Genomic DNA, 72,089 nt, shown 5'->3' on the forward strand with positions numbered 1-72,089 from the left:
GAGACCCTAGTGGGGGAGTTCTTACAGTGTACGGCGAGGGTACCCGTTCTGGATCAGAATTTTGTTCGGCCGCTAGGGTGAGACAGTGTTTACAACAGGGCTGTAAGGGTTTTGTTGTTGGATTAGATGTCTAAGCCCATAACTATTATTGGTATGTACTTGACCCGAGAGTAGCATGGTCCATTTGGGTTGCATATCATTAGGACAATTTGTTCGGATGGACTTTTAAGAGAAGGTTATTTATGGTTTATTAATATATTATAAGTTATAATATATTAATATGAAATCATATGTTTTAATTAGTATCGATCAAGAATTAATTTGGAATTAATTTAGTGATCAAAAGAGACTAATTAAATCTATGGGGACTAATTATGAAAATTAGTTATATTTATATGTGTTGGGCTTATGATCCATGTTGGACCAATTTTATGTATGGATACATAAAGAGTTGGGCCACATGAACCATGGATCATAAAACCCATGGGTATGGATTATGGGTGATACCAATGACCCTTGGAATCCTACATATAAATAGGTTACTCCATAGCCAAAATCACCACTTCTTTTCTTAGAGAAATATAGAGGTGTTTTGGTGCATGGAATTCTCTCTCAATAGCCACCTTTGTCCTAGGTGTGTTGTAATTCCATTTGAGGCATTTCATACTATTGGTGCTAAGCTCTTAAGGTCAAATACATCAAGACTTCAAGCCACATAAAAGGTATGTTTCCCTAACTAGTATATTATATGGTTTATGTCAAATGCATGCTAGTTATAGGTTTAATGTCTTGGAAACCATTTGCATGTATAATTAGTGAAAACATAGATCCAAGGTATTTAGGGTTGTATGTGCACCATAGGATGTTGTATTATACCAAAACCCAACAGTGGTATCAGAGCCATGAGTTGTTTTCTACTATATTTGATGCAAATGTATTTTTTTTTTCAAGTTGATGGAAAAAAAAGAAAAGAAAACATGAAGTTTGTCAAATTTTATGATAACTACTTGATTTTATGAAAAACTAATAATTTGTAAAATTTGAGTCACTTTACTACAAGAGTTGAATTAGATCAATTTATTAAAAGATAGAATGATATGATTATTTTATTTTTTTTAAAAGTTTGATCTAAGTGGTTTTAAGGAGTTACAAATTTTGTCATAAAATTTTGGAACTCAAAAGTTTTTTTTAAGTTATGATCTTAAGAGTTTTGAAACTTCCATAAGTTATGGATGTGAAATGTCTCATTTATTAACTCTTTAGGTTATGAAGTCCAAGAGTCTTCAAAGGATAATTATCAAAGTTTCAAGATTTGTATTAGTTTATATGATTATCTAATTTCTTGAAAAATTGTTGATATGAATTATCTTTACTTATGAGTTTAATCTAGATCATAGAAAAATTATTTGATTATTGTGTTAATTGGAATATTTGATCTTAATGGTTTTTATGAACTCCATAACTTGTCCTCAAGTTATGGAAAATGAAGAGTTTTTCTTTTTAAAGTGTCATTAAGTCTCATAGGTTATGAAAATAGAAGAGTCTCTATTATTAATGTCATCATTAAATGATTTAATGTCTTCCATAACTTGTCCTCAGGTTATGAAACTTGATTTTTTTTCATTAAACCTTAATTAAACTCATAAGTTATGAAAAAGCCAAGAGTTTTGAAAGGTTTCAAAACTTGACCTCAAGTTTTGGAATTTGTAAAGTTATCCCCATGTATACTTTAATTCCAAACTAGACCTTAGAATTTTAAAAGTTAAAATTCAACCCTTATACTTTATAATATTATAAGTTAATAATATTTATATATATGTATAAGAGTAAAATCAGTTTTACCGTTAGTAGGCCTCATTCACGAAACCGGTCTATAAGGGGGGTATAAGGTTACTGCCTATAAAATGGCAGTTTAATAGATGTCCACTCTCACCCACAGCTTCCTTGACCAGTAGAGGGTCGTTAGCCGAACGGCTAGGACAAGGACTAGAATTCTCCCTTCATTAAAAGTATTAATGATAAATACTAAGTAACTAAACCTTTTATAAATACCCAATCTTAGTTACTTAGGAAAATGTGAATAAGGTGCTAATCCATGAAATTACACTTTGCACTTTGTTTAAGTTGGTTAGTGGAGCGTGTGTGGTTAACCGACACACTAACTCGTATTTAACAAGGTAGGCAAAGGGTAACTTAATGTTTATCATAGTATCGATGGAGCGTGTGTGGTTAACCGGCACATCGATTGAGGGGTAAACACTTAAGGGTGCCAAGTAATTTGCATGGTTACTTCACACCTTGTTTTGTAATCCTCGACATCCCAGTCACAAAACCTGAAGGGCACACTCGAGATTGAAACATGCCATTGAACAGTTCAATGAATCTCAAAGATCTAGGAGTTTCAAAACCAATTAAAACCTAATTATTATTTCGTTTTTCATGGTGGAAATTGGTGAATCGTCATTCACCTACCTTCAAATATTTTATAGCTTAGATTATGACATCCCTCTTCTAAGTTATAAAATAGTTTGTTGGGTCCTAGCCTTAATATTTCATATTGGGTGTCATATTAAGGACTTTAAATCAACTATCTTGAATATCTCCCAAAAGATATCTAGTTTAGACATTTATGATCTTCCCAAATCTATTGAAACAAGCTTTCCTAATGAAGATGATGTCCCTTGGAAATCATACTTCTTTCACCTCCTCCAATTATTCTCCCTAACCCACAAGTTCTTGAAAAGTTTAGGGTCACTCAAGCCCTATTGGCAAGGCAAGGTCTAGGTGTGGTCACATCTTGCAGATGTAGTCACATATTGACAAACCGGGAGAGTTGGGTGTCAAAGTCTTGAGAAAGTTGGTGGTTCAATTACTTTCTAAGTCACATAGTGAGTTCCTTTGGGACACCTATGAAACAGACTATGACATGACCCTTAATGATCTTATCTATTTGTTAAGATCAACTTCCTTAAAACTTGATGGACATTGACAATAGGGACACAGGAAATCCAAAAAAGCATTCTCTTCCCAATGGAAAGGGATCGGCCATAGTCAACTCGGTTGACCAAATGGTAAAGAGAAAAGCTAAGTCTGTGATAGTCCCGTGTACCATTATCAAAGGGTCCATATGTTTATATTTCCAAAGGAAGGGGCATTGGTTGCGAAGCTGCCAAATTTACCTAAGGAGGTTAAAGTCAACAAGTTTAACTCTACTTCAGGTAAAGTCCACTATCTAACTCTGTTAAGTTTCTATTATGAGATTCCTGATACATGATGTGACTGGGTCACATGTTAATGTTTTAAGAATTAAAGAAAAGTGAAGAAACTTAAAGAAAGAATATGTTGAATCTGATTGCATAGATAGATTTCTATCGCGTAGTTTGAAGATCGGATTCTTGAGCTACTTCTTAGGAGTTATGAGATATTGCTTAGGAATAGATAAAAAAAAGTTTTCATATGGATTTTACGGATAAGTTTCTCCGCATAGTATTAAAATAAAAGAAAATTTTTGATTTTATTTATTTTAAAATATCCTTACAATGGCATTTGAGGAAAAATTGTTGCTTATATGATTCCATTAATAGCAAGAGTGGAAATATGAAATTGATTGCTTCATTTGTGATAATGTCTAAATTTACCAAATAAGAAAAGATTCTCATTACCCAAGTCTCAATTGGACTGGAACTTGGAATCATGCAAGTTGTATAGCATGATGAATGAGAACTTTCAAGATTGGAAAATTAAGACTAATTACTTGTTCACATGGATGTGTGAGTCAAGTAAAGGACTAAGGGATCGAGTACACATTCTTGTGCACTGGTCAAGTCCACCACAAAAGATCAATAAGATTATTCGTCATAATTTACTAAAGTTCAGTAAATATGGTTATACTTACAAGCTTAAGTGTAATTCTGAGACATTGGAAAAAGGTTCCAATGTAAGGCAGAGCGAATAAGAAGAATCAAATTAGGCAGAAGGATAGAAGTTTCTCAAATCTAAAAAGATGGGAGAGTACTTTCGTATCAGTTTTTATGATCATCTTAATGATTTAGAGACCTTATCACAATTCATCCTCTAAGTGCTTTCTTATAGCTAAGAAGAGGAACTATGAATTGTTGAAGTGGTTAAATCAAGAAGATGATTTATACTTCGTTCCAAAAACAATTCTTAGGGTCATACTCCAAGATTGTAACTTGAGTGACATGTCTCAAAGAAGGTTTAAAACACTTGTCAAATGTAAGAGTAAAAGTTTTCTACTCTTGTACATTTGAAATTGGTAAGTTGTGATGTTTTGGATAAAACAAAGACCAACTTAGGGCAATTGTGTGAAGTGTTTGTCTTGGTTAGAATCCACACTATCTCTTGGATGTTTGACAAGGGAGTCTTATAGGTCAAAAGGACAGTGGGAGTCTTAAAGGTCTTGAAAGGCTCAAGAACTAATCAAGAATAAAACCTGAAGTTCTTCACTAGCACACGACTTGAGGTTTATAACCTATCATGTTGATATATTCTGTGCCTATTCCAGTTAAAGTTGGCTTTGCATATGAGTTCTTAGAGTTCTCAATTGGTTGCGTAACAACTTGGAAGCAATGGCAGACCCTTGAGCTGCCAGGTGGCAAGAAATCAAGATTGAGTTCAGTCCATATGAGTTTGGATTTGTCATTATCCTTGTCTTGTGACTATGGTTTTGACAATTCACATGGATAAGAACACATACACCAGTAAATCTAAGTGTCATAAGGTTTCTCTCCGATTCATGAAAATGATGGTGAGGAAACTCTTTCACTAAGTAGATTTTAGCTAGATAGCAATTGTAATATTTGCATTCTCAAAGTCATTAGTGGAGCGTGTGTGGTTTACCGGCACACTAACATGGACTTGTGAGAAGTGGCAAAGGTCTAAACAAATGAGACTATGATTACAGCATCCCTTTTTATAGTTCTAAAATTGTTTAGACACACATGTGAGCTATCTAAGAGAGGTGTATGTTTTTGATAAAGTTTTATCAAAGCAATCTAATATCAGAAATATGAATTTTGGTAAGAAAGTCAATAAAGTATTGATTTCTAGAAGTCCAGCTAATTTCTGAGTACATGTCAAAGCTAGTGGGAGCATAAGTGTTATGCTAATAATCATCATGGTAGTGGGAGCATGATAATTATTGCAAGTTAGCAATGTTAATTATAGAAAACAAAAGGTTTCAATTGGGAAAAAAGTTGTTTTGCTATAATTACGGGAGAGGAAATTATACTTCATCTCAAATCTATAAGCTTAGACCGTGAGGTTTTAATCTTTTAGTCAAGGATATATATATATATATATATATATATATATATATATATATATATATATATATATATATATATATATATATATATGAATTTCATGTTGGAATGGCTCAACATAAGGAAATTTTGTATATGGGTCCATTATTTGCGTTCTAAAATTCGATTATGATTACGGCATCCCTTTTCATAATATGAATTATGAGAACTTGGCAAATTGAATTGGAAAGATTATAGTAAAAGACTAGTTTAGTCTTTATGTGAGACATCATGAATCGTGTCCCATATGCTTCGGATATAGGATCGATTACATGTGTTATATTCATCATTTCTAAAATTTTCCAAATGTCTGGGGCTTTAAGAAGGGAAAAGGTTTAGAATTGGATATGACTAAAAGGATTAAACAATTGTCGAGGACAATCTAAGGTTTACCAAAGATTGGTTGCTCAAGGATAGTTGGAAGTATAATGATAATTCTGGAAGGACCATATTAACATAATCTGTAAGGAGGCAACTCTTCTTTAGAAGTGATAGTCAAAATGGAATATGGAAATGTTTCAAAGTTAGAAATTATTCAATCTGTGTAAGATTAGGAAACTTAATGCAAGAAGGATGTTTCAAAGGAGTTGATCTCCTTTGGAATGCTCTGTAATGTTTATTGTCAAGTCTTTGCGACTTTATGCATAATCATTACAAGAGGATCTATGCATATAAGTTTAGAATCTAACAGATTTCAGTAAATGGCATGAATTTGGAATTCTTGCATTTGCAGTAAGGATTTGGGACTATGAAAAGAGGATCATTAGAGTTATGTTCAATTGATCTAATTCAAAAAGTAAAGATCATAGACAAACATAGTATGCATACTTGGTGTGTGGCATGACTAGTGTTTAGAAAACATAGTGTACATGCTCGGAGCATGGGACAACTAGTGTTTTAATTCAAGAATAAAGTTGATAGCTGAAACAATATACAATGAATAATGTGTAATCGTATGGTGATAAATAAAAGGTGTTTTATTTATGTTCATAGGTTTTGATACCATATTGGATTCAATTATTATTGTGTTTCATTTTTGCATGTTTTAACTTCCAGAATAACTAGGTCATTGTTCCTGATGACTAAGTTATTCAAAACATCCACAGTCAGTCATATGTTGGAAGTAGATATGAATTAAGATTGTCATGGGTTGGCTTGTATAGGTCTAAGATGTTGGACAAAGGGCTACAACACTCATGAGTGCTCATAAGTTCTGAGTATTGGATTCAACCCGCGCTCATTGGAATCACTTCATGGATTTTATCACGAGTGATCATGAGACGATAATATCTTATATTCTTCAAACCTAGATATATGAGGTGTTACTATGAGTTGGTTGTACATTGATTGCACGAAAACGCATTTGGTAACTCGGTGTTATAAAACGTGCTTTTGTGTATGATTCAACAAGTAGTAGAACAAGCCATATGAGTCGAAGTTTATCCATTCCTTTTACCTTCAGAATAAAAGCGATATCTGTGGTCCCCTCGATGATTTGATGATGACAAATGGAAGTGCTCGGCCGGGCCAGGACTGATTTGATTTGTTCAATTAGTCAGTCGTCATAAATCGGAAATCGGGAAACAACAAATGGACAGAGAATGATTATAATCCATGTCTCAGTCCATATGATATTTAGAATGGAGGAATATATGATCCCTTATCTAATGGATGCGTCATTGATTTGTTCAGAGTTTGACAGCGGCTTTAAGAGCTACGATTGCTAGTCGGGTTATGAAGTCGTACTTGCAATAATAGTTTTAGACTTATCCAAGTGGGAGACTGTTGGATTAGATGTCTAAGCCCATAACTATTATTGGTATGTACTTGACCCGAGAGTAGCATGGTCCATTTGGGTTGCATATCATCAGGACAATTTGTTAGGATGGACTTTTGAGAGAAGGTTATTTATGGTTTATTAATATATTATAAGTTATAATATATTAATATGAAATCATATGTTTTAATTAGTATCGATCAAGAATTAATTTGGAATTAATTTAGTGATCAAAAGAGACTAATTAAATCTGTGGGGACTAATTATGAAAATTAGTTATATTTATATATGTTGGGCTTATGATCCATGTTGGACCAATTTTATGTATGGATACATAAAGAGTTGGGCCACATGAACAATGGATCATAAAACCCATGGGTATGGATTATGGGTGATACCAATGACCCTTGGAATCCTACATATAAATAGGTTACTCCATAGCCAAAATCACCACTTCTTTTCTTAGAGAAATATAGAGGTGTTTTGGTGCATGGAATTCTCTCTCAAGAGCCACCTTTGTCCTAGGTGTGTTGTGATTCCATTTGAGGCATTTCATACTATTGGTGCTAAGCTCTTAAGGTCAAATACATCAAGACTTCAAGCCACATAAAAGGTATGTTTCCCTAACTAGTATATTATATGGTTTATGTCAAGTGCATGCTAGTTATAGGTTAATTGCCTTGCAAACCATTTGCATGTATAATTAGTGAAAACATAGATCCAAGGTATTTAGGGTTGTATGTGCACCATAGGATGTTGTATTATACCAAAACCCAACATTTGTGGCGTACGTGTCAGATACGCGGGTTGATTCCGGGAGGCCGAGGTCGGTGGAGGAGGTTCCTATAGTGCATGAGTTTCCAGATGTTTTTCCGAAGGAGTTGTTGGGGGTGCCTCCCGTGAGGCAAGTAGAGTTCGGTATTGATTTGGTCCCGGGGGAAGGCGCCGGCTTGATCCGTACACACACACGGAGTTTATGCATTTGTGATCTTGGGATTTTGTATTTACTTGGATTGGATAATTAATATGGTTGTTTTATGAATATTAAATGAATTAAGTTTTACGAAAATTTGAAAATTTTGTTTTGAAATTTACGATGTTACAACATTCCTTTTACCGTTGGAGGGATAAAAGCGATATTTGTAGGCCCTTCAATGATTTAGTGATGCCACCCCTAAGAGCTTGGCCAATCTTGGGCTGATTTGATTCGTTCAATTAGTCAGTCATCATAAATCGGAAATTGAAAAACAACAAATGGACACAGAGAATGATTATAATCCATGTCTCAGTCCATACGATATCTAGAATGGAGGAACATATGATCCCTTATCTAATGGACAAGTCATTTGACTAGGTCAGAGTTTGGGAGCGTCTTTAAGAGCTACGATTGCTAGTCAGGATCTTGGAGTCATATGCAATAATAGTTTTAGACATATCTATAATGCCCATAGATCAAGGCTAGTCAATTTAGAGACAATGAGCATCAAAAATGACTTTTTGATAGAAGATTATTTAGAATGAATAATCTTACTGAAGTTGTGGTGGTCGTGACAAGGATTCTGGTATATAAAGAATGCATAACTCTGAGTTATAACGAAGAAGTTATGACCTGTCGAAGTTACGCCACAAAACCGGCACGACACAGCGCGACGTAAATAGTGAATTTACGATAGAGCGATATTTGGCCTTAGCGATCTAAACGAAAGTCGAAGAATACGTTAAACCGAGAGCATGCATAAAAAGAACGTCCAAATCTGACTTTGTATGAGGAAGTTATGATTTTTCTAAGTTTCAGCTTAGCAGTATGCAGCTCGAAGTTCGAATATCAGATCGAGTGGTTTGTTTTCGAAACAATCTAAACGAGAATCAAAGATCTCATTAATAGTAGTTTAACGGTAAAAAGACACGAAAATGGACGTCAGATGAAGAAGTTATGATTTAGTAGTGGACTTTTCCTCTCCCGATCTACTAAAAATAATATAATAAAAATAAAGTGAAAATTAGCCAACGGATTTTAAATGAGAGTTGTAGAGCATAATCTCACCTACGTGTGGCTATAAAGAATGTCGAAAAAGGAGCTCGTATGCGAAGGATATGAATTTTTGAAGTTCAGGGTACGAACCCCAACCATGTGCCAGGGTTCACGACATGAACTCAGTGATGTGACCCTTCTGACCCTAGCAGACCCAAGTTGTGGCTACGCATGTGATGACGTCCAAGGTAACGACGTGAAATGATGGTTCACGATGTGAAAACTGAATTTTCAGCCCTATAAATAGAAACCGAAGGCAGCCGGTTTTGGTCGCTAATTTCTCAACCTCTCTCCTACTCTACTCATCTTTAAGCCTTCTTTCAACCCCCCGAAGCTCCGATACCATCCCTGATACCCAAAGCGAGTCTAACGCTCCGAATATTCTGAGAAATAAAGTTGTCGAGCCGAAGCTCTGCCCGCGAGAAGCCCGGTGTGTAAAGATATCCCGGTTTCACCGGAGAATTACTACTCAAAGAGCCGTAGTGCTATCTGAGTGCGTAGTTACTTTCTTGTAACACATAAATATGAAGTATATGCTATGAAATACGTGTTATGTGTTTATATATTGTTGTTTATTTGAGATGAGTGTGGAATGGATGTTTTATATAGTTTTTCAATAAGTTAAATTGTATATGTATTTTATATCAACAAATATGTTGGGTAGAACATGGGTAGATGTTGTCGATAAACGAGAGAAAAACTTTGGTAGCTATGGATTAAGGCATAGTTAACTGTCCGTAGTCCGCGAGTATGGATTGGGCACAGTTTTAGATTCGGATGTATGGATCATATCAAGATGTTAGTTTTAGATCCGGGAGTATGGATCAGATCAAGAGGTTAGTTTTAGATCCGAGAGTATGGATCAGATCAAGATGTTAGTTTTAGATCCGTGAGTAGGGATCAGGTAAAGAGGAAAATTTTGGATACTAGAGTTTAGAGCGCATCGTTGTGAAGATCGACCGGGTGGGATAAGGGTTGTTCTTATATGGTGAAATTGTAAAAGTAATGATGATAGGTCCCGATGTTTAAGATTATCTAGTCATCCGAGATAACGACCACATGCTATACTAAATAGTCCATTGGAACGTTAATAGGCTCGTAGCCTGTAGGTGTTTTCGTACTCTGTTCATTAGGTGATTGGGTTCACCGGGTGTTTTTGTACTCTGTGTTCATTAGGTGATTGGGTTCACCAGGTGTTTTTGTACTCTGTGTTCATTAGGTGATTGGGTTCACCAGGTGCTTTTCGACTCTGTGTTCATTAGGAGCTCGTATTCATAGAGAAAATTTGGACTCTGTGTTAATTAGGTATTTTTGAACTCAATGTGTTCATTAGGTATTTTTGAACTCTATGTGTTCACTAGGTATTTTTGAACTCAATGTGTTCATTAGGCATTTTTGAACTAGATGTGTTCACTTGGTGTTATTGAACTGAGTGTGTTCAGTAGGTATTTTAGAACTAAGTGTTCACCGGATGTTTTGAATTACGTGTTCACTAGATGTATGAACCATGGGCAACAATGAAGTTTGTGCCAATTTCTTAGGCCAATCCTTAGAAATGAATCAGTGAAGGATAGTTGATTCTTAGGGTAAATCCTTAATATATAAAGGAGATAATGGGGATGGGTAATTGGGTTGATTATTTGAAGAATAATTATAATAATTATATTATTGTGGGTTGAAAACCCTATATTCTGACCAGGCTCCCAAGCCTAACCCATTCAGTTTTCTTTGTATCACAGTTATGGATACGAAGACATATTTCACTGAGAAATTAAAGGAGCTGTAAATCATTAGTGTAAAATAATGTAAGTTTTGTTTATGCTTATGTGTCTGTATTGACCAGGACATCCCAAATGTTTTAAAATGAATAAATTGCATTTCTTCGGAAATGCTTTGATAAAGAAATTATCATGTTTTCTGGGAACAAATTCCGCAACATTTTATTAAAAGACGCACTCTGATTTTTCTAAAGCATAACCAAAAAAAATCGGTCTTTTCTAGCTGTGAAAATGAGGATGTCACATTATCCAAGTGGGAGACTATTAAATTAGATGTCTAAGCCCATAACTATTATTGGTATGTATTCGACCCGAGAGTAGCATGGTCCATTTGGGTTGCACTTCACCAGAACAATTTATATGGATAGTCTTTTGAGAATAGTAGGTTTATGATTTATATTAATATATTATAAGTTCTAATATATTAATATGGAATCATATTATTTAATTAGTATTGATCAAGAATTAATTTAGTGATAAAAAGGTACTAATTAAATATGGACTCTTATATATATATATATATATATATATATATATATATATATATATATATATATATATATATATATATATATATATATATATATATAGGATAAGCTAAGTTCATTTAGGTTGGACTAAGCTTGCATGGATAGTCCATGGAGTTTTTAACCCGTAGATCCTATGGAAATGAAAGGTCATGGGTATTTGGGTTTACATGAATGTAACCCTAACCCTCCATAATATATAAAGAGGTCTTTGGCACATTAAATGGCACTAATGTGTGAGTAAACAAGAGTGGGCCAATTTCTAGTGTGCTTACTATTATCTCAAGTTTTCCAAGGTGGTTTTGGTGATTTGTAATTCCACTTGAGGGTTCCACACTATTGGGGCTAAGCTCTTAAAGTTCAAGACTTCAATCTACATCAAAAGGTATGTTATCTAACTAGTCTCTTGTAGTATAGTTGCTTCATGTTATGCTAGTTAGGATAAAACCTTGGAATATTGAATATTTGCATGTGTAATAGAGAAAACATAGATCCAAGGTTTATAGGGTTGCATGTACACCGTAGGAGTGTTATAATGCTCAAAACCCTTCAGTTTTCTGGTCGTGATAAGCCCCCCCCCCCCCCCCCCCCCCCGCGTACATCGGAGTACACACAACGTACGTCTTAGTACGCCCCACGTACGAGGATGAGCCGACTCCGTTGGGTTGACTTGGCTGGGTTGACTCAGCTGATTTTTTGAGTTTAACCAATTGAAACCTAAGGATATGTTTAGGTTATTTGGTATTAATTAAGGTTGGGCAATCATTTGCATAATAAGTGACAAGTAGATCTCATCTTCAGAGTCGATACGTATTCCAGATTATGTTCGGATCAAGAGGTGAGTTCTCTCACTATGCCAATTAATCTATGGCACCAAGGCCAACTCATTTATTGTGTTTATATATCCCATGATGTAGGATTGCTATGATAGTTATATGTGTGATTTGTTGTGTTTATGTCAACATATGGGTGGTGGGGTTGAGGTTGCACGCCAACAAACCCAATATGGTTGGTTAGAGACTGGAAGTCAACATACCGTTATGGTGAGGTTAAGGCAATGTGCCAACAAGCCTGGATAGTTGGGTTAAGTCCACGTGCCAAAAAATCCTAAATGGTTGGATTGAGGTTTTATTGGTCTATGTTATAAACCAATAAAACCAGTATGGTTGGGTTGAGGTCAAGGACCTACAAACCCTGTATGCATGCTAATATTATATATATATTTGTTGTATTATGTGGTATTTTGGGAAGCTCACTAAGCTTTGGCTTACTATTTGGATTTCTATGTTTCAAGTACCTCTGATGAGCAGGGAAAGGCGAAGGTGTGGTTGTGTAGGATTTTAAGCATTCTAACACTCCTAAGGTGTACATGCAACCCTAGAAACCTTGGATCTATGTGTTGGATTAATGTCTAAGTCCATAACTATAATTGGTAAGACTTGACCCGACCCGGCATGGTCCATTTGGGTTGCATACCATCATGCACTTGGATAGACTAAATGAGAGAAATAAGACACTTATGGTTATTAATATATTATAAGTTCTAGTATATTAATAATAAGAATAATGACATTATTTAATTAGTATTGATCAAGAATTAATCTAGGATTAATTAAGTGATCAAAAGAAGACTAATTAAATATATGGGTTGATTGTGTAAATCATCCATACTTGTATAGTGGGCTAATGCTCCATGGATTATCTAGTTGGGCCAAAACCCATATGATGCTCCATGGTGTATTTGAACCCATGGATCCAAGGAAATGGAAAGTCATGACAATTAGGGTTTACCCTAATTGTATAACTATATAAGCATCTTATTCTTGAGTAAAATCGACCACTAGAGAGACTAGTATTATTCTTGAAGAGGGCTAGCCGATTTCATGAAGTGTAGAATTCTCTCTAAGTTATTCTAAGTGTTTTGATGATTGTGAACCATTTGAGGTGTCACACTTGGGGCACTAGGCACTCAAGCTTCATGAAGACAAGCACCATCAAAGAGGTATGTATTCTATCTTGTTATGTTGATAGTTTTGTATGCTAGTTTAGGATAATACCTTGGATATTCATATTTGCATGTATAATAGAGAAAACATAGATCCAAGGTATTTAGGGTTGCATGTACACTTAGGAGTGTTAGAATGCTCATAACCCAACACTATGTTTGTCTAAAATACATGAAAATTTTGATTTCCAAGGTTCTTAATCCTATCAAGCATACATGGGGAACTTTAAACATAAAATATAGCTAGAAATACATAACTTGTAGTGATTTGGATTCCTTGAAAACCTTGTGAGCCTAGCACCCCAAGTGCGATGCCTCAAATGTCTCACACAACACCAAATGATTTTGGAATGACTTGAGAGAAATGTCACAAACTTAGAAATCGGCTATGCCCTCTCACTCTTGCTTAAGTGGCCGATTTTGGTGAACATGATGATCCTTATATAGTGTGTTACAATTAGGGTTACACCATGTAAACCTTAATTGTCATGACTTTTCATTTCCATGACCCATGGGTTCTATAAACACCATCGAGCATCCACGGAGCATCCTATGGATTTTAGCCCAACTTGATAATCCATGATGCATTAGCACACTATACAAGTTATGGATGATTTACAAAATCAACCCATATATTTATTTAGTCATCTTTTGATCTCTTAATTAATTCTAAATTAATTCTTGATCAATAATAATTAAATAATATTATTAATATATTAGAAATTATAATATATTAATAAACCATAAGTGTTATTTCTCTCATTTTAGTCTATCGAAACGCATGATGCCATGCAACCCAAATGGACCATGCCAAACCGGGTCAAGTACATACCAGAAATAGTTATGGACTTAGACACCTTATCCAGCAGTCTCCCACTTAGATAAGTCTAATAACTATAACTATAAGTATGACTTCAGGAACCGATCAGCAATCATAGCTCTTTCAAGGTCTCTCAGAACTGAGATGATGATGATACGCCATTTAAGATAAGTGATCATATAAGCCTATGTTCTAGATATCAGCCGGACAAATACATGGAACAATGTCTTACTTATTTTCCATCATTTTGTTTCCCGATTTCCGATTTGTTTGACAAAGAACTTAATCAAACACATCAATTTAGTTCTGACTGTGCCCAGTACATAGGTCAACACAAAATCATCGAGGGGCCCAGATATCACTTCTAATCCAAGAAGGAACAGATAAATTTCGACTCATATTCTTGCTCTACTACTTGTTGAATCTCACACAAAAGTATGTTTTATAACATCGAGTTACCAATGTGGTTTTGTATGATCAATGTATAACCAACTCATAGGAAACAAGTCATATCTCTAGGTTTGAAGACTTATATGATATTACCGTCTCACGACTACTCGAGATAAATTCCATGAAGTGATACCAATGAGTGTGAGTTGAGTTCAATACTCAGAACTTATGAGTACTCATGAAGTGTTGTAGCAAAACTTTGCTACAAGCCAACCTCATGACAGTCTTGATTCATATCTACTTCTGACATATGACCGACTGTGGAGAATTTGAATAATATGTAATACACAACATAAATATTTTGGAAGTCAACACATGCAAAAGAAATAATAGTAAACGATTGGAAAAAGATAGAAAAACTTTACTCATAAATAAACACACCTTTTATTCATCATCAAATGTCAATTACACTTTACAAATTTCAGAGTTATCTAACCACTAAAACTAATATCATCCTTCAGCCTTATGCGCCTCGCATGCTGAAGATGCTTAACCCTACCCAGTCCCTTCGTGAGGGGATTTGTCGGGTTCTCATCCGATGATACCCTCTTTGCCATGAGGAGTCCTTCTTCTATTCGATGTCTGATGAAATGGTATTTTCCGTCGATGTGTCTGGATCTCCCATGATCCCTTGGTTCTTTCGCTATAAGGCAACTGCACTTTCACTATCACATAAAATTTCCAAAGGCTCCTTTGTAGCTGGTACTACTCCAAGATCTCCAATGAAGTTCTTCAGCCATATTGCCTCCTTAGCTGCCTCGCTTGCTGCTATATACTCTGATTCGCAAGTTGAATCAGCCATTGTCTCCTGCTTTGAACTTTTCCAAGTAATTGCTCCTCCGTTTAAGGTAAAGACCCAACCTGACTGAGAGCGGAAATTATCCATATCATTCTGGAAGCTAGCATCACTATACCCTACTACTCTCAAGTCATCACTCCCACTAAGGGTAAGGACCCAGTCCTTAGTCCTCCAAAGGTACTTGAGAATGTTTTTCACCGCAGTCCAGTGAGCTTTGCAAGGGTTCCCTGATATCTAATAACCATGCTCAAAGCAAAGGCTACATCAGGACGAGTACAAGTCATAACATACATGATCGAGCCTACAACAGATGCATAAGGTACTCCACTCATTTCTGCTATCTCAGCCTCAGTACTCGGGCTCTGAGTCTTACTCAATCTGGCATTACTCTGTATAGGTAACTCTCCTTTCTTGGAATCTTGCATGCTGAACCTCTTCAACACCTTATCCAAGTAGGCACTCTGACAAAGTCCAATTAGTCTTTTACTCCGGTCTCTCAAAATCCTTATCCCTAGAATATAGACAACTTCTCCTAGGTCTTTCATAGCGAAACACTTCCCAAGCCAGGACTCACTTCCTTCAAGGTTGGGATGTCATTTCATATGATTAGTATGTCATCCACATACAGTACCAAAAAGCTAACTATACTCCCACTACCCTTGACATATACACAAGATTCATATTCAATCCTGGAAAAGTCAAACTCTTTGACTTTCTCATTGAAACAAAGATTTCATCTGTGAGGTGCTTGTTTCAATCCATAGATTGATTTCTCAAGCTTACACACTCTATTAGGGTATTTTGTACTGACAAAACCCTCTGGCTGACAGATGTAAACATCTTCAGCCAAACTTCTATTAAGGAAGGTGGTTTTGACATCCATCGGTCTTCTTCTTGAAGATCCTCTTGCACCCAACTGTCTTACGACCTGACACATTGTCAACCAAGTCCCAAACTTTATTGTCATACATGAATTGTATCTCACTGTCCATTGCCTCCTTCCATTTAGCAAACTCGGGGCCTACCATGGCTTCCGCATACCTATTAGGTTCATCCACACTTACCAGTGTCTCATCACTGATAAGTGTCTCACCTTCCGCAGTAATATGAAAACCATAGTAGTGCTCAGGTGCATTCCTAACCCTTGTGGAATGCCTCAGAGGTACAAACTCGTCAATTGAATCATCAGGAGTTCCCTCCTCAGGTTGATTGCTAGGGTTTGAAGTTCCTTCATCAATTAACTCTTCACTTTCGTCAACGTCAATTTGTCTCCCACTATTTCCTTGGCTTATGAACTCTCTCTATCGAAAGACACCCCTCCTTGCTACAAAGACCACATTCTCACTGGCTCTGTAGAAGAGGTAACCAAAGCATTTATGTGGGTAGCCGATGAAAATACACCTCTTACTTCGTGGTTCGAACTTATTGTGAGTCTCACGCCTCATAAAATCCTCGCAACCCCAAATATTGATGTGGTCTAGATTAGGAACTTTTCTGGTCCACATCTCATGAGGAGTTCTGGCAACTTTCTTATTAGGGACTAGATTAAGGATATGGGCGACAGTCTCTAAGGCATACCCCCATAATGAGATTGGTAGTGAAGCTTGACTCATCATAGAATGAACCATGTCCAACAAGGTTTGATTACGCCTCTCAGCCATACCATTCAATTGTGGTGTTAATTGTGAGACAATCTTATATTCCTAAAGATAGTCAAGGAACTCTGTACTAAGATACTCACCACCTCGATCGGATCGAAGCATCTTAATGTTCCTGCCCAATTGAGTCTCAACTTCTTGTTTAAACTCTTTAAACCTTTCAAAAGTCCCTGACTTATGCTTTATTAAGTAGACATATCCATATCTACTATAATCATCTGTTAAAGTCACATAATAACATTAGCATCCCTTGTGGTAGTTTTGAAGGATCCACACTCATCTATGTGCACTAGATCCAACAAACCTTCACCCCTTGCACAAGAACCAGTAAAGGGTGAGTTTGTTATTTTTCCAAGTAAGCATGATTCACAACTACTATCTGACTTTAGGTCAAATGACTCTAAGACTCCATCCGTTTGGAGTTGGCCTATGTGTTTCTTGCTTACATGTCCAAGACGACAATGCCATAATGATGCTTTATCCAAGTTGTTATTATTATTTAGAGGAATCAATACACAACACATTCTTTCCTAGATTATCTACAACAGACACAGCTTCATACACACCATCACAAGGTAATCCTTTAAAATAAAGAACATTATTAAAGAAAGCATTTATTCCACCAACTCATTATCAAAAGAAAAGGTAAAACTTTGTTTGTACAAAGAACAAAAGGAAATAATATTTCTTGCCATTTCAGGCTAGTAACAACATTTATTCAAATCTAATGTAAACCTACTACTTAGCAACAAAGAATAAACTCCAATCTTGGTGATAGGTGAAGCTTTCCTATTCCCCATGATCAAGTTTATCTTTCCATGCTCCATATTCTCACTTCTTCTTAGTCCCTGCAAATCAGAACATATGTGAATTCCATAACATGTATTGATGTGTGTGAAACAAACTAGTTTTAATCCTACTAACTTAAACACAAAGAAAAACACACGAAAGGCAGTGTACCTATCGATTAGCAGTTTAGTTCAGGTAAGTAGGGTATCGAACACAGGGAACGGTAAACAATTATAATAGATGCTAATATTATCTAAATGAAACAAGTAATAGAAAGGGGGGTTTCTCTAGTCTTTCAAAACTAGAAACTTAAAAAATTAACTAAAACTTAAACTAAGAAACTAAGAGCTAAGCAAATAAAAATCAACTAAATTCAATAATAAAGAGGACTTCTATTTAGGTTCGACTCATTTGTTCCCATGGATGATTTCAATGTATCGGATTAATTCTTCATTGGCTACCGACTAAGATGATTAGTTTCGCGTTTGCTATTACTAATCCTTAGGAAACAAATTAACTCAAGCAGTGGCCAGTTGTCTAAATTAACGGGTTTCCTAGATTATTGATTCGGGTTAAGTAAGACTTGTAGTGGTTAACTAAATTGCCCCTTCAATTAACCTCTTGTCGATGTTCATCCAACAAGCTTACACATTATCTTACCTATCTTCTAGTTAATTCTAGTTTCACATTCGTTATTCCTAGACATACAACTATGTGGTCACGTAAATCATATGAAATTAGCAACTAAGAGATGTTCATACAACTTAATTACTGATTTATTAACAGAAGAACAGTTATTGTTAACACATAAGGTTCTTTAACAAGCTTAACAAAACATAATCACCAATTAAAATTAATCCTAATCAAATTGTAACAGCCGGATTTTTATCAGGTATCTTGTTTATTATTATTTTGTTGATTTGTGGGGGGACTCGGCGAGTTGGAGCTTAGACTCGCCGAGTAGGGACGTGGATTGGACGCGGGATCGCGCCTGGACTCGGCGAGTCCGGGATATGGACTCGGCGAGTCAGTGCTGTGTAATGAAACCCTAATTTCTCGGGTTTGAGACTTATTTAAAGGACCTAATGGCCGTCATTTGTGCTCACCAGCCCCTTGAGTGAAACCCTAATCGAGTGTGAGCATTTGGAGCTAAGTAGGAGGCCATTTTTGACCTTGGAGGTGCCATTGTTGCAAGGAAGGAGAAGAGCTAGCCAAGGGAAGCAAGAAGGAGCCACTTCTGTGGGTTTGAAGTCCAGAGTATCACTTTTGTGGTAATAAATCCGAGTTACCTTCTTGTTGTTGTTGTTTATCTAGATTTAGGGTTTGTTGAACCCTTTTATGGCAAGATTTAGTGTCCTTTTGGTCCCTTATGAGGTTGGAACCATAGATCTAGACCCTTAGAGGTCCAGAGTGCCCCTTTACCCAAGCTTTTTTGGGAATCAATGGAGGCTTTGGATTGGAATCCTCATGCCTTAGGTCAAAACTCCATTATTGAGCTATAGGGTGTGTTATGAGCACCAAGATAGGAGCTTTACGTGATGAATCAGTCGAGGGAGGCCAGATCTATAGTTTTTGGAAGCAGATCTGACCTTAGAAGCGAGCTGGAGTGGTTGCATGGCATGGACTCGCCGAGTCTGTTCATCCGACTCGGCGAGTAGCTTGAAGATTGCCTTGGGACTGCTCAGCGAGTGGTCCAATCGAGTCATGGGTAGACTCAGTGAATCAGGGTGAGTTGGAGAGGGATGACGAGTGGACTGAGTCAAACTTGGACTCGCCGAGTTGTCCTTGAGACTCGGCGAGTTGAGTCGGGGTGGCCCCGCGATTCATTCAGGTGAAACTCGTCGAGTAAAGGGGGGGAATACTCGACGTGTAGTAAGGGGATTTCAAAGGGTTGGTGAAAACGTCTAGACTCGCCGAGTCGGAATGGTACTCGTCGAGTCCGGTCAGAGTTGACCGTTGACCGTTGACCAGAGTTGACCTGTGATTGACTTCTTATGGATAGTCAACCTTAGAGATATAAAGTGTTAATTAGAAACATATAATGTTATAGGAGGATTAGAGCTCGGAGGATCGAGCACGAGGGATTGCCAGGATTCGTGAGATACCGAGATACGCGAGGTGAGTCTTCTCACTATACTATATTACCTTGAGTAGGTAACTAGAGTTATGTGATAGAGTGTTTGTATGCTATGTATGTTATGTGTTGTACTGCATTATTTCTATGTGATTTATGTAGTGCTTGTTTATCAGAGCTAGAACCTGAGGGTTCACAGAGTTTGGGTGCACGGACCCACAGAGTTATAGCCTCGAGTGGCTAATATGTGTTATATGTGGTATTTTGGGGAACTCACTAAGCCTTGTGCTTACAGTGTTTGATGTTTTTGTTTCAGGTACTAGTGACGACCGCGGGAAGGCGCCGGCTTGATCCGTACACACACACTCGGAGTTTTTACATTGTGATCTTGGGATTTTGTATTAACCTATATTGGATAATTAATATGGTTGTTTGATGAATATTAATCGAATTATGTTTTATAAGAAAATCGAAAAAAATTGTTTTGAAATTTACGGTGTTACAATTTGGTATCAGAGCCTTGGTTTGAGGGATTCGGGTACACCTTCGGGAGTATTTGAACTCAAACTGAGGAATTGGAAAGATATTTTCAAAAGAAAACCTAACTTTTCTAAGAGTAAAAGATTTTCTTGAAAAAGAAACAAATTCCAGGAAGAAACGTGTGTACGATCAGTCAGCGCCCGAACGGTGAATTCCCAAAATACCTTTATATTACGTGATATTAATATTGATATGATGTATCTGCATGCTAGAGTAGGCTAGGTATTGCTAATAGGACTAGAGTGGCCTGATTTGTGATGCCTTAGCCTAGGGAGGGGTGAGCTGCTATGAGATGCTGAGAGTGAGTAGGTAGCAGCAAGGGGTTTATGAGAGACATATTAGAGAGTGATCTGCGCATGATAGAGTACTTGGGAATTGGGATCCGAAGAGGAAGGTTTGGGGTGTGTACTGAGACGGTGGACAGTAGTATTGGGCCCGTGCTACTGAAAGCACTGGGGCAGTACATAGTCCAAATAAGAATCTTGGGATACCAAGAATCAAGGAGGGGTGGATTGTCGAGTGTAAGAATGTTCGAGTGAATTCTAATTTATCGCATGTTGTATTTCAGAGGTTGATCATGGTGAGGACACGTCATATGCCGGAGGGTGCCGGAGCTAGTGATGAGGAGATTCGACATATCATTCATGAGGAGGTGGCTGCGGTCATCAGAGCTGAGATACTAGAAATGTTCGGGTCTATTAAGACCGCGCTGATTGAGACATTTGTCGAGCGTTATGCCGCTCTTTCTGAGGCTGTTGTTGCAGCGGCTACCGCAGCGATCGCTGCGGCGAGACCCCAGGGAGGTGATGCGTCACTATTTCGGGAGTTCAGCAACACCAAACCACCAGAGTTTGATGGTACACAGGATCCGGTGGCAGCTATGAGGTGGATATCGGATATGGAGGGGTGCTTCTTCACTTGCTCATCCCCTGAGCATTTGAAGGTTCGGTTCGCGCTGAACCAACTTCGCTTGGGAGCGAAGGACTGGTGGAAGTTTGTGACGGCGCATTTCACGCCTGCTGAGCTTTCAACAGTGACCTGGGAGAGGTTCACTACCATGTTCCGAGATGAGTACGTTCCCCAGGTGGAGAGGGAGCGTTTGGTACAGGAGTTTCTGACCCTCAAGTAGGGTACTGAGTCAGTTACAGCGATCACGAGGATGTTTCACGAGAGGGCGATGTTCTGCCCTGAGCACGTGTCCACTGAGCAGGCACGTATGAGCCGCTACCTGAGCATTTTGAGACGGGACATTCAGGAGTTCGCCGCGAACTCCTCGTATCGGACATTTGCTGAGCTTCAGGCAAATGCCCGGAAGAGGGAGATTGAGCTTGAGACTCAGGCCAGGGAGGAGGCGGAGTCTCTGGGGAGGGATCGGCGGCCGGCACAGCTCCAGCCGGCAGCCAAGCGGGCCAAGCCCGCTGATCCCAAACCCGGGAGCCAGAAGGGCTGCACTTGCAGGAAGTGCAGCAAGGGTTACGATGGAGTCTGTCGAGCAGGATCTTGCTACAAGTGTGGCAAGGAGGGGCATATGGCCAACGACTACCCCAAGGGGTTTGCAGTGTGTTTTCACTGCAACCAGACCGGACACCGAAAGGCGGAGTGTCCGCTGATACGTGGAGCATCTCAGGGATCTGCTCCCGCAGCCATCAGAGCTATAGAGAGTCAGCCCGTGAAGGCCGAGGCACCGAAAGCTCGAGGGAGAGCCTTTCAGCTGACTGCGGAAGAGGTACGCCCTACACCCGACGTTGTGGCTGGTACGTTTCCTTATATATATTTATTTTTGGTTTTGAGATATTATGCTTATATTATGCTATGCATAGGTACCTTCCTTGTGAACTCTGTGCCTGCTTTAGTGTTATTTGACTCGGGTGCGAGTCGGTCTTTTGTATCTTTGGCCTTTAGTCAGCTTATCAGTGTTAGCCGTGAGGCATTGAGTCGGCCTCTGCGGGTTTCCATAGCTTCCGACAGAGTGATTTGTGCCATGGAGGTCCTCCGGGGATGTGTGTTAGAGATTTTTGGGGTTGAGTTTCCGATCGATCTGGTTCCTATTGCGATGGGTGATGTCTGTGTCATAGTGGGCATGGACTGGTTGAGCCGATTTGGCGCGGTTATCAACTGCGAGCGTCAGCTGGTGACCATACTAGATCCTAGTGGGGGAGTTCTTTCGGTATACGGCGAGGGTACACGTTCTGGATCAGCCTTTTGTTCGGCCGCTAGGGCGAGGCAGTGTTTATAGCAGGGCTGTAAGGGTTTTGTGGCGTATGTGATGGATACGCGGGTAATCTCCGAGAGACCGAGTTCAATGGATGAAGTTCCGGTGGTGCGTGAGTTTCCAGATGTTTTTCCCGAGGAATTACCAGGTGTGCCTCCCGTGAGGCAAGTGGAGTTCGGTATCGATTTGGTTCCGGGAGCCACGCCTATCACTAAGGTGCCTTATCGTCTTGCACCTCCAGAGATGCAAGAGTTATCCTCGCAACTTCAGGAGCTGCTGGGGAAGGGGTTTATTCGGCCGAGTAGCTCGCCGTGGGGAGCACCCATTCTGTTTGTGAAAAAGAAGGACGGCTCGCATCGAATGTGTATTGATTACCGAGAATTGAATAAGCTGACGGTCAAGAACCATTACCCGTTGCCGAGGATCGACGATTTATTCGATCAGTTGCAGGGAGCATCTTGGTTCTCCAAGATCGATTTGAGGTCGGGCTATCATCAGGTGATAGTGCGGGACGAGGACGTCCAGAAGACAGCATTCAGGACGCGTTATGGGCATTTTGAGTTTGTGGTGATGCCTTTTGGGCTCACCAATGCCCCGGCTGTATTCATGGACCTCATGAACAGGGTATGCAGGCCGATGTTGGATCGGTCAGTGATTGTATTTATCGATGATATTCTGGTATATTCGAGATCTAGAGAGCAGCATGAGGAGCATTTGAGGGAAGTTCTTGGAGTTTTGAGATCGGAGAAACTTTATGCAAAGTTTTCCAAGTGCGATTTCTGGTTGTGGGAGGTCCAGTTTCTGGGGCACCTCGTTAATCAGAAAGGGATATTGGTCGATCCGGCCAAGGTTGACGCGGTGATGAGATGGGAGGTGCCAAAGTCACCCTCTGAGATCAGGAGCTTCCTTGGGTTGGCAGGGTACTATCGGAGGTTTATCAAGGATTTCTCCAAGATCGCAGTGCCACTCACCAGATTGACCCGGAAGGGTGTTACATTTTTATGGGGTCCCGAGCAGCAGACCTCCTTTGAGACGCTTCGCCAAAGGTTGTGCGAAGCTCTGGTATTAGCTCTTCCGGAAGGGATGGAAGATTTTGTGGTATTCTGTGATGCATCGATTTTAGGGCTGGGAGCGGTGCTGATGCAGAAGGGACATGTGATAGCATATGCATCGAGGCAGTTGAAGCCTCATGAGACGAGATATCCCACACATGATTTAGAGTTGGGGGCAGTGGTGTTCGCTCTCAAGATTTGGCGGCACTACTTGTATGGGGTTCGTTGTACGATATACACGGACCATAAGAGCTTGAAGTACTTGATGGATCAGCCTAACCTAAATATGCGGCAGAGGAGGTGGTTAGATGTAGTCAAGGATTATGATTGCGAGATCTTGTACCACCCGAGCAAGGCTAATGTGGTAGCCGACGCATTGAGTCGCAGGGTGGAAAGTACTCCACTACAAAATGTATGTTTGAGATTGACCGTGATAGCTCCAGTTCTGGACGCCATTCGTGGAGCACAGGCCGAGGCTGTGCATCCGGAGATGCAGAAGAGAGAACGGGTCGTTGGTTTGGTTTCTGAGTTTGTGTCAGATAGTCGAGGGCTTATGACTTTTCAGGGCCGGATTTGGGTACCGTTTGTGGGTGGTACACGTACTACATTGATGGAGGAAGCTCATAGATCGAAATTCTCGATCCATCCTGAGGCTACAAAAATGTATTTGGATTTGAGGAAAGAGTATTGGTGGCCTTGTATGAAGAGGGACGTCGCATGGTTTGTCGAGAGGTGTTTGACCTGTCGAAGGGTGAAGGCCGAGCACCAGAGACCGCATGGCAAGTTGCAGCCATTGGAGGTTCCCGAGTGGAAGTGGGAACAGGTCACTATGGATTTCATCACCAAATTGCCGAGGACTGCCAGAGGAGTTGATGCAATTTGGGTGATTGTGGATAGGTTGACGAAGAGCGCTCACTTTCTTGCCATCAGTGAGAGTTCTTCGGCGGAGAAATTAGCGGAGGTTTATGTGAGAGAAGTGGTATCTCGGCATGGGGTGCCGATCTCGATTGTTTTGGACCGTAATGTGCGCTTCACTTCCCGATTCTGGAAGAAATTTCATGAGGAGTTGGGTACTAAGCTGCATTTTAGTACCGCATATCACCCCAGACAGACGGCCAGAGTGAGCGAACGATTCAGACGCTTGAGGACATGCTTCGAGCATGTGTATTGGATTTTGGGGGTAGCTGGGCTACGTATTTACCCTTGGCAGAGTTTTCCTACAATAACAGCCATCATTCGAGCATCGGTATGCCGCCCTTTGAGCTGTTGTATGGTAGGAGGTGTCGGACCCCCATTTGTTAGGGTGAGGTTGGGCAGAGAGTGATAGGCAGTACGGAGATCGTGATTCAGATGACAGAGCAGATACAGCGGGTCAGGCAGAGGTTATTGACCGCCCAGAGCCGACAAAAGAGTTATGCGGATAGGCGCCAGTCCGAGCTTGAATTCCAGGTCGGCGACTTCGTTCTCCTGAAGGTTTCTCCTTGGAAAGGAGTGATTCGGTTCAGGAAGAGGGGCAAGTTGGGGCCCCGGTTTATAGGTCCATTTCGTGTGATTGCGAGGGTAGGCCGGGTAGCCTATCGGTTGGAGTTGCCAGCAGAGTTGGGACAGATTCACGACACTTTCCATGTGTCACAGTTGAGGAAGTGTATAGCCGATGAATCGGCAGTGGTTCCGTTAGAGGATATTCAGGTGGATGCAAGCCTGAATTATGCCGAGAGACCAGTGGCCATCAGGGATCGGAAGATCAAGGTTTTGAGAAACAAGGAGGTACCTCCGGTGTTGGTTCAGTGGCAACACCGAAGGGATCAGAGATGACCTGGGAGCCAGAGCGTATGATGCAGGAGCAGCATCCGGAGCTGTTTTTAGAGCGAGACTTCGAGGGCGAAGTCTAGTCCTAGTGGGGGAGAGTTGTAACAGTCGGATTTTTATCAGGTATCTTGTTTATTATTATTTTGTTGATTTGTGGGGGGACTCGGCGAGTTGGAGCTCCGACTCGCCGAGTAGGGACGCGGATTGGACGCGGGATCGCGCCTGGACTCGGCGAGTCCAGGATATGGACTCGGCGAGTCAGCGTTGTGTAATGAAACCCTAATTTCTCGGGTTTGAGACTTATTTAAAGGACCTAATGGCCATCATTTGTGCTCACCAGCCCCTTGAGTGAAACCCTAATCGAGTGTGAGCATTTGGAGCTAAGTAGGAGGCCATTTTTGACCTTGGAGGTGCCATTTTTGCAAGGAAGGAGAAGAGCTAGCCAAGGGAAGCAAGAAGGAGCCACTTCTTTGGGTTTGAAGTCCAGAGCATCACTTTTGTGGTAATAAATCCGAGTTACCTTCTTGTTGTTGTTGTTTATCTAGATTTAGGGTTTGTTGAACCCTTTTATGGCAAGATTTAGTGTCCTTTTGGTCCCTTATGAGGTTGGAACCATATATCTGGACCCTTAGAGGTCCAGAGTGCCCCTTTACCCAAGCGTTTTTGGGAATCAATGGAGGCTTTGGATTGGAATCCTCATGCCTTAGGTCAAAACTCCATTATTGAGCTATAGGGTGTGTTATGAGCACCAAGATAGGAGCTTTACGTGATGAATCAGTCGAGGGAGGCCAGATCTATAGTTTTTGGAAGCAGATCTGACCTTAGAAGCGAGCTGGAGTGGTTGCATGGCATGGACTCGCCGAGTCTGTTCATCCGACTCGGCGAGTAGCTTGAAGATTGCCTTGGGACTGCTCAGCGAGTGGTCCAATCAAGTCATGGGTAGACTCAGTGAGTCAGGGTGAGTTGGAGAGGGATGACGAGTGGACTGAGTCAAACTTGGACTCGCCGAGTTGTCCTTGAGACTCGGCGAGTTGAGTCGGGGTGGCCCCGCGATTCATTCAGGTGAAACTCGTCGAGTAAAGGGGGGGAATACTCGACGTGTAGTAAGGGGATTTCAAAGGGTTGGTGAAAACATCTAGACTCGCCGAGTCGGAATGGTACTCGTCGAGTCCGGTCATAGTTGACCGTTGACCGTTGACCAGAGTTGACCTGTGATTGACTTCTTATGGATAGTCAACCTTAGAGATATAAAGTGTTAATTAGAAACATATAATGTTATAGGAGGATTAGAGCTCGGAGGATCGAGCACGAGGGATTGCCAGGATTCGTGAGATACCGAGATACGCGAGGTGAGTCTTGTCACTATACTATATTACCTTGAGTAGGTAACCAGAGTTATGTGATAGAGTGTTTGTATGCTATGTATGTTATGTGTTGTACTGCATTATTTCTATGTGATTTATGTAGTGCTTGTTTATCAGAGCTAGAACCTGAGGGTTCACAGAGTTTGGGTGCACGGACCCACAGAGTTATAGCCTCGAGTGGCTAATATGTGTTATATGTGGTATTTTTGGGAACTCACTAAGCCTTGTGCATACAGTGTTTGATGTTTTTGTTTCAGGTACTAGTGACGACCGCGGGAAGGCGCCGGCTTCATCCGTACACACACACTCGGAGTTTTTACATTGTGATCTTGGGATTTTGTATTAACCTATATTGGATAATTAATATGGTTGTTTGATGAATATTAATCGAATTATGTTTTATAAGAAAATCGAAAAAAATTGTTTTGAAATTTACGGTGTTACACAAATAATCAATCCATGTTCACAAATTCATCTACCTAAATAGAAGTTATGAGTTTTTAGCTCATGATTACAGCAGAAACAAGCACAAAAACGAAATCAATTGGTAAAAACATAGTTCAAACAAGAGATTAGGTAAGAGTAAACTTGATTTTGACTTGATTCTCCTTAAAATTGAATGTAGGGTTGATTCCCTTGCTTCCCACGCTCCAACAGCACCTTTAGTCGACAATTGGCCTCCAAGGGTTCATCTATCTGCTAGGGTATCGATCTAAAAGTCCCTTTATATAGATTTTCACAAAACAGGGGCTACTCGGCGAGTCCAGTGACCTACTCGCCGAGTACATCACTTAAAACCCGTGTACGACAAGTCAGCACGTCCAGAATCGCGAAAGTTCGATACAACTCGCCGAGTAATCGACCCTACTCGCCGAGTACGTTTCGAATCAGCATTTTATCAAAACACAAAAGTCGTCGAAAATTGTGTCTACTTTTCATAACATTTTGAATCTCGTCAATCGGATTTACGGTTCATGAGATATGGCAAAAACACTGACGAGGGGTCAAGCTGTCCAGCAACATCCTTCTTTCTTCAAAATCCAAGATCCAAGCCTCCAATCATTAGTTCTGCTTCCTTTTCCTTTCGAGCATGTCTTTGTTGCTGAAAATGAAATATTTAATCTAATTAAGCACCTTTTGCTCATTAAATGAGACAAAATCAACATAAAGTATTAAGATCATGCATGAATTTTATAACTAAATATGCCCATATCAAAATACCCCACACTTGACTTTTGCTTGCCCCCAAGAAAAACCGAATTTTAACACATTAGAATCATATAAAACAATCCCAATCGAACCCAGCCATTATGCCAAGACCGCAACGCATGCATTTGTGTCTAAAATTTTTCCTAAAGAACCCCCATACTCCAAATACTCACAATCCTCATAAACATTCGCCCACTTTTTCCGAACAATGCTCATTTTATGCATCCCTCCGAATCCATCCTCAGAAAACCTCTTAACCTCAAGGTATTTTTGGTTGAGCAACCCAAGCATACATAATCTATACAATTACAATTTATGATACCACATTGGAGCTCTTTGGAATTCTTCATTTCTTTGACATTTGATCTTTGATTTCTTGGAATTCACCACCTTGTTGTTTGATTTTTGGTATCTTCAACTTTTTGAATTTCTTTGGAATTTTCGATCTTCTAATTTCATACTTTAACTTTGATGCTCCAAAAATTCTTCAAACTTTTTCTTGTAATTCTCTCTCCTTTTTTTAACATGTAACTCGCTTTTTTTTCACTCAAAACCCTACATGCTTAAGCAGGGGTTCTCAACTTCAACCTTTATTGGTTAACGATAATAATTTTCCTGGATACATTTCTGGTACACGATGCTAAACATATTGCATCCTTCAAACTAAGCGAGGTCGTGTTTTTGTCCCATGATTTCACTGGAATAAGGAAGCCACAAATGCACTAGAACGTATATAGGCTCAACTAAACATTCGGGTTTTCATGCAATCATCAAATATAATACTAGTATGATCCTAATTGCTTTACCAAAATTTTCTAAATTAGACCTAGCAATTTTAATGCATAAATTTCAAAAGTTAACTAGTGTAACCAACCAACCCCCTACCCCACACTTAATTTATGCAATGTCCCTATTGCATACCATGCATGATAAAGAACAATAAAAATAAGGAGAGAATTGGAACAAACTCCCCTGGGATAGTAGTGGTGAGGTTGATATCTATTCTCTTCAGCTCCATCTTCAATTGACTTTAGCCATGGGAACAGCTCATCCATGTTTTGGGTGTCAAAATCTCGTGTGGTACAGTCTTTATAAAAGCTCCAAACATAAGGGAAAAACTCTTGGAAATGCTCGGAAAATGATCTTCAAAGAATAGAATCAATGCCCATATCAAATGTCATCAAATCTTCAGCTCAAAGGTAAGAAGAATGAGCGACTCGTCGAGTAAGTATGTAGACTCGCCGAGTTGAAGCGTAAATGGCAGAAGAATCGTGAATTTTCAAATGGACTCGGCGAGTCCATAAGAAGCACTCGGAGAGTAGACCGCTGTGTCACAAAAATTTTATTCAGCCCAAGTCCGTTTCTGATGTATGGGGGTTATATAAACTAATAATTTCCCTCATTTTTCTTTAGGTAATAAACACTATATAACCCTTCTATCAATTGGACTCATAGCTTGACTCAAAACTTCGTTTGCTCTCTCGTTTAGACTCGATTTCTCGCTTCGTCAGCCTTGACTCTAGACCCTCACATGCATCCTTACACTCAAACTGAAAGATCAAAAACAAAAACCAAGTAATAAAAAAAACATTAAATAAAAAAAATCCTAATTTATCCTTAAACACTAGAAGTTTAGCAAGAAAAAGAAAAGAAAACTCTAATGACGGGTTGCCTCCCGCAAGCGCTTCTTTTTGTGCGAGTCTTTAGCTGGACTCTCAACTTAATAAACTTCTAATAAATTTGATCCCCATCCATCCATTTCATTACATATTTTCTTTGGACCAATTTGTAAAATTTGGCTCTTTGCTTCAAAAATTGGCCAAACGAGCTTGAATTCATAAAACCCAAGAATCTTGACAAGGGTTGGAACCGGTTGGATACTAATCAAAAATGGATCGTGCCTCAGAACTTTCTCCAAAGTTGAAGTCGTCACCCCATGCTTCGAAACACAAACCGAAAGAACAGGGGGCCACGTCGTGGTAATGGTCAAACCACGGGTTGGTTCCTGCAATTCATCTTGTTTTTGTTCTTCATCCGACCTCTCTGCTAGCAACCTTTCCAGCTCCTCCAAATCTCTTTCTGGATTAAATTCTCCATCTAGTAGATTTAGCTCTTGTGACTCAAATTGTTCTTGATCGTTAGACAAGACGTTATCTAACCATCTATCAAATTTCTTCAAATCATCATGTGAGTCATAGTCCTCATCTTTTTGCTCATTTACCTGCACTACTTCCTCAAAAAAAGCATCAAAAACATCGAGATTTGGAAAATACATAATAAATAAAAATTAAACTATATAAAAAATTAATCAACAAATAAAAAATAATAATAATTAGCAAATAAAATTAACTATTTAGAACCGTTCCCCGACAACGGCGCCAAAAACTTGATGTGTGTGAAACAAACTAGTTTTAATCCTACTAACTTAAACACAAAGAAAAACACACGAAAGGCAGTGTATCTATCGATTAGCAGTTTAGTTCAGGTAAGTAGGGTATCGAACACAGGGAACGGTAATCAATTATAATAGATGCTAATATTATCTAAATGAAACAAGTAATAGAAAGGGGGTTTTCTCTAGTTTTGCAAAACTAGAAACTTAAAAAAATTAACTAAAACTTAAACTAAGAAACTAAGAGCTAAGCAAATAAAAATCAACTAAATTCAATAATAAAGAGGACTTCTGTTTAGGTTCGACTCATTTGTTCCCATGGATGATTTCAATGTATCGGATTAATTCTTCATTGGCTACCGACTAAGATGATTAGTTTCGCGTTTGCTATTACTAATCCTTAGGAAACAAATTAACTCAAGCAGTGGCCAGTTGTCTAAATTAACGGGATTCCTAGATTATTGATTCGGGTTAAGTAAGACTTGTAGTGGTTAACTAAATTGCCCCTTCAATTAACCTCTTGTCGATGTTCATCCAACAAGCTTACACATTAACTTACCTATCTTCTAGTTAATTCTAGTTTCACATTCGTTATTCCTAGACATACAACTATGTGGTCACGTAAATCATATGAAATTAGCAACTAAGAGATGTTCATACAACTTAATTACTGATTTATTAACAGAAGAATAGTTATTTTTAACACATAAGGTTCTTTAACAAGCTTAACAAAACATAATCACCAATTAAAATTAATCCTAATCAAATAATCAATCCATGTTCACAAATTCATCTACCTAAACAGAAGTTATGAGTTTTTAGCTCATGATTACAGCAGAAACAAGCATAAAAACGAAATCAATTGGTAAAAACATAGTTCAATCAAGATATTAGGTAAGAGTAAACTTGATTTTGACTTGATTCTCCTTAAAATTGAATGTAGGGTTGATTCCCTTGCTTCCCACGCTCCAACAGCACCTTTAGTCGACAATTGGCCTCCAAGGGTTCATCTATCTGCTAGGGTATCGATCTAAAAGTCCCTTTATATAGATTTTCACAAAACAGGGGCTACTCGGCGAGTCCAGTGACCTACTCGCCGAGTACATCACTTAAAACCCGTGTACGGCAAGTCAGCGCGTCCAGAATCATGAAAGTTCGATACAACTCGCCGAGTAATCGACCCTACTCGCCGAGTACGTTTCGAATCAGCATTTTTTTCAAAACACGAAAGTCGTCCAAAATTGTGCCTACTTTTCAGAACATTTTGAATCTCATCAATCGGAGTTACGGTTCATGAGATATGACCAAAACATTGACGAGGGGTCAAGCTGTCCAGCAACATCCTTCTTTCTTCAAAATCCAAGATCCAAGCCTCCAATCGTTAGTTCCGCTTCCTTTTCCATTCGAGCATGTCTTTGTTGCTGAAAATGAAATATTTAATCTAATTAAGCACCTTTTGTTCATTAAATGAGACAAAATCAACATAAAGTATTAAGATCATGCATGAATTTTATAACTAAATATGCCCATATCATGTATCAAGGACCCACGAGTTATAATAGGGTGATTTATTAGACAATATTGTGTAAATACATGCATGGGTGGGTTTCACTTTCCCATCCTTAATATCTTGCTGGTACTTTGGGCAGTTCCGCTTCAAATGCGACTTTTCATGGAAATAGAAGCATTCAACCTCTTTTGGGTCAGAAGAAGGAGTGACAAAACCTTTCTTGGTTCCACTTGAAGAGGAGCCATCAAGGGTCCTACCCTTGGTACCCTTCGAAGGGATCATCCTCTTTTCACTCTACTTTTCCCGATTTCTAGGACAGGGGCGGAGTGTGGAGTTGGAGTATAAGTGGTAACAACTGACTTACCTTTAATACCAGTTTCAGCGGTCTTTAGGAGTCCTTGAAGCTTGCTGAGGGTAACTTCCTCCTTGTCCATGTGGTATGTCATGCGTAATTGATCATAACACAAGGGCAAGGAGTGCAAAATGATATCTATTTCCAACTCCTCGGGGAAGTTCACATTAAGTTTCTGCAACTAATCCACATACCTTTGCATTTTCTACAAGTGGCTGGTGATGGGTTCACCATCCTTCATTCGGGTTGTTATCATGGAGCAGATGATATCACACCTCTCTTGTCGAGCACCCTGATGGTAGCGGTCCATCAAGTCCTGGTGCATCTCAAAAGGGTAATAATCCTCATAGGACTTTTGGAGATCAGCTGTCATAGTAGCCATCATAATACATGCCACTTTGGTGGCATCTCTTTCATGCGCCCGAAAGTCAACGATCTCCTGAGGAGTAGCAGTGGACTCATCAATTTCCTTTAGCTCCTTATCAAGGACATATTCCTTGTCCTTGTAGCAAGTAACCATCTGATGTTCCGAATCCAATCCATAAATTTGGAAAAATCAAAGATGACTCTCCCACAAAGGTTCATGAGAGAGAAGGAGCTGGTAAGGTTTGATCCAGAAGTATCATTGTTGGTAGACATCTGGTAAAAGAAGAAAAACAATTTTGGATTAGATATAAAGATAGTCCTTAATAAAACACCCAAATGTAATATTAAGGCTAGGACCCAATCACAACATATTATAACTTAGAAGAGGGATGTCGTAATCTAAGCTATAACATATTTGAATTGTAGGTGAATGACAATTCATCAATTTCCACCATGAAACATGAAGCATAAATTATTATGTTTTAATTGGTTATTAGAAATTCCAAGATTCTTTTGAGATCCTTTGAATTTTGCAATGACAAGTTTCAATCTCGAGTCTATCCTTCATGTTTTGTGATTGGGATGGCGAGGATCACAAAACAAGGTGTGAAGTAACCATGCAAATTACTTGGTACCCTTAATGTTTTCCACTCAATCGATGTGTCGGTTAACCATATGTGCTCCACCAACCTATGAAAAACTTTAAGCCACCCTTTTCCTACCTTGTTAAGTCCAAGTTAGTGTGTCGGTTAACCACACACGCTCCACTAACGACTTAATCAAAGTGCAAAGTGTAATTTCATGGGTTAGCATCTTATTCACATTTTCCTAAAGTAACTAAGATTGGGAATTTAAAATGCATTTAGTTACATTATAATAACCATTATACTTTTATTGAGAATTTTTAAGTTATTGTCCTACCTGTTCGGCTAACGACCCTCCACCAGTCAAGGAAGCGGTGGGTGAGAGTGGACACCCATTAAGCTGCCATTTTATAGGCAACAAGCTTATACCCCCTTATAGACCGACTTCGTGAATAAGGCCTACTAACAGTAAAACGACATGATCTTTTATATATATATATATATATATATATATATATATATATATATATATATATATTAACTTATAATATTATAAAGTAATAGGGTTAGTTTTTTACTTTTAAAGTTCTAGGGGTTGGAACTAAAGTTTACTAGATGACTTTACATGTTCCAAAACTTGAGGGAAAGTTTTGTAACTTTACGTAACTTTTCAATTCATAACTTATGAGTTATTGTTTATTAAAAACGAATACTCTTCATTTTTTGTAACTTATGTGTTCTTTTAATGGATTTATTACAAAGTGACTTTTGGTTATCCATAACTTGAGGACAAGTTATGGACTCCATTAAAACACATCATGATCATGAATTAACTACCAATCAATAGCACATAATTCCTATGATCTTGCAAAAATACATAAGAACATGAATATTCATATCAAAATTTCAAGAACATATGAACACATATAAAACTGGAATTTTGATATTAGCCATTGTAAATGGATTAGAACAACTATTACACCAACTAAAACAAGTTTTAAAACACAAAAATAGCTTAGAGTAATGTTTCTAGTCCATTTCCAGCAGTAAAAGTCAGAAATCTGCACTCTACTTGATCAACTCGTCGAGTGCAAGAACTGACTAGTCGAGTTGGTTGCAGATTCGCTTGGACTCGGCGAGTCCCCCCATGGACTCAGCGAGTCCCCTGTGCAGACAGCAAGAATTTCGACTTTTTTCCACTATTTTGCATGAAGTATCAAACAAACAAGCCTAGGCTTTGATACCACCGTAGGGTTTTGAGCATTCTAACACTCCTAAAGTCTACATGCAACCCTAGAAACCTCGGATCTATGTTTGTCTAAAATACATGCAAAATTTGATTTCCAAGGTTCTTAATCCTATCTAGCATACATGGGGAACTTTAAACATAAAAGATAGCTAGAAATACGTTCCTTGTAGTGATTTGGATTCCTTGAAAACCTTGTGAGCCTAGCACCCCAAGTGTGATGCCTCAGATGTCTCACACAACACCAAATGCTTTTGAAATGACTTGAGAGAAATGTCACATACTTAGAAATCAGTTATGCCCTCTCACTCTTGCATAAGTGGCCGATGTTGGTGAACATGATGATCATTATATAGTGTGTTACAATTAGGGTTACACAATAGAAACCCTAATTGTCATGACTTTTCATTTCCATGACCCATGGGTTCTATAAACACCATGGAGCATACTATGGGTTTTAGCCCAACTTGATAATCCATGAAGCATTAGCCCACAATGCATGTTATGGATGATTTATACAATCAGTCCATATATTTAATTAGTCACCTTTTGATCTCTTAATTAATTTTAAATTAATTCTTGATCAATACTAATTAAATAATATTATTAATATATTAGAACTTATAATATATTAATAAACCATAAGTGTTATTTCTCTCATTTTAGTCTGTCCAAACGTATGATACCATACAACACAAATGGACCATGCCAAACCGGGTCAAGTACATACTAGAAATAGTTATGGACTTAGACACCTTATCCAACAGATTGTACACATCATCCAACAGTTTATGTTGATTGATACTTTGACTCGATATTTTGTATGAAAATGATTTGTAAACAATGTTTTGGTAACTTTCGGGCTTATGGAATTGTGTTTTAAAATGAAAAAAATTTCTCTGATTATTGGGACGTTACAAAATTAACGTGAAGGTTGTGGTATCCAACTCGCTCGCATACATCCCTTCTGTTCGTTATGTATTGTGGTGTACCGATACCTACTCCTTTGAATGTTGGTAAATTCATATTTTTTTATTGTAATGAAAAATCGCCTTCCCCTCATATTCTAAAATAATTTTATGCAATATGATGCATGCGTACATAAGGATACATATTTATTTTTCGCTTGAACGATCGTGTCAGTACTGAGAGTATCTGCCAATGTATCTTTAGAGCACCAAAGGCTCGTTTGATATCCTTCCTAGCTATCTGATTCTTGGGCCGATTTAAACTTTATTTTCTTTTCAATTTTTAGACATTAGAATGATTTCACAAATGTAGGTAACTCGTGATATATCCCATCAGTAAGGTAATGCATACACTTGCATGTTGCTTGAAACGACACATCATACGATTTTCCAAGGTAGATGTCGTTGAATGTCGAAGATTGGTCTAACAAATGATGTTGATGTTGCCATCCATTGGATCAAAAAAATCATGCCATATCCAAAGATCATACGATGTCACTGCTTCTAAAGTTATTGTTGGTTGTTTTTGACCATCTCATATACATTGACTGCGCCATGCATTAGGGTACATTGACCACCCTCAATACATACAATCAATACTACCAAGCATTCCAAGGAACCCATGTTTGTTTTCATGTTCCATATACAGTTGATGGATGTCGCTAATTATAGGCTTGCGTAAATAACAACCACGTTATAGGATAATCACGGCTTTAGCAAACTTGTATAGACATTCCCGTGTTGTTCTATCGTACATCCTCAAATATTCATCCCATGAGTCCAGTCCCATGACGAATACTAGTTGACGAATTGTAATTGTACATTTTTGAATGTTTGAAAAACCTTGCTGAAGTCTTGCATCAACCCTCTGCTCAAAATATGTAAATCGATTTTTTATATCATCAACAATTCATAGAAATAAATCTTTCCTTCTCAACGTTTGAATTTTTTAGCGTAGACCACATCATCGTTGAAGTAATAATTTACAAGAAGGTTGTGTCCGGCTTCACGATTTCTCCATAAATGATGCTTTCTAATTTTTGAACACGTAAATGGGGATTTCTAATTTCGACCTCATTTTCTTTACGATAAGCTCCTGTTGCTCGTATAACGTCATCGATAAATGCCACTTCCCGCAACGCCAACGTATTTGATGAAGTTGATGATGATGAAGACATTTTTGGGTGTATGCTTATTTATAATAGAGATTTTTTAAAAATAGTTGTTTAAAACGGTAAAGAAAACATTGAGTGCGGCAAAGGAAACTCGTACAATCGTGGGGTGGCCTTATCGCACCTTACCACCCTGGACGGGATCGTGTTCACCGCACCACCACAATGACACATCACCATCGCAAGGTGATAGACGTCCACTCTGATCGTTCTAAGAAATCCTAGGTTAGATGCATAGATCAAATATCATTGAGGGGCCATGTAATTACATCACAGGTTGTGTGTCTGTTGCAATCTGTCCTTTTTTGCTGAGCAATCTTTCAACCCTCTCCACTATCCTTTCCATGGCCCTTCATTTCTCAATTTTTTCTAAAGTAGATCTATAATTTGATTTTTTTTTTTACGAATAAGCCTGAACAATCAACTTCAAAGAGAGAGGGAAACATAAGATACTGTTGGGATAAAAACCGTCTTATTATGTGGAGAAATAAACTGTATATATGTCTGAGTTAAAATAACAATACAATTAATCTTATATAATTATTTCTTAACTTTATTAGCTACGATTATTATTTTTGTTAATTTATTAGTATTGTTAAATTTATATATTTGTTAGGCATTATAATCAACGAGCTATAACTAGAAGCTGTTAATTTTATTGTTTTATTATTTATGAAAATTACTTTTGTTATAAAATGGAGATTTCTTTGGAAAAAAATATATGAAACTAACATACCTGTATTTTTTTCTAGATCGGTTATAGTGTTTTGTTCTTTTATAACATAGCATATATATATATATATATATATATATATATATATATATATATATATATATATATATATATATATATATATATATATATATAATAACAAAGTTTTAATTCAAGTCTTCATTACTTGTAAAAATCTAAAACAATACTCTAATATTAAAATCTAGTTTCAATGGCAGCACACAATAATAAACCCTTTTCGGTTCATATGCATTTTCCTAATCAATATAAAGAAAGTTAGACCTGGAAAGAAACTTACAGTCTCAATAACTTGTTAACTTGTTGTAGCAGATGAATTGCTGGGCAAATCTCCCTTGGCAGTATGTCACTTGACCTACTGCCCAAGGAGTACTTACCCGGTAATACATCCATACATCTATGAGTTTTTCTTCTTTTAATTTACCTCAAAATTATATTGTGGTTTAAAAACTATTTATAGGCAAATAAAACGCTATGTATATGCTTATGCATATAGAATATCCTAACATACTTCTCATGGTTTTGGCATCTTATACACATTATGTGTAAAAGATTTTGTCACAAGATCGATGACAATTGATGGAGAATATCGGTTTCATGCAATTAGTTTTTCAATCATATTGTTTTAACGACCTTTTGACCTTCAAAGAGACATGAAAATTTTAAGGGTAGTAAGAGTATTGGTGCAACGTGGCTCAACAAATCTAGTCTTGAGTATGAAGTATACTAAATACACAAAATGAATAAACTAAAATGAGATTGAAAGCATATATTCTTACACTTTGATAGGTGTATGAGGAAAATAGAGAAAGCAAAATTCATATGCAAAGAGAATATTATAATCTTGTTACTTTAGCTTATATATATATATATATATATATATATATATATATATATATATATATATATATATATATATATATATATATATATATATCAAACTTTAGCATTTCTTTTATTAAACACCATTAGACATGGCATGTTAGTTGTTGAACTCTAAAACTTGTACATCTATAATGATATGCATTCATTTTCATTGCATTAAACCAACTATGAATCTTAGTATTGTTATAAGACATATGGAATAAACTAGAAAAATGCATCTAGATCTTAAAAGATTATCTTGAGTAAAGTTAGATTGTCCTTGTTCTTTGTCATATCCAAATGAAAACGTGAGAAAAATGTAATTGACAATGTCCGCGTACGAATGAGCTACTTGAGTTGCAAACAAGTGCTCGTCCGGAAAAGCGTCATGAATTGGTGTGTTTTCTTTAGGCTCCACAATTCTGCTCAAATTATCCGGCACAGGTTTCTCTTTTCCACTTTTGTCCCTTATCTCAATATCAAACTCTTGAAGCAACAATATCCACTGAATGAGTTAAGGCTTTGAGTCCTTCTTAGAAAGAAAATACTTAATGGCTACATGATCAGAAAAATTGCTAACTTTAGAATCTAATATGTATTGTCCAAATTTATCTTAAGAAATGACAATTGAAAGTAATTCTTTTTTGGTGGTGGAGTAGTTGCTTTGTGCATGATCAAGTGTTTTGGTAACATAGTAAATGACATGTATCACTCGATCCTTTCTTTGTCCCAACATCACGCCCATCGCATGGTTGCTAGCATCACACATAATTTTAAAGGGCAAACTTCAATCCGATGATCGAAGTATTAGTGATGTGATCAACGATTTCTTTAATTAGTAAAAAGATTGCTTGCAAGCCTCAGAAAAATTTCAATTTCATATCTTTTTGTAATAACTCGCACATCAATTGGTCAATATTTGAAAACTCCTTGATGAATCTTCCATAAAAACCTGCATGCCCAAGAAAAGAGCGTACCACGCGGACACACATAGGGTAAGGTAAAGATTCAATAATATCAATTTTAGCTTTATCAACCTCTAAACCCTTAGATGAGACAATGTGACAGAGTATGAGACCTTGATCAACCATAAAATGACATTTTTCATAATTCAAAAAAGGCTGTCTCAAGACATCTATCCAAAACTTTTGTTAAACTGCTTAAACACTCTTCAAAGGAATTACCATATACAGTGAAATCATCAATGAAAACCTAAATAAATTTCTCCAGCTAGTCATAGAAAATGCTCATCATGCACCATTGAAAAGTTGTATGTGCATTACAAAGACCAATAAGCATCCTCTAATAAGCAAAGGTAGTAAAGGTGGTTATTCTTGGTCTGTAAGTGTTATGGGTATTTGATGGAATCCGAAATACCCATCAAGATAATAATAATGGATATTTCTCACTAATTCTCTCCAACATTTAATCAATAAAGGGTAGAAGAAAATGATCCTTTCTTGTGGCATTATTGAGTTTTCTATAGTCTATGCAAACACGACACCCATTTTGCACACGGGTGGGGACCAATTCACCATGGATGTTTTCAGAAATAGTAATACCTAACTTTTTGGGCACATCTTGAAATGGGCTCACTCATTTGTTATCTAAAATTGAGTAAGTTGTCCCCACATTCAAGAGGTTCAAAATCTCCTTGTTGACCACTTCCATGATTGGTGGATTTAATCTTCTTTGAGCATATCTTGTGGGTTTGTAGTCATCCTCCATAAGGATCTTGTGCATACATAACGAAGGGATCAATCCATTGATGTTGGTTATAGTCCATCCAATGGATTTTTTGTAGCGCTCCAACATAGTCACCAACTCTTTTTCTTCTTCTTTTGACAACTTGCTGGAAATGATCGTTGGTAAGATTTCTTTGTTACCTAAATAACCATATTTTAGGTGATCGGGAAGTGTTTTCAACTCTAAGATCGTTGCCCGCATTGTATCTTACCAAAAATGTGTTGGGTTTTGAGCAATCTAACACTTCCTAAGTGTGCATGCAACCCTAATAAACCTTGGATCTATGTTTGTCTAAATACATGCCAAATAATAATTTTCCAAGGTTTATAACCTATCTAACATGGCATGGGGAACATTTCAACATAAAAGAGTTAGAAGAGATTACATACCTTTTGGTGAGTTTGGTTCTAAGGAGTTTGAGGGCCAAGCACCAATAGTGTGAATGCCTCAAATGGAATCACAAACACCACAAACTCTTGGAAAACTTTGAGAGAGTATACACCTTGTATAGAAATCGGCCACACATGCACACACACACTAGTTCACTAGTTTTCTCTTAGGCTTCATTTCATGCTCCATAAGCATGCTTATATAGTATGCATGGTTAGGGTGAAACCCTAATAACCCATGTCTTTTCCTTTTCCAATGATCCATGGGTTAAAAGCTCCATGGATCATCCATGGACTTCCACATAAGCCTAGCCCATTAACAAATGAGTATTAGCCCACACTATATAAAACAAATAGCCCATAATTTAACTAGTATTCCTTTTAATCTCTAAATTAATCCATAATTAATTTAAGACTAAAACTAATTAAATAACGTAACTTCATATTAATATATTATAACTCACAATATATTAATAAACATATGTGTATAACTCTCATAAAATTATCCATAATAGTTTGGATGAGATGCAACCCAAATGGACCATGCCGGTCGGGTCAAGTATATACCAAATAAGTTATGGACTTAGACACCTTATCCAACAGACTCCCACTTGGATAAGTCTAATAACTATATTTGCCTATAACTTCAGGAACCAACCAACAATCGTAGCTATCGAAAACTCCCTCGAACAATGAAGACTCTGTCGAACTATGAAGCGCCATTTTAGATAAGTGATCACATAATCCTCTGTTCTCATGATATCAGCCGGACAAACACATGGAACTATGTCTTGCTTATTGTCTAGCAGTTGTTTCTCGATTTTCCGATTTGTTTGACGAAGAACTTCACTGAACACATCGGTTTAGTTCTGACCAGGCCTGGTACATGGGTCAACACAAAATCATCGAGGGGCCCGGATATCGCTTCTATTTCTAGAAGGAACAGATAAACTTCGACTGATATGCTTGTTCTACTACTCATTGAATTGTACACAAAGGCACGTTTTATAACATCAAGTTACTGATGCGTTTACGTGCAATCAATGCACAACCAACTCATAGGTAACAACTCATATCTCTAGGTTTAAAGATTTATATGATGTTATCGTCTCACGGTCACTCGAGATAAATTCCATGAAGTGATACAAGTGAGCGTGGGTTTATACCAATACTCATAACATATGAGTACTCATGAATGTTGCAGCAACCATTGCCATGTCTAAACACCTTTAAGGCATCTACAAACCCAATTCATGACAATCTTGATTCATACCTACTTCCGACGTATGATCGATTGTGGAGGTTTGAATAAATTAATTATTCTGGAAGTCAAAACATGCAAAACTGAAACAATAGTAAATAATTGAAAATGATAGTAACACTTTACTCATAAATAAATCACAAATTTTATTCATCATCAAACGTCGATTACATTTTACAAGTTTCAGGAAAACTATCTAATCTGTAAAACTAATATCATCCCTCAGCCCGATGCGTCTCGCATGCTGAAAATGCTTAACCCTCGTCAGTCCCTTCGTAAGGGGATCTGCAGGATTCTCATCTGACGATATCCTCCTTGTCACAAGGAGTCCTTCTTCAATCTTGTGTCTTATGAAGTGATATTTTCTGTCAATGTGTCGGGATCTGCCATGATCTCTTGGTTCCTTGGCTAAGATAACCGCAACATTGTTGTCACAGAAAATCTCTATAGGTTCCTTAATAGCTGGTACAACTCCAAGGTCTCCGATGAAGTTCTTTAGCCATATCGCCTCCTTCGCTGCTTCACTCGCTGCTATATACTCTGATTCACAAGTCGAATCAGCCACCGTCTCCTGTTTGGAACTCTTCCAAGAAATTGCCCCTCCATTTAAGGTAAAGATCCAGCCCGACTGAGAACGGAAATTATCCCTATCAGTCTGAAAACCAGCATCACTATACCCTAATATTCTCAAGTCATCACTGCCACCAAGGGTAAGGATCCAATCCTTAGTCCTCCGCAGGTACTTGAGAATGTTCTTTACCGCGGTCCAATGAGCCTTGCCAGGGTTCCCCTGAAACCTGCTGACCATGCTCAAAGCAAATGCCACATCAGGACGGGTACAAGTCATAGCATACATGATCGAGCCAACTGCGGAAGCATATGGTAATTGGCTCATCTCAGCTATCTCTGCCTCTGTACTCGGACTCTGAGTCTTACTCAGTTTGGTATTGCTTTGGATCGGTAAATCTCCTTTCTTGGAATTCTCCATGTTGAACCTTTTCAACACCTTATCCAAGTAGATACTCTGATTACGTCCAATTAGTCTTCTACTCCTTTCTCTTAATATCCTTATCCCTAGGATATAGGTAGCCTCTCCTAGGTCCTTCATAGCAAAGCACTTCCCAAGCCAGGACTTAACCTCCTGCAAGGTTGGGATGTCATTTCCTATGAGTAGTATGTCATCCACATACAGTACCAAGAAGCTAACTATACTCCCACTAGCTCTGACACACACGCAAGACTCATCTTCGCTTCTCAAGAAGCCAAACTCTTTTACCTTCTCATCAAAACAAAGATTCCAGCTACGAGATGCTTGTTTTAATCCATAAATGGATTTCTCAAGCTTGCATGCTCTATTAGGGTACTCTGCATTGACAAAACCCTCTGGCTGATTCATGTACACATCCTCAGCCAACTTTCCATTAAGGAAAGCGGTTTTGACATCCATTTGCCATATTTCATAATCATGAAATGCTGCAATGGCTAACATAACCCTAATAGACTTAATCTTGGCCACCGGCGAGAAGGTTTCATCATAATCAACACCTTGAGTTTGAGTAAAACCCTTCGCAACCAGTCGAGCCTTATAAGTATGCACTTTTCCTTCCATGTCGGTCTTCTTTTTGAAGATCCATTTGCACCCGACTGTTTTACGGCCTGGTACATTGTCAACCAAGTTCCAAACTTGATTGTCATACATGGACTGTATCTCGCTGTCCATAGCCTCCTTCCATTTAGCAGACTCCGGGCCTGCCATGGCTTCCTTAACACTGCTAGGTTCATCCAGATTTACTAGTGTACTATCACTAATAAACGTATCACCTTCTGTAGTAATATGAAAACCATAATAAAACGAAGGTGTGTTCCTAACCCGTGTGGAACGTCTCGGAGGTACAGACTCGTCAGCTGGATCAACAGGAGTTTCTTCCTCAGGTTGATTGCTAGTGTCTGAGGTTCCTTCGTCAATTGATTCTTGAATTTCTTCAAGATCAATCTGCCTCCCACTGTCTACTTGGCTTATAAATTCTTTCTCGCGAAAGATCCCTCTTCGTGCTACAAAGACCACATTCTCACTGGGTCTGTAGAAAAGGTAACCGAAGGATTTCTGTGGGTAGCCGATGAAAATACACCTTTCACTTCGGGGTTCAAGCTTATCATGAGTTTCACGCCTCACGAAGGCTTCGCAACCCCAAATTTTGATGTGGTCCAAATTGGGAACCTTCCCAGTCCACATCTCATGAGGTGTTTTGGTAACCTTCTTTGTAGGGACTAGATTAAGGATATGGGCGGCAGTCTCTAAGGCATACCCCCAAAAAGAGATTGGTAACGAAACTCGACTCATCATAGAGCGAACCATGTCCAACAAGGTACGATTACGCCTCTCAGCTACACCATTCAGCTGTGGTGTCCTGGGAGGAGTAAATTGTGAGACAATCCCACACTCCTTAAGATAGTCAAGGAACTTGGTACTAAGATACTCACCACCTCGATCGGATCGAAGTATCTTAATGTTCCTGCCCAATTGATTTTCTACTTCCTGCTTGAATTCCTTAAACCTTTCAAAGGTTTCGGACTTATGTTTGATTAAGTAGACATACCCATATCTACTAAAATCATCAATAAAAGTCACATAATACCGATTAGCATCCCTTGTGGCGGTTTTGAATGGCCCACATACATCAGTATGTATTAGGTCCAACAAACCTTCACCCCTCTCACAAGTTCCAGTGAAGGGTGATTTTGTCATTTTTCCAAGTAGACAAGATTCACAACTATCATCTGATTTAAGGTCAAATGATTCCAAGACTCCACTCTTTTGGAGTTGGCCTATGCGTTTCTTGTTTACATGTCCAAGACGACAATGCCACAATGATGCTTTATCTAGGCTAGTAGAAGAATCAATATACAACACATTATTTCCTAAGTTGTCTACAATCGACACAGTTTCATACACACCATCACAAGGTAATGCTTTAAAATAAAACACATTATTAAAGAAAGCATTAATACCACCACATTCATTATCAAACGAAAAGGTAAAACCTTGTTTGTACAAAGCATGAAAAGAAATAATATTCCTCGCCATTTCAGACGAGTACACACATTTATTCAAATCTAATTTTAACCCATTATTAAGCAACAAAGTATAAACTCCAATCTTGGAAACAGGTGAAGCCTTCCTATTCCCCATGATTAAGTTTATCTTCCCGTGCTCCACATCCTCACTTCTTCTTAGGCCCTGCAAATCAGAACATATGTGAATACCACATCCTGTATCAAGCACCCAAGAGTTAGAATATGTTGAGTAATTAGACAATATAGTGTAAATACCTGCATAGGTGGGTTTCACTTTCCCATCCTTTAGATCCTGCAAGTACTTAGGGCAGTTTCGCTTCCAGTGTGCCTTTTCATGGCAATAAAAGCATTCAGCATCCTTTGGAATGGCAGAAGGAGTGACAGAACCGTTCTTAGTCTTTGATGAGGAGCCTTCAAGAGACTTTCCCTTGGTACCCTTCGAAGGGTGCTTCCTCTTTTTCCCTTTGCCTTGCCCAATAGCTAAAACAGGGGTAGAAGTTGGAGTAGGAGTAGTAGAGGTAACAACCGCTTTACCCTTAAGACCGGTTTCCGCGGTCTTCAAGAGTCCTTGAAGCTTGCTGAGGGTAACTTCCTCCTTGTTCATATGATATGTCATTCGAAAATGATCATAACAAGAAGGCAAGGAGTGCAAAATGATGTCAATTGCCAACTCCTCGGGGATGTTAACATTCAGCTTCAGCAAACGGTCCACATACCTTTGCATCTTTTGCATGTGGCCCGTGACGGATTCACCGTCCTTCATGCGGGTAGTTATTATGGAGGAGATTATTTCATACCGCTCCTGACGAGCACTCTGATGGTACCTTTCCATCAGGTCTTGGTGCATCTCAAAAGGGTAGAAATCTTCATACGACTTTTGGAGCTCGGCTGTCATCGTGGCCATCATGATACATGCCACCTTAGTAGCATCTCTCTCATGAGTCCTGAATTCAGCGATCTCCTCAGGAGTAGCAGTAGACTCATCAAGTTCTTTTAACTCCTTATCGAGGACATATTCCTTGTCCTCGTAACGAGTAACCATCCTGATGTTCCTAATCCAATCCATGAAGTTGGAACCATCAAAGATGACCCTCCCACAAAGATTCATGAGAGAGAAAGAACCAGTTGGGTTAGAGCCTGAAGCATTAGTGTTGGAAGACATCTGAAAGAAGAAAGTAAGTTTAGATTAGATATTTAGGATCCTTAATAAGACACCCAAATGTAATATTAAGGCTAGGATCCAATCACAATATATTACACTTAGAAGAGGGATGCCGTAATCTAAGTAATAATATATTTGAAAGGTAGGTGAATGACGATTCACCAATTTCCACCATGAAAACGAAATGATTTATTAGGTTTAATTGGATTTGAAATTCCTAGATTCTTTTGAGATTCATTGAACTTTTCAATGGCATGTTTCAATCTCGATTGCGCCCTTCAAGTTTTGTGACTGGGATGCCGAGGATCACAAAACAAGGTGTGAATAACCATGCTAATTCACTTGGTACTCTTAATATTATCACCTAATCAATGTGCCGGTTAACCACACACGCTCCATTGATCTATGACAAACATTAAGTCACCCTTCGTGATCCTTACTAGTTCTAGTTAGTGTGCCAGTTAACCACACACGCTCCACCAACGACTTGGTAAGGTACAAAGTGTGAATTCCATGGATTAGCACCATGTTCACATTTTCCTAAAATAACTAAGATTGGGAATTAAAAGAGTTTAGTTACTTTATAATATTCATTATACTTTTAATGAGGATTTAAAGTCATTGTTCTACCCGTTCGGCTAACGACCCTCCACCGATCAAGCAAGCGGTGGGTGAGAGTATACACCCATTAAGTCGCCATTTTATAGGCAACAATCTTATACCCACCTTATAGACCGGCTTCGTGAATGAGGCCTACTAACGGTAAAACGACTTATTCTTATACATATATATAATAATTAACCATTAATGTTATAAATAGTATAAGGGTTGAATTTTAACTATTAAAACTCTAAGGTTTGGAATTAAAGTTTATTAAAGTGTGTGAAACTTTACAAATTCCAAAACTTGAGGGCAAGTTTTGTAACTTTGTAAAACTCTTCATTTCATAACTTATGAATTAAAGGTTCATAAAAATGAAGACTCTTCATTTTCATGTAACTTATGTGTTTTAAGTGTGTGTTAAATGAAAGTGACCTTTGGTAATCCATAACTTGAGGACAAATTATGGACTCCATTAAAACACATAAATGATAAAGAATTAATCCTAAACAATTCAGCAAATAATTCCTATCATTTTCTAAATTCATAAGAACATGAACATGATCATCAAAAATTCAAGAATTATATGAACACATAAAATCATGGAATTTTGATATATGCTATTGTAAATGGATTAGAACAATCATTACACCAACTAAAATAAGTTTTATAACACCAAAACAATTTAGGGTAATGTTTCTAGTCCATTTCCAGCAGCAAAAGTCGAGATTCTGCATTCTTTCGATCCTACTCGTCGAGTGCACGAACGGACTCGCCGAGTAGGTTGAAGTTTGCCTTGGACTCGGCGAGTCCCCCCAATGGACTCGGCGAGTCCACCATGCAGACAGCAACGATTTCGACTTTTTTCACTATTTTGCATCAAGTATCAAACAAGCAAGCCTAGGCTCTGATACCACTGTTGGGTTTTGAGCAATCTAACACTTCCTAAGTGTGCATGCAACCCTAATAAACCTTGGATCTATGTTTGTCTAAATACATGCAAAATAATAATTTTCCAAGGTTTATAACCTATCTAACATGGAATGGGGAACATTTCAACATAAAAGAGTTAGAAGAGATTACATACCTTTTGGTGAGTTTGGTTCTAAGGAGTTTGAGGGCCAAGCACCAATAGTGTGAATGCCTCAAATGGAATCACAAACACCACAAACTCTTGGAAAACTTTGAGAGAGTATACACCTTGTATAGAAATCGGCCACACATGCACACACACACTAGTTCACTAGTTTTCTCTTAGGCTTCATTTCATGCTCCATAAGCATGCTTATATAGTATGCATGGTTAGGGTGAAACCCTAATAACCCATGTCTTTTCCTTTTCCAAGGATCCATGGGTTAAAAGCTCCATGGATCATCCATGGACTTCCACATAAGCCTAGCCCATTAACAAATGAGTATTAGCCCACACTATATAAAACAAATAGCCCATAATTTAATTAGTATTCCTTTTAATCTCTAAATTAATCCATAATTAATTTAAGACTAAAACTAATTAAATAACGTAACTTCATATTAATATATTATAACTCACAATATATTAATAAACATATGTGTATAACTCTCATAAAATTATCCATAATAGTTTGGATGAGATGCAACCCAAATGGACCATGCCGGTCGGGTCAAGTATATACCAAATAAGTTATGGACTTAGACACCTTATCCAACAAAATGATAGTAGAATTTTTTTTGCATTTTTAGATAAATAAAAGTAGTTTCCAAATAACCATGAGTAATCAAAAACATTGTCTCAGAACATATCATAAAAATCAAAGCATCAAAACATATTCTCTCTTAAATCATAAGTCTGATGGAACGATGTGTACAGTCATGCCTTCGCCCTGCCCCGATCCTCAAAACTACCTAAAGCATTTAAATCCATAACTTAGTGATTTTTCCCAAAGTACCCTACATAACAATAGGTATACAATGCATGCACACGAAGCTTACAACACAAGGCTAGACCTCCATCCAGATCCTACAACATCTAGGTCAGTTTGCTCCTCTTGAGCCTACATTATGAACTGGACCGCTAGCGTCTCTTGGCCTACAACACAAAGCAAGACCACATCAACCTAACCAAAATATGTCGACATATGGAAATAACAATAACAAACAAACACAAGTAATCTTAACAAATCTACCAATCTAACAAGTCACTACAATATACCAACATCTTAACATATAAAGGATAAATACTATAATGACAAAAACACATCCTCACAGACGAAAGCGGAAATCCCTACAACTTGTCACACGTAATAAACCAGAACCACACCCACCTATCCAAATAAGAATAAATCCTCAATTTAAGACATGAACCCTAAAGTTTGACCTCAAGTCAAACTTGGTCAAAAAGTCAACATTTGAGTCACCACGCCGTGGCCAACAGCATTGTAACGACCCGTTCCCGGTATGTTGATTTATTGGTGATTATAGTGAGTTTTTCAAGAGGGACTCGGCGAGTTCTAGCCTGACTCGCCGAGTAGGGTCGCGCCTGAGGGCACGCGTGAGCCGGGGACTCGACGAGTCCATATCCCTGACTCGGCGAGTGCATCTGTCTGGGTGAAACCCTAAAATCCCCGGGTTGCCCACTATTTATACCACCTTATAGCCCCCATCCTCGCCTCCCTCACCCTGAGAACGCAGTGTTAGAACCTTAAACCTCCCTTGAAGAGCTTATATGTGTTTTGGTGCCATTTTGTGAAGGTGTGAAGAAGGAGAAGAAGGAAGAAGCAAGGAGAAGTGTTGTAGTGCAAAGATCCAAGGCCAAATCAGAGTTAATTGAGGTATTTTCGGAGTTCCATCTTGTTATATGCTTTAAACTTCCATTAGAGCTCTCCTAAGAGCTAGTTGATGCTTGTTCCAAGCCTTACACTTGCATGAACATCTTATTAAGTCGATATATCTATGGATCTGAATGTTGGGGTGTTGTAGAGCCCAGATCTACTATCTTTTTGGAGTTATATTGCATGATAACCATAGATCTATCCATTTTATGCATCTTTTAGCCTTATTTCCCTTATTCATGAGGTTGTGCACGTAAAGTTGGATACTTTACGTGGTAAATCAGCTTATTGGACTCAAATCTATCAATTGTATGCATTGGATTTAAACAAAATCGAGTAAAAATCTATTGCATGGCGGCAACTCGGCGAGTCGGAAGAACGATTCGACGAGTTGGGTCGCGAGTCCCGAGTTCTTCAGTTTTATCAGTGTCGAGTGGACGAGGTGAGTTAGAGAGTGGACTCAGCGAGTTGAGGGTGAACTCAGTGATGGAGGGACTCGGCGAGTTGTTCATCAACTCGGCGAGTCCAAGGCAATCTTCTTGGGATCAAGAACAACTCGTCGAGTCTGTTCATACGACTCGGCGAGTCGGATGAAGATTGTCTGAGTTCTTGGATCAAGAGGGTACTCGTCGAGTCGATGCCAGACTCGACGAGTAGCAGTGAGTAAGAGTGAAAAGTGAGAGTAGGACTCGGCGAGTTGGGTGGCCCAACTCGGCGAGTCAGCCCAAAAGATAATTGACTTTGACCGAGGGTAAAAGAGTCATTTTACCCCAAGCACAGTGTTTAGTATTTGATTGAGTGTGTTTATGGACTTGTAGCCGAGGAGATTCAGGAGCAGCCGCCATTAGCTTTCCGAGCCACACACTCAGCAGCCAGCTTACGAGGTGAGTTTCCTTCCAGTAGGAACGGGTCTAAGGCCACAATGCCGGCCCGTTCAGTTAGCAGTAGCTTCCGGATTTAGGTCCGATGTAGTAGTTAGTATGTTCGATGCCTTCGTGGCTCGAACAGGATTTGTGTGTTATGTTTCATGTGTTAAGTATTATGTGTTCCGGGCCACGGCCCGATGCAGCATGCCGTATATGTGTTATGCTAGTTGAAGTGTTATGCTATGCCATGTTCAGTCAGTCAGTTCCGGACTTCGGTCCGATGCAGTTAGTTCTGGACTTCGGTCCGATGCAGGGGACAAGGTCCCAGTCAGTTCCGGACTTTGGTCCGATGCAGTTAGTCCCGGACTTTGGTCCGATGCAGGGGACAAGGTCCCAGTCAGTTCCGGACTTCGGTCCGATGCAGTTAGTTCCGGACTTCGGTCCGATGCAGTGGACAAGGTCCCAGTCAGTTCCGGACTTCGGTCCGATGCAGGGGACAAGGTCCCAATCAGTTTCGGACTTCGGTCCGATGCAGTTTCCGGGCTTCGGCCCGATGCAGTGGGCAAGGCCCAATATGTGTTATTATGTGTTATTGTATGGTATGTGGTAGTTTGGGGGAGCTCACTAAGCTTCGTGCTTACAGTTTCAGTTTTGGTTTCAGGTACTTCCGCAAGCAAAGGGAAGAGCTCGGGGTGACAGCATCGCACACACCACAGCATAGCTTTTATCCTGGGGATGTCTCTTGATGTTTTGGATTGATGTAGTATGATACAGTTTTCCGCACAATATTTTATTATGTTTTGGGGATACATCGCGTATGTTTATGTTATGCTAGTGCAGTTTCTTGTTATAAGAATAGTTTTGCCTGAGTCTGTTTCCCTTGTCCGAATGCTGCTTGCTTCGTGCTTGGTGGGGCTCTGAGTACTGGGAGTTAGCCATTAGGTGAACACGTCACACCACATGTAATCAGGTTTGAATAATCCCAGAGTGCTGGAACTGGCCCTATTGCGCAACTCTTGTTTGAGTCCAACCGTTGTAGGGACGGATCTTTTACTTGAAGGATTATCTGATCCTCATCACATGTGATGGTGTTTAGGTGGTGGCTAGCTGGCATTATGAGGAGACCTACAGCAGCTGAGGACCAGTCGTGTTGAGCTTGAGGTTTCTCTAGGGCAAGCCTAGGATGAGAGTAGCAGAGAATGGCAGTAGTAGAAGTGACTTGGTGGAGTCAAGGCAGTTCTTGAGGAAAGTACGGATAGATGTGGAAGGTAGTAGGGGCCCATACTACTGAAGGCAGAGGATCCGTACTCGAATCAAGGAAGGCCAAGACAAGACCAGGAAGCTAGTAGTAGTATCATAATCCCTTGAGATATTTCAGTGTTCTGATGTTGTTATGATATGTTTCAGAATGGTAGTTTTGCGTCCGAGGCCAGCAGCCGGCAGTTCAGATGCCGGAGGGGGATCAGGATCGGGATCAGGCCCGGAGGCCGGGCAGATGGATGAGCAGACTAGGGAGTTCCTTACTTCTGAGGTTACCCGCATCATACTAGAGCAGACTCCTGTGATCTTCGGTTCAATCAAGGAGGGTATTTTAGAGCTGATGGATGAGAGATTGAGTACTTTCCGTGCTGAGATGGCGGCCGTGATGGGGTCGCGCACACTTACGTTCAGGGAGTTCAGGGCATGCGGGGCTCCAGACTATCATGGGGCGCGGGACCCCATAGCGAGTACCAGATGGTTGGCGGATGTGGCCAACGCTTTCCGCACTAGCAGGTGTCCCGAGGGGGACAAGGTCAGATTGGCGTCCTGTCTTCTGAAGGACAGGGCACGGGATTGGTGGGAGGAGGTCGGACATGCCATCGGGGATGATGCGGCATTGGATGCCATGACCTGGGCTGATTTCTCTACCAGGTTCAGGGCGGAGTTTGCACCGGTCATTGAGGTGCAGCAGTTAGCTAGGGAGTTTCAGGACCTTACCCAGACTACAAAGACAGTGGCGGAGATCACCGCCAAGTTCAGGGAGAGGGCCCTTCTTGTTCCTCAGTATGCAGCCGATGAGGAGATGAAGAAGGCCCGTTATCATGAGATGTTGCGGAGTGACATCCGCATGTTTGTGAGCCGGTCCAGTTGTAAAACGCTGGACGACATGATTGCCAGAGCTAGAGAGAGGGAGATTGATCTCGAGATGGAGAAGAAGAGGAAACCGGAGGCGGTTTCGGGTTCAGGCGGTGTGGGCAAAAAGCCCAAGGTTTCAGATCACAGGTCTAGGGGTCAGCAGAGCCACGGTCGGTGTGGCAAGTGTGGGAGATTGCACGAGGGGGCGTGCAAGGCAGGGAGTTCCGGCTGCTACAAGTGCGGTCGGACTGGGCATTTGAGTAGGGATTGTACGGCCCCTGCTACTATGGTTACAGCATCAGATCTGATTTGCTTTCAGTGCAATCAGAGGGGACATAAAAGGTCCCAGTGTCCCAGTTTAGCTGCAGCAGGGAAGGTGGTTGCACCTGCCCCTGCCACCTTGAGGATTACGGATGGTCGGCAGGGCCGATCTGATGCGCCAGTGGCGAAGAGCAGGGCATTTCAGATGACAGCAGAGGAGGCGCGAGCGACTCCTGATGTGGTGACGGGTATGAATCTTTCCTTCATCTTTAATTGTTATTATATCGTTTGAATATTACTTGATGATATGTTTTGTTTAGGGTTGTTCTCGGTGAACGGCATCCCTGCTTTGGTATTGTTCGATTCGGGGGCTACCCGATCATTTGTATCGCTTGCGCTTAGCAAGAGATTTAGCAGAGCTCCAGGGGAGCTGGATTGTCCATTAGAGGTTGAGATAGCAGATGATAGGACCGTGAGGGTCGGCAGAGTACATAGAGGGTGTTCCCTTCAGATATTTGATGGGCAGTTTTCAGTGGACCTGGTCCCTATTCCCCTGCGTGGGAATAAAGTTATTGTGGGCATGGATTGGCTGAGCCCCAATGGGGCGGTGATTGATTGTGAGCTTCAGCTAGTGAGGGTTCTCACTCCCAGTGGGGGAGAGATAGTGATTCAGGGCGAGAGGCCCCAGCGAGGACCGATCTTTTGTACCGCCGCAAGGGCGAGGCGCTATGTTCAGCAGGGTTGCGCCGGTTTTGTAGCTTACGTCTTGGATACCCGGGAGAAGGGCAAGATGACGATTGATGATGTTCCTATTGTCGTGACTACCCGGATGTGTTTCCTGAGGATTTGTCGGGGATACCTCCAGAGAGGCAGGTTGAGTTCAGGATAGACCTAGTTCCTGGTGCGGCTCCGATAGCCAAAGCATCGTATCGACTTGCTCCCCCTGAGATGCAGGAGTTGTCTACACAGCTTCAGGAGCTGTTAGACAAGGGTTTCATTCGGCCGAGCAGTTCTCCTTGGGGAGCGCCGATCTTATTTGTGAGGAAGAAGGATGGGTCGCATCGTATGTGCATTGATTATCGGGAGTTGAACAAAGTAACGGTGAAGAACCGTTACCCACTTCCGAGGATAGATGACTTGTTTGATCAGCTTCAGGGAGCGTCTTGGTTCTCCAAGATCGATCTACGCTTCGGTTATCATCAGATGAGGGTTAGAGATGAGGATGTACAGAAGACTGCTTTCAGGACCCGGTATGGTCATTATGAGTTCGTGGTGATGCCATTTGGGCTCACCAATGCCCCATCCGCATTCATGGATCTCATGAACCGCGTGTGCAAACCGATGCTGGATCGGTCGGTGATTGTGTTTATAGATGACATCTTGGTGTATTCCAAGACGCAGGGGCAGCACGAGGAGCACCTGCGGGAGGTGTTGGAGACTTTGAGGAGGGAGAGACTTTTCGCAAAGTTCTCCAAGTGTGAGTTCTGGTTGCGCGAGGTGCAGTTTCTTGGTCATCTCGTCAACCAGAAGGGTATTTTGGTAGATCCGGCCAAGATTGAGGCCGTGATGCAGTGGGAGGTCCCGAGGTCTCCATCTGAGATTCGGAGCTTCCTGGGGCTGGCAGGGTATTATCGGAGATTTATTCAGGACTTCTCCAAGATAACAGTGCCGCTCACCCGGCTAACCAAGAAGTCGGTGGTTTTTCGTTGGGGGCCTGAGCAGCAGGCGGCGTTCGAGACTCTCAGGCAGAGATTGTGCGAGGCTCCGATCCTTACCTTGCCAGAAGGAGTAGAGGATTTCATAGTCTATTGTGATGCATCGATCACAGGTATGGGAGCAGTATTGATGCAGCGAGGCCATGTAGTAGCTTATGCCTCGAGACAGTTGAAGCCTCACGAGGCTAATTATCCTACCCACGATTTGGAGCTGGGGGCAGTTGTGTTTGCCCTCAAGATTTGGAGACATTACCTTTATGGGGTCCGTTGTACTATTTACACGGATCACAAGAGTTTGCGATATCTTATGGATCAGCCGAGTTTGAACATGAGACAGAGGAGATGGTTAGACGTGCTGAAGGACTATGACTGTGAGATCCTTTATCATCCAGGGAAGACCAATGTGGTGGCCGATGCCCTGAGCCGCAAGGTGTCGACGGCCCCTATCAGATATCTGTGTATGAGGATGACAGTGATCACTCCGTTGTTGGAGCGGATCAAGGAGGCTCAGATGGAGGGCCTCAAGGAGGAGAGGCAGAAGTGCGAGAGGATAGTGGGCCGAGTAGCTTCGTTTGATTACGACAGTCGGGGTTTGTTGACGCTTCATGGTAGGGTGTGGGTACCGTACTGGGGTGGGGTACGGCAAGTATTGATGGACGAGGCTCATAAGTCTCGATTTTCTATCCACCCAGGAGCGACGAAGATGTATCGAGATCTTCGACCTGATTATTGGTGGCCCTGCATGAAGCGAGATGTCGCTTGGTATGTGGAGAGATGTTTGACCTGCCGGAAGGTCAAGGCGGAGCACCAGAGACCTCACGGCAAGATGCAGCCGTTAGACATTCCCGTGTGGAAATAGGAGGATATCACCATGGATTTTGTCACCAAACTCCCCAGGACCGCACGCGGGGTGGACTCGATATGGGTAGTAGTGGATCGGTTGACGAAGAGTGCCCATTTTATTCCGATTCAGGAGAGTATATCGGCGGAAAAGTTAGCCGATATCTATGTGCGAGAGATTGTGGCACGTCATGGAGTGCCGGTATCGGTGGTGTCGGACCGAGATGTTCGTTTCACGTCCAGATTCTGGAAGCGATTCCACGACGAGATGGGTACTCGTCTCCATTTCAGCACCGCTTTTCATCCTCAGACTGACGGGCAGAGCGAGAGGACGATTCAGACTCTTGAGGACATGCTTAGGGCATGTGTTCTAGATTTTGGGGGCAGTTGGGATACGTATCTTCCGTTAGCGGAATTCTCGTATAACAACAGTTATCATGCGAGTATTGATCGACCTCCTTTTGAGATGTTATATGGCAGGAAGTGCAGGACCCCGATTTGTTGGGGCGAGGTCGGTCAGCGAGTTATAGGGAGCACCGAAGTGGTGCTCAAGACGACGGAATTGATCCAGCAGGTCCGTAGTAGGCTGCAGACTGCGCAGAGTCGGCAGAAGAGCTACGCCGACAGGAGGCGTTCGGACTTGGAGTTCCAGGTGGGAGATATGGTTCTTCTGAAAGTCTCACCTTGGAAAGGTGTCATCAGGTTCCGGAAGAGGGGCAAATTGGGCCCCAGATTTATCGGTCCTTTCAGGGTTTTGGCCCGGGTGGGTCAGGTTGCTTATTGGTTAGATCTCCCTGAGGAGCTTAGTCAGATACACAACACCTTCCACGTGTCGCAGTTGAGGAAGTGTTTGGTGGATGAGACAGCAATCGTTCCCTTAGAGGACATTCAGGTTGATAGCGGCCTAAATTATATCGAGAAGCCGGTCGCGATTCTAGAACGGAAGACCAAGACCTTGAGGAACAAGGTAATTCAGCTAGTAAAGGTGCAGTGGCAGCATCGGAAGGGGTCCGCATGGACGTGGGAGGCTGAAAGGGAAATGAGAGCGCACTACCCGGAGTTATTTGCAGATCCAGTCGTAGCAGACTTCGAGGACGAAGTCTGAGACAAGTGGGGGAGAATTGTAACGACCCGTTCCCGGTATGTTGATTTACTGGTGATTATATTGAGTTTTTCAAGAGGGACTCGGCGAGTTCTAGCCTGACTCGCCGAGTAGGGTCGCGCCTGAGGGCACGCGTGAGCCGGGGACTCGACGAGTCCATATCCCTGACTCGGCGAGTCCATCTGTCTGGGTGAAACCCTAAAATCCCCGGGTTGCCCACTATTTATACCACCTTATAGCCCCCATCCTCGCCTCCCTCACCCTGAGAACGCAGTGTTAGAACCTTAAACCTCCCTTGAAGAGCTTATATGTGTTTTGGTGCCATTTTGTGAAGGTGTGAAGAAGGAGAAGAAGGAAGAAGCAAGGAGAAGTGTTGTAGTGCAAAGATCCAAGGCCAAATCAGAGTTAATTGAGGTATTTTCGGAGTTCCATCTTGTTATATGCTTTAAACTTCCATTAGAGCTCTCCTAAGAGCTAGTTGATGCTTGTTCCAAGCCTTACACTTGCATGAACATCTTCTTAAGTCGATATATCTATGGATCTGAATGTTGGGGTGTTGTAGAGCCCAGATCTACTGTCTTTTTGGAGTTATATTGCATGATAACCATAGATCTACCCATTTTATGCATCTTTTAGCCTTATTTCCCTTATTCATGAGGTTGTGCACGTAAAGTTGGAAACTTTACATGGTAAATCAGCTTATTGGACTCAGATCTATCAATTGTATGCATTGGATTCAAACAAAATCGAGTAAAAATCTGTTGCATGGCGGCAACTCGGCGAGTCGGAAGAACGACTCGACGAGTTGGGTCGCGAGTCCCGAGTTCTTCAGTTTTATCAGTGTCGAGTGGACGAGGTGAGTTAGAGAGTGGACTCAGCGAGTTGAGGGTGAACTCAGTGATGGAGGGACTCGGCGAGTTGTTCATCAACTCGGCGAGTCCAAGGCAATCTTCTTGGGATCAAGAACAACTCGTCGAGTCTGTTCATACGACTCGGCGAGTCGGATGAAGATTTTCTGAGTTCTTGGATCAAGAGGGTACTCGTCGAGTCGATGCCAGACTCGACGAGTAGCAGTGAGTAAGAGTGAAAAGTGAGAGTAGGACTCGGCGAGTTGGGTGGCCCAACTCGGCGAGTCAGCCCAAAAGATAATTGACTTTGACCGAGGGTAAAAGAGTCATTTTACCCCAAGCGCAGTGTTTAGTATTTGATTGAGTGTGTTTATGGACTTGTAGCCGAGGAGATTCAGGAGCAGCCGCCATTAGCTTTCCGAGCCACACACTCAGCAGCCAGCTTACGAGGTGAGTTTCCTTCCAGTAGGAACGGGTCTAAGGCCACAATGCCGGCCCGTTCAGTTAGCAGTAGCTTCCGGATTTAGGTCCGATGTAGTAGTTAGTATGTTCGATGCCTTCGTGGCTCGAACAGGATTTGTGTGTTATGTTTCATGTGTTAAGTATTATGTGTTCCGGGCCACGGCCCGATGCAGCATGCCGTATATGTGTTATGCTAGTTGAAGTGTTATGCTATGCCATGTTCAGTCAGTCAGTTCCGGACTTCGGTCCGATGCAGTTAGTTCTGGACTTCGGTCCAATGCAGGGGACAAGGTCCCAGTCAGTTCCGGACTTCGGTCCGATGCAGTTAGTCCCGGACTTTGGTCCGATGCAGGGGACAAGGTCCCAGTCAGTTCCGGACTTCGGTCCGATGCAGTTAGTTCCGGACTTCGGTCCGATGCAGGGGACAAGGTCCCAGTCAGTTCCGGACTTCGGTCCGATGCAGGGGACAAGGTCCCAATCAGTTCCGGACTTCGGTCCGATGCAGTTTCCGGGATTCGGCCCGATGCAGTGGGCAAGGCCCAATATGTGTTATTATGTGTTATTGTATGGTATGTGGTAGTTTGGGGGAGCTCACTAAGCTTCGTGCTTACAGTTTCAGTTTTGGTTTCAGGTACTTCCGCAAGCAAAGGGAAGAGCTCGGGGTGACAGCATCGCACACACCACAGCATAGCTTTTATCCTGGGGATGTCTCTTGATGTTTTGGATTGATGTAGTATGATACAGTTTTCCACATAATATTTTATTATGTTTTGGGGATACATCGCGTATGTTTATGTTATGATACTTATATTATGGTTTTGATTACATGGAAAAAAAACGAAAATTTTTGGGTCGTGTTTTTGGGTCGTTTCAAGCATGGCCATGTAATGGTGGCTAAACACCAAAACAATCGCAAACTCCCTCGGTGCCACATCATGGCAGAAACCTTGTCACCTCATGGTTATGTCCTGACCAACATAATTCATGATGTTCTTAATCCTTATTTTCAGAGCTCCAAAGCTCAAATCTGGATCGATTAAGGCCATGCATGGATAATGTTTCCAACTTTATCCCTTCTCTAGCCTCTAGAAGCCTAGATCTAAAACCCCAACTCAAAAAGGGACCAAATGACCTAGAAAACTCATGCATGGTTGATTCTGATGGGGTTTGAGCATAACAAACGCAACCCTAATTTTCCCGATTTAGGTTTCTCTACTTGAACATACAACATTTGAACATCAGTTGGAAAACCCTATGAATCCTTAGTATATTTTCGAAATATAGAAACAAAGAAAGGAAACATACCTTGAAGATTGTTATAACACACAATCTTGAATTCCTCCTTGAAAGACTATTGGAAGTAAGCACCACAAGTGTCTTGCCTCTAATGGTTCACAACCAAACCCTAGCAACCAAAGAGATTGAAGAGATAGAGATAGAGAGAGAGAGATAGAGAGAGAGAGAGAGAGAGAGAGTGTGTGTGTGTGTGTGTGTGTGAGTGAGTGAGTGAGTGAGTGAGTGAGTGAGGAGAGAGGTGAGAATTTCGGCCCAAAGCCTCTAAAGGAATGTCATGGCCGAAATTCTAAAGCTAATGGTCCTTATATAGCTAATCTAACTTGGTGCCAAAGCAAGGATTTAAAGAGGAAACATTAATCCCTTTGCTTGGTGACCAAGCAACCCATTCCCCTCTTTCAAGGGGCTTGGACGAAATTCCTTGGGCTTTCCCAAGTGATTTTCGTCCACCTCATCCAATTAAGTACATGGGCTCCTTTCCTCAACTTTCAATAAATGACAAAACGGACCCTACATTTTTAATTAATCCAATTAATCCTAAAATTAATTTCAATTATTTTTTGATTGACTATTAGATAAATAATATGATTTCCAATTAATATATTATTCTTATAATATATTAATAAATTAATATATTATTCTCATAATATATTAATAAATAATTTATTATGATTTCTAATTTATTTATTAACCATATAATAAATTATTAAATCATTCTCTCTCTCTCTCTTTCTCTTTCTCTCTCTTTCTCTCAAAGCTATCATATTCTATTATTAGGTTTGAGGTCAACCCAAAAGGATTGTGCTAATATCAATTCAAGTTTATAAAAATTATGGGCTTAGACACCTAATCCAACATTCTCCCACTTAGATAAGTCTATATAATTATTAGTATAACTTCCAAGCTGATCAACAAATTGTAGCTTCCAAAAGCCAATGTCGAACTTTGACCCAGTTAGTTACGTTTCCTAAGATAACTGATCAAACATTATTATGTTCTATAAGATATCGTATGAACATGAGATATGGATTATAGTCAATCTCATTTTCCTAGTTTTGTTTCCCGATTTCTGATTTATGATGAGTTATTTAGACTACTAATTGAACACATTAATTTAGTCTAGGCTTGGCCAAGCGCTTAAAATATCATCATCAAATCATCGAGGGACCCAAAAATATCGCTTATCACGTTAGGGCAAAAGGAACGAATGCACTTCGACTTATATGCTTGCACTATTTACTCATCAAATCACTCACAATAATACATTTTATAACATCAAGTTATAGATGCATTTACATATTATCAATGAAAAACTAACTTGTAAACAACAACTCATATATATCGGTTTAGAGAATATAAGACATTATCATCTCAAAATTACTCATGATAAAATCTATAAAGTAATTCTCTAAGCACGAGTTTATCTAATACTTAAAATCCCCATTTTCCAAGTACTCATAAACTTTGTAGCAAAATTATTGCTATGTATAATCCCCATAGACAATCTACAATTCAATTCATGACAGTCTTAAATCGCTACTTACTTCTAAAAGTGCGATCAACTTTGGATGTTTGAATAATCCAATTATTCGGAAAGTAAAACATGCGAAGTGAAACACAATAATAACCTAACTAACTATGGTCTCAAAACTATTGAATATAAACAAAACTCTTATTATTTAGTTACCATATTAATTAGACTTTATTCATTATATAATGTTTCGAGTAATCAACTAAACACTTGAATTAAACATTAGTCATGCCATGCTATAAACACACACTATGTCTCTTTATGGTCCTTTCGTTCTGAACAGATCGATTGGACATTATTCCAATGATGCCCTTTTCACAATTTCAAATTCTTGTTACTACTAAATGTGTTAGAATTCCAACTTTATATGTGTTGTCGTTCTGTGATGTTGAAGCTTCAAAGTCACATAGACTTAGCCAACAACATTACAAAATATACCATTGCAACTTTGTTACAAACAACTCTAAAGTAAAGAAGTCTCAAATTCAAGATACACTCCATGAACACCTTCCTTACATTAAAGTTTCTAACTCACATGTAGATTTCAATAAAGAACTCCCATTATGGAAACATTTCCATATTCCTCTATGACAATATATTATGGATAAGAAACACCTCCACCCAGAATTATGTCAATATGGTGCCTCCATTATAATATTATACTTCCAACTGTCCATAAGCAACCAATCTTTAGTAAACCTCTAACTATTCTTGATAGTTTTTTAGCAACTTTATTTGTACCAAGTACTAGTCCTTTTTCCCTATCAATGCTCATGACATTTTTTGAAATATCAGAATAAGTGAATATTATAGCATATGTAATCAAGCCTATATCTGAAGCCTATGGGATTCGATTCATAATGTCTTACATAAAGACCATATATCCAATCAGTCTCTTGCTCATAATATTTCCATATATTAAATTTCATGTGTTAAACCAATTGAATAAGATATTCATGTATGTCCAAGACTAAGTTCCATTAAAATCCTTCAATCTAAACTTTTAGATTTGAAAAAAAAAGTATGAGTGCCCTCCCTCCTAAAACTTTATTATAGCAAAATAATTCCCAAATTTTGTAATTTTCAAATTTGAAAAGTTTGTTTTCTATAAATAGTATAGCCAACTTGCAACACTTAGCATAACAACTAAGCTCCCACTAGCATTGACATGTATCCATAAATTGGACTTCTAGAAATCAAGACTATTAAATAAAGTACAAATTTCTAGCACATGATGCTTCGATAAGTCTTCAGTTAGATTTCTCAAGCTTATACACCTTCATTAGATATCATATGTATGTTTAAACCCTTTCAGAGCTTATAGATATAAGTCCTGAACGTTCAAACCTTCATTAGATATCATATGTATGTTTAAACCAGTGCTTCCTTGTTAAGCAGCTCACTGTCATTGACCATTGTACCGCCACTAACCAACATGCTCTTCCTTTTTTAGTCAAATGAGAACCATAGAACTCATAGTCATTTCCAACTCAACTGGAAGATGCACAGAAACAAGAATGTGTCAAATTAACACGATAGGCTATCAACCTCAGGTCATGTGCTAGTGATAACTAAAAGGTTTATTCTTTATTTTCTCCTGAAACTCTTCAAGATCATTAAGATTCCCGCTGACTTCTTGACATATAAGTTTCTTTGTCAAGAAACATTCATTGACGAGCAAAAACAAATATTCAAAAGTTAGTATGGATTCTTGATCAGAAACACTTCATGGAATTGGTCTTAGTTCATCCTTTGTTTTAACCAAAACATCACAACTTCCAATTCCAATGTGCTAGAGTAACAAAACATTATTACTCCATATTTCATGAGGTGTTATAAAACTAATTAGTACGAAACAATCTTCAAGATACGATTTATAGTTACTAGTGTATAACATTAAAATTTTTAATTGGACACGAAGTATGACTCATCTCATGATTGAACTTTTCAATAATATTTAATTCGTCATCTTGGTTAAACATTTTCACTATGATGTTCTTTGAGGAACAACTCTGACATGGTTCCACAATCATTAAGATGATCATCAAACATGATACTAAAGTACTTCTTTTTCTTTCATATTGGAAAAACCTTTATCTTTCTAGCTAATAGATACTTCTTATTCATTCTGCCACTCTTTGAAACTTTTCAAAGTATCAAAATTATGTTTAATCTTATAAACATAATCATATTTATTGAAGGCATCAGTAAATTATGATGAACAAGGTTCTCATCCTTTGTGGCGGATCTGAGTCATCCACATCAATTTCTACTAGATCCTTTAATCTTTCACTTGAGTCACATAAACATGTGATCGACGAATTAGTCATAATCCTCCAACGATCAAGATTCTCATACATCACACAATTCAAATTGTATGACTCCAAGTTTCTATCCAATTGAAATTTAGTTGGTGAGAATTCTTTTTTACTAGGTCAATCATGACATTACCACAAATCATATAACTAAGAATCAAATCCATATTTAACATTACTAGAAATGCAACCACCAATTTTCATAAATGTCATTGTAAGGAAACATAAAGTAAGCGAATGAGATAAATAAAAAATTCACTTTTATTAATAATAAGCGGAAAAAAATTTGGAACATGTCCTTACAATGCATAAAGTGAAAACTATGTATCTACACATTTCCTAAGCAATCTATTATCATAACTCCTAAGCAACAACTCCAAATTCTTATCATCAAACCATGTGATCGAAATCCATCTCTCACGATCAAAATTAGCTTACATTTCTTAAGCTTCCTTATTTCTATTAGATCCTACAAAACATCAAAATGTGATGATCACATCATGTATTAAAAATCTGTGAATAGGAACTTAATAAAATAATGGAGTTAGATAGTGGTTGTACCTGAAGTAGGGTCATACGATTTGACTTTACCATCTTTAAGATCTTTCAGGTAGTCTGGATAGCTTCGCAACCAATGCCCCTCCAATTGGCAATAAAAGCATGTTGTCCTTTTAGGATTAGCACATGGAGCTATCTGAGAACTAGGCTTTCTCTTAACCATATGGTCAAACGGTTTGACCTTGGCTGATCCATTTTCCATTGGGAAGAGAAACCATTTCTAGACTACCATTGTTTCCATTATCAATGTCCATGGAAATTTGGGAGATAGATCCTTCAAACATGTTTGCTTGGCTTGTGCTCTTAAGCATTTTTGCTTCAGCAGTAATCAACATATATGTTAGATCAATTAGGGTCACGTCATGGTTAGTCATATAGTACTCTTTAATGAATTGACTATGTAACTCAGGAAGCAAAAGCAAAACAAAGTCATTGGCCAACTCCCTTGGGAAAACAACATCCAAAATCGCCAATCTGTCAATGTGCGATTTCATTTTCAGAACATGCACAGACACAAACTTTCAATCATGATGTTTACATACCAATAGGGATTAAGTGACTTCGTGATTTTCATATTGAAGGAAACATGACTTAAGGGGAGTCACTTGAAGAGGAGGTGGAAGAGTTGAAGAAGTATGACCTCCATTTCAACGATTGCTAGAAGAAGGGAATATTCTTTCACCATAACCAGAATGTGGAAGGTCATCTCTAGAAGAAAAAATATTTCTAGAAGAACGAGGAAGACCATTGTTGTCTGAACTTGACATCTATAATAGGAGAAAAGAGCATTCAAGTTAGTTGATTTTAATCCTTAATTATTAACCCATAAATTTAAATTAAGAATAGGATCCATATTTTCAATTCGAACTTTTAAGAGGGATGCCGTAATCAAATTCGAATCTATTTTAGGTAGGTAAAACTTTTACTAACTTCAATCTTATGAAACTCCTAGATCTTTTGAGATTCATTGAACTATTCTATGGTATGTTTAATCTCGATTATGCTCTCACTTTGTGATTGGAATGCCGAGGATCACAAACAAGATGTGAATAACCATGCAAATTAGATTGGTACTCTCGATGTCAATATCATATAATCAATGTGTCAGTTAGCCAAACACGCTACATTAAGCAATGATAATTTATGAGAAACCCATTACCGCCCTTTATTAGTCTATATTAGTGTGTCGGTTAACCATACACACTCCATTAACGAGTTATATAAAGTGCAATGTGCAATTTTATGGATTACCAAATCCACTCCCCTAATTATTTTTGAAAATATGGGAGTGATCCACAAAATGTTGCAATTATCTAGTTAAACAAGTAAGAATGTAATTATAAAAAATAAGAAATCTCTATAATATCTATCTATTTTCGAAAATCTAGAGGGGATAAAAAATTCTTGCAATTATCTAGTTAATCAAATAAGGAGATAATTGGCAAAATTAAGAAATCCGTACCAAAACCCTAATTTCTAAATTTTGGCAAAAATTGGGGAAGAAGGAAAGGATTTCAAATCCATGCGTTAATTTTGAAAAATCATAGGGTTAGGAAACCCTAAAATTGAAATCTTGTTGGCCAAGGGAAAGGGTTATAATCCTTATCCAAAATTTTTAGAAATCTAGTGTTAGGAAACCCTAAATTGTGAAAACTCTAAGTCCAAAGGGTTTAATTGCCATAAACCCTAATTGATCAAGTTCAAGCAATTTCAATCAAATTCAACAGAAAACAACCCAAGGCTCAGATACCACTGGTCAGTTTTGAGAATAACAAACAAAAACCAATATGTGCATGTATGTGACAACCTGAAAATTTTTGCTTTGAAAGCTGAGTCCGTTAACTCAACTCAGTGACAGACTCACTCATGCTAACATTTGGCAATGTTTGGAGCCTGTTTGAGTGTTCTGAGCCCAATACACTAAAGGAATGAGTGCTAGGAAGTACCAGCTAAAACCACTGAACAATGATCAAGCCTAAATCACCAGCACCATGAGTTCACAGCCACCAAATTGGATTTTACGGTCGTAACCTCCATGTGGGCCATAAATTCACCCTATATATTCAAATGATGGCCATTTCTTTCATTTCTTTCTTTCCTTGGCTGATTTTCCCCCATTCTCTCTCAACTATCATCCAACTTTCACCTTAGATCTTCAAAAGTGTAAGTGTTCTATCCCTTGATTATTTGATACATCTTATTAACTAGCTTCATACATTGATTTCATCCATGAAAATCATGTTTTTTTAGATCTTCAAGAAACACCAAGAACACACACTAATGTTCTTGGCTAAGAACGACCATTTCAATCCTCCATATCATAAGTGCTCTTCCCTACACTTGATATCTAGTTAGGACTCATGCTTAGAGCCTTGAAATCATCACCAAACTCACCATGTAGTGAGTTTACGACCGAAGAGTAAACACCCTTGGCCGTAAACTCCAAGAATGGTCAAGTTTTGGACCTTAAACACATCTAGAATCTTGAAGTTTACAAGAATGGTCAAGTTTTGGACCTTAAACACATCTAGAATCTTGTTTGACCTTAGACCACTTGGACCCTTAAGACTCCTTACCTTTAAGACACTAAAAGTGACCAATTAGAGAGTTTACGGCCAAGAGTAAACCCCCTTGGGCCGTAAACTCCTCAACACTCTCCTATGAGTGGCTCTTTCTCATCCTTGTGTAGAGCAAAAGTCCCTCAAGCTTCCATAGCCTTCAAACCAACACCTATGCATGTTTCATTCGAGATAAGAATTTGGCTCGAAAACCCGAACCGAACCAGGAACCGAACCAAATTAGACCCGAATAAGAAATTTGATTCGGTTTTCGGGTATCTATATAAGGCTTATTCGGTTTTCGGGTTATTCAGTCCGGGTTACCCGAATAAGGGCTTATTCGGTCCAAAGAACCGAATCGAATATGAAGAGTCGTTTTTTTCCCTTGCACAATTTACATATTCGGTTATGTGATCATCACAATCGATCCCAAAAAAAACAAATCGAAGATCGTTACCCACTTAATGCACCAAATCGAATATCCTATTACACCAAATCGAGTTGACTACTTCCATATTGATGATTGCGAAAATTTTGTTTGATCGACAGTTGCTGATTGCGAATTGCTCCTTCCGACAAGTTTTTTTGATCGACAAGTGCTCCTTGCGACATTAGTCTTTGATTGACATTAGTTTTTGATCGACTTCCATACTTCAAACTTCTGTGAATCATCTTCTCATCTTGTTTTCTAGTTTCTACTCTATTCAATTCATGGAAAATTGGGTTCCAAATCAAGAAACACTAGTAAGAATTTGTATCTTAATCTACTACTCAATATTTCAATGTGTTATTATGTATGTTACTCATTAAAAATTGGATGTGTTAATCTACTACTCAATCTTTAAATGTGTTATTATGTATGTTATCAATTGAAATTTGACTGTGCTATGTTAACAGTTATCTTTTTTTCTATAGGTCCAAGCAAAGGGGACTTTGACCTTGAATAAGAGAATTTAATGAAACAACCATATATGTTCTTTTACTTGTTTCATTCCATATTGATGAAGTTATTCGGGTTATATACTTATAGATAGATTTTTGGGTGTTTTGGATGTTTAATTTTTAGTGTTTAATTTGTTTCTTTAAAAGATTTGTTATGAAATCATAAGATACAAAAGTAATACAAAATATTCGGGTTACTCGGGTTATCCAACTCCTTAATCATCTTGTACATGTTATTTGGGTTATTCGGGCCGAAACCGAACCGAACAGAATAATACTTGAACCGAACCGAACCCGTATTGCTTATTTGGTTCGGTTTTCGGTTCATACAATTACCCTTATTCGGTTTTCGGTTTATTCGGGTCGGTTCGGTTCGGTTCCGACCATGAGTTTACAGCGGTAAACTCCCTTTAGACATAAACCCATGGTAGTAAACTCTTTTCAGTGCCATTCCACACCCTTTAGGTCAATCACTTATGATTCCAACACTTGGTCAAAGTGTCTCCTAGTCCCGGAAGGTGTTTCCTTTCTTATAGTTGCTTCTAAACCCTATATTCATGCCAATATATGTCATTTAGGACTTTTTAAGTCCCGGGACATCATTCGTGGAGCTTCTCATCCTTAAACGCATACCCATTTGAATCACCCACATCAGGTGAGTTCATACCCCATAATTAATCTTTTAAACTGTTTTAAAAGCTTTAAGGGGGGAATACAAGTTGAACACAATTTATAATTGTGTAATTGTTTGTCAAAACATCTTTTAAAGGGTCACTTATGTCTTTTATAAGTAATCAAAACATTTCAAAATCCCTTTTAAAGTTATGTTACGTTTTAGTTTAACCAAAACTCCATTTTAAAGTACAAGCATAACTTAGTAGTAAAACGAGTCTTTTCAACAACAGTTCAAGATAAACACTAGTAAACTATAATGGGTATAGTTTAGAGAGTCAGTTCATACTAGATACAATACATGATAACATAAGAGAACACACAATAAAGAGAAACAAAGAGGAAGATAAAATACACGATAACAGAAAGAACATACAAAAATACTATATAGAACAAACATAATAAGGTGCTATAGCATGGGACAACTACAGGATCTAATTATACCAATGAATCACTAACACATTATTTTAAACAAAAGGTGATAGTTATATTGGGTATACATGATCACATAACTTTAGTGTGAAGTTACACGGTCTAGCAACTCGTTTGCTGAAGTCGTGTTTGGTTCCCATAATCTTTTGACAAGGAGAGCGTTTAGTATGGGAACTAGCCTTCACATTATGACCTTAATAAAACAAACATGTTTTAAGGTAATTAGTACGATCAATATGCCATTTATAAGACAACTGAGTACTTATATTTTCCCATTACTTTCATAAAGTGACAGTTCCACTTGAAAGTTAATGCAGACTATTTTTGAGTCAAGATAGTTATAAACTAGGGAAAAACTTACATCTTTTCAAAAGGACAAACAGAACAGTCAGGTCTAGTACATTTATTACAAAGGGACCATAATTATAATCTTATGATACCTTAATGTATACATCAAAGATATATATACTATTAATATCTGATAGGTAATAGGATGTGTGCTTTCTACTTCATTTCATGTTCCTTCTTTGGTTGTGGGCTTAGAATGGATTCACCCAGCCTATTATCCATTCAATATTAGTTATATATATGTTCGGTATACATTAAGTCATCATAAGGGGTACCAGGTATGGGTCAGGTCATAGGACACTAATTCAATGCACAGTTTTCAAGTACAAAACATACTTTTTCATATCAGAACTTTGGTTATACAAAACTAGAAACTTACCTGTAAAGGGTTTAATCCATTTTATTAAACCATCATTTTAAAGGACTTTAGATAGTTAACTCTATAATACCTTAGTTTATACATCGAAGGTTATATATAATTAATATCCAGTAGGTAGTTGGATGTGTGCCTTCCGCCTCATTCTCTGTTCCTTGTTTGGTTGTGGGCTTAGGGAAAATTCACACAATTAACTATCTGTTTGATATTAGATTATATATAGCTAGTATAAATTAAGTGATTATAGAAGGAATCACTGTGGTTACTATATTATTATAATAAATAAGGGTTTTCTTAAAGAATATTTTCATAAATTATAAAGGAACTATTACAGTTAACTCGTAGAGTACAAAAGGAATACACCAGGGTTATATACAAAAAGGATCTAAGAACCAAGGGGATGTGTGTCATCCGCCTCATTCCCTGTTATTTGTTTGGTTGTGGGCTTAGGGAAGATACACACAATTGATTGCTTGTTTGCTGTGAGTTTTATATAACTTGTATCCATTTAGTACTCATAGAAAGGATTGTAGAGTCATTGTTACTTACCTTTCATCAATAAAGGAAATATAGGATTTTCTGGTGGAACAGGCGAACTTTTCTAAACATAAATTAAAACTTGCATAACTTATAACTCACTACATTTTTCAACTACATTTTACATCAACTTTATACAACATACTTACATCACTAAAATCTTATGAACTCACCAACTTAATTGCTGATAAACTCTTTCAAATAACTTGTATTCTCAGGAAACTAGTAGATAGGTACTCGTGCTGGGAATTCAGAAGATGGAGCAGTATAGCTCCAAGTCTTGTTTTGTTATTTACTTATTTATTCTATGTTTTGTGACCACACACATTGTAAACACTTTCTTTCTAACGAAATGGTTGTTCATTACTTTGCTTACTATGATGCATGTCGTGTGATACTAAACATGACGTCCTCTACCGCCAAATGTTTCCATCGTTCCGATTTTGGGGTGTGACAGATTGGTATTAGAGCATTGTTTATAGTGAACTAAGTATATCAACCGATAAAAGATATACAACTATAAATACAATGGGGCTTAAGTGATCTGGATAATAATATATTTGAAGTATAAATATGAGTTATAAAATTATACCTACTTGCTTATACATGTACTTACTTGAACAAGTATCACAAGAAGAACATAACATAATTATTTAAAGGTTGAACACTGAGGTCAAACCTATGCAGTTATGTAATCGTATCTAGGATCTATATAGCCTGATCAACTATATTCATTTGTGATGCGACCGACATGTGCTTGGGAGTGATATAGTGTTGCAACAGTGTTAAAACTTACCTAACTCTATACAAAGGATCTCTAGATCATAACATGAAAGTTAGAATACTATAGGAGTATTTTAAGCATGGTATAAATAACTTATGTGATAACTCAAAAGACCCTTATGGATAGGTTTATAGTCTTGCAATGTATACTTCCAAGGTTTTATATAATTGAGATCTTATAGACTTAGAATTTGTGATCTACGCTTCACTACCTGTTCCTTGTTAGGTTGTGGTTTTGGAGTAGGATCGCTTATTCGAAGTCCTATTTAATCTTAAATTATATACAAATTGTATACATTGTACGATTATAGAAGGACTCTGTAAGGATCATGCCATAAAAGTTACCCTTAATCTCGTAGATTCTTTAGACACTCCCACTCTTGCACGACAAACCCAGATAGATGTAACCACCTCCTCATAGTAGTCGGTGAAAGAGTCAAAAAGGAACAAGAGTAGGTTCAAAACAAGTTATCAAGGAGGGATCAGCCGAAGTAACTAGAACGTCATATACGCCACACTAATAACTAATAATCTTGGTTAACTTAATGAGTTACTAGGAACACTACTCACCCTATGTGTTAGGATTATTTGCTTTACATGCAACTGGTAATAGTTATTCAGGTAACATATATTCATTCGAGGATAGCCCTTTCTCATTCATAAAGTTTATTCGGTATAGACTCATTTATGAATCATTTCCAGAACCCTGTGGAAGTTAGGATCAGATACACTCAGAAATAGGATAACCTTGTCTTTTAGCTTTCAGCTTATCTCCGCTGCAATAGACTTATCTCATCTCATCTTTGTAGTCTTAGCAAAAGATGCCTCGTGGTAGACCGGTAAAATGCATAGTCAACAGCACGACAGAGAATCCGCCACCACAATTCGACCTAGCTGCTCTCCATGCAGTGGTAACAACAACAACGTTAGCCGCCCTCACCCAAATTCGCACAAGTGGTGTTGGTGGATCTAGTAGCGGTGCTCACCTAACCAACCATGAAGACACCCACGAGCACCCAAGGGAATGTTCGTACAAGGACTTCATGAGCTACAAACCCAATTCCTTCAATGGAAATGGTGGAGTCATCGCTCTGATGTGATGGTTCAAGAAAACAGATTCGATCTTTGCAATCTATTCGTGCCCAGAAGGAAGCAAAGTAAAGTTTGTTGCCTGCACCTTCTCCAACAGAGCTCTAACATGGTGGAATAGCCATGTTAAGTCACTGAACCTATCAGTGGCTGACTTAATAAGTTGGGAAAACCTGAAATAGTTGATGCTGGAAGAATACTGCCCGAGGGGTGAATTTCAAAAGCTGGAACAAGAACTATAAGAGCATACCATGATTGGCTCAGACATAGTGACCTACACTAACAGGTTTTGTGACCTAGCATCACTATGCCCTGATATGGTTACTCTAGAGAGTAAGAAGATAGAAAGGTACATCTAGGGTCTAACTTCCCCTACTCAAGGAGATGTGTTGTCTTCTAACCCATCCACATTCGATAGTGCCAAATGCTTGGCCCAACAAATCATCGACCATGGAGCCCGCCATGGTGTAGAAGTCCCAGTTCCCAAACCATCCAAGGGAGGGGACTATAATCGGAAGACGGGGAACAAGAGGAAGAAGAAGCAAACAACATAGGAGCCCCCGCAAGAGCAATGAATGAGTACTATGTACGCCGCTACAACACCTGCTACTCCATATTGAAAGTAATTATCATAACTCACATATTGAAATAGATCACAATATTCAAGAGAACTAAAAGATCCGTTTATAGAAGTTATGATGGCTTAGCATATACATCATAATTGTGCATAACTCAGATGCTGCAGACCTAGAGTGAGTGATTCCGCCTTAAATCTTGTTCCTTTTTTGGTTTTGGATTTGAGGCAGAGTTAATCAGTCGACCGTCTTATTCATCTTAATTATTCATAACTTGTATATGGCGGGCAATCGTAGTGGTACCGAGGAGGATCATGATATAAAGTATCATCACCAGATATCAAAGCACTTTCATTGTATGTACTCGCACATAACGGTATGATACATAGGAGTGTTAACATTAAA

This window comes from Lactuca saligna, chromosome 3, assembly GCF_052625555.1.
Source record: "Lactuca saligna cultivar CGN05327 chromosome 3, ASM5262555v1, whole genome shotgun sequence".
In the NCBI taxonomy this organism is placed as follows: Eukaryota; Viridiplantae; Streptophyta; class Magnoliopsida; order Asterales; family Asteraceae; genus Lactuca; species Lactuca saligna.